Source organism: Lampetra fluviatilis, chromosome 1 (genome assembly GCF_964198595.1).
Source record: "Lampetra fluviatilis chromosome 1, kcLamFluv1.1, whole genome shotgun sequence".
Classification (NCBI taxonomy): Eukaryota; Metazoa; Chordata; class Hyperoartia; order Petromyzontiformes; family Petromyzontidae; genus Lampetra; species Lampetra fluviatilis.
Genome location: NC_136275.1, coordinates 32,893,424 through 32,964,761, shown reverse-complemented (window position 1 = coordinate 32,964,761; position 71,338 = coordinate 32,893,424). Strand labels below are relative to the sequence as shown.

General features: G+C 48.5%; 4 protein-coding genes across 5 annotated transcripts; 2 read left to right on the top strand and 2 right to left on the bottom strand.

The window, feature by feature from the left end:
* The first annotated feature begins 8,210 nt into the window (after window positions 1-8,210).
* Window positions 8,211-14,256, top strand: LOC144941167 (UDP-glucuronosyltransferase 2C1-like). Its single transcript, XM_078867767.1, has 3 exons — window positions 8,211-8,500; window positions 11,347-11,774; window positions 12,865-14,256. The coding sequence occupies exons 1-3, from the start codon at window positions 8,237-8,239 to the stop codon at window positions 13,811-13,813; spliced, it is 1,641 nt and encodes a 546-aa protein (XP_078723893.1). The 5' UTR covers window positions 8,211-8,236; the 3' UTR covers window positions 13,814-14,256.
* A 14,925-nt stretch (window positions 14,257-29,181) lies between these two features.
* Window positions 29,182-36,669, bottom strand: TMEM238 (transmembrane protein 238). The gene is made up of 2 exons (XM_078872724.1): window positions 36,549-36,669; window positions 29,182-29,817 (listed from the first exon to the last, which is right to left on the bottom strand). Exon 2 carries the CDS (start codon window positions 29,809-29,811, stop codon window positions 29,182-29,184), a length of 630 nt encoding a protein of 209 aa, XP_078728850.1. The 5' UTR covers window positions 29,812-29,817; window positions 36,549-36,669.
* A 1,921-nt stretch (window positions 36,670-38,590) lies between these two features.
* RSL1D1 (ribosomal L1 domain containing 1) lies at window positions 38,591-50,482 on the bottom strand. The gene is made up of 9 exons (XM_078860986.1): window positions 50,371-50,482; window positions 47,979-48,127; window positions 47,433-47,571; window positions 46,621-46,769; window positions 45,924-46,025; window positions 45,527-45,620; window positions 44,837-44,968; window positions 43,728-43,823; window positions 38,591-42,418 (listed from the first exon to the last, which is right to left on the bottom strand). The coding sequence occupies exons 1-9, from the start codon at window positions 50,422-50,424 to the stop codon at window positions 40,808-40,810; spliced, it is 2,526 nt and encodes an 841-aa protein (XP_078717112.1). The 5' UTR covers window positions 50,425-50,482; the 3' UTR covers window positions 38,591-40,807.
* Window positions 50,483-51,328: 846 nt separating this feature from the next.
* Window positions 51,329-64,877, top strand: ISOC2 (isochorismatase domain containing 2). 2 transcript variants are annotated; one of them, XM_078860963.1, is made up of 6 exons: window positions 51,329-51,353; window positions 53,915-54,087; window positions 54,590-54,802; window positions 55,706-55,776; window positions 58,782-58,899; window positions 63,690-64,877. In XM_078860963.1, exons 2-6 carry the CDS (start codon window positions 53,962-53,964, stop codon window positions 63,762-63,764), a joined length of 603 nt encoding a protein of 200 aa, XP_078717089.1. In that variant the 5' UTR covers window positions 51,329-51,353; window positions 53,915-53,961; the 3' UTR covers window positions 63,765-64,877. The 2 variants fall into 2 exon arrangements, with proteins under 2 accessions (XP_078717089.1, XP_078717097.1); XM_078860971.1 differs by lacking the exon at window positions 51,329-51,353 and adding an exon at window positions 51,509-51,556.
* The last annotated feature ends 6,461 nt before the right edge of the window (window positions 64,878-71,338 follow it).

The window sequence follows — 71,338 nt, the reverse complement described above, 5'->3', positions numbered from 1 at the left end:
TCACCGATCGATCGGTGCAGTTACATCCTTAGTACTGTGGGCGGAATGGTTTTGTGCTGGTAACGGCCGTGCCTCACAGCAAGATGCCCTGGGTTCGATTCCCAACTCGGGAGTATTTTCGTGTTAAGTTTGTATGTTCTCCCCCTGTTCTTGCAGAGGTTTCTTAGAGTTTCGCCGGTTTCCTCCATTAGAAGAAGGAAAAAACCCTAATACAATGTAAGGGGTCGTCCATAAATGACGTCACGCACCTAGGGGGAGGGGGGGGGGTCAGAGATTTGTGACGATGCGTGACAAGGGGGGGGGGGGGGTTGAGAAATGTGACGTCACATCAAAATGCGCAACTTTAAATCAATATAGACAACACGTTCTACTTAATGAATAGACTTTTTAATAAATGTTTTCTCCTACAACATCAGAGTGCAGCGCCACATTAAATACGCACTACAATGACAATAGTTTAAAGCGATTTGAAGCATGTTTTTTTTTTGGGGGGGGGGGAGCTTTGTGACGTCATATTTGAGGGGGGGTCTGACTTTTTGTGACGCCGTATGACGAGGGAGGGAGGGGGTCAAAAATCGTTCAAAATCGCGTGACGTCATTTATGGACGACCCCTAACTGGTATTGGCCAACTAATTAAACGATTAAAAAAGTTTTCTACAAATTACTCAATTTGTGCCACACATCGCAACATTGTCCCCGGGCCGTGAAAACTTGGCAGGACGCTCCTTAAAAATAATCGTGAGAATCCGCGAGGCTTTCCCGGGTAAAACGATGACTGAAACATCACGACCCCTGTCACGATTATTATTATTTGTTTCTTTCGGTTAAGTCACGTCTAAAGATAAAATAATAAATTAAATAATAGAATACGACGTTTCGATTGCAACACAAGCAATCATCATCAGGTATAATGAAATAGCGACATAAAATCTAACCAGAAAACTATAGACAGACATATTAGCAGACAGATATCACCAAGATACATAGAGAGAGCAACACAGGTAACAGAGAGAGGTGGTCGTCTCTGTGGGGTGGCCTTAAATAGACAGAGGAGGGCGGACGCAGAGAGAGGGAGGGGGGTTAGAGAAAAAATTAGCATATCAATGAGTGGACAACAAAACGTGGTGCTGCAAGTGCGATGACACGGCAAGCAAGCCTGAAAATCAGGAGAAGGACACACTAAAATTAAATAACCTAGTAAAATATCGAAATGTAATGTAATACAACACAGAGGGTCGGTCAACACACAATTAACGCATAGCCTGGTTGATTACGTATTTCATCGTGAAGTCGCACACGCCGTTAGGCAGCACTAAAGAAGAAGAAAGATTGCTAAGTTAGAATTTAAGTGTGAACATTCCAAAGAGAGGACACAGGCAGAGAGAGCACGTAGTCAGAGAGAGAAAAAAGAAGATAAGTTTAAAACTGCCCCGTAGAAGTGGTTCAATCTTAATTTTTAGAACTTTCGTGACTGCAGGAATTATTATTTGTTTCTTTCGGTTAAGTCACGTCTAAAGATAAAATAATAAATTAAATTAAATAATAGAATACGACGTTTCGATTGCAACACAAGCAATCATCATCAGGTATAATGAAATAGCGACATAAAATCTAACCAGAAAACTATAGACAGACATATTAGCAGACAGATATCACCAAGATACATAGAGAGAGCAACACAGGTAACAGAGAGAGGTGGTCGTCTCTGTGGGGTGGCTGTCTCGAGGTGCTGGAGCGCCATCTGGGGGTCATGTGTTGTACCGACACCGCTGGTTTGTAACCGACAGTTCTTTAACAATGTAACCCCCTCCCATACCGTCGTACAGCGCAATAGGTTTAGAATAATCGTGTTGTATTTTTCAAAAGTATAAGTTCTATACAGAGTAGGTAACATTGTTAAATTGAAAATCTTTCTAGAATAAGCACGTGCTTTTAAGTTTGTAAGGTTATAAACATTTTGGACCAATAGTAAAAGGGGTTTCCCCCTTTTTTTCTGGCAACAAAACTGAAACCTTTTTTACAAGGATTCATGTGTGCATTAACCACAATACTTGCAGCCAAAATGCAAACAAAAAACACACTCTGATAAAGTATGCATTGTCCTTGAAACTGATTGGTCAACACCAGGACCAATGTTTTCAAGCAACATTTGTTTTTTTAGAGGCAAAGTGGACCAGTTTTCATGCTTCTCTCCTTGTCTCATCCAATACAGAACCCTCATCTCATCGATACAGAACCATCACCCCCCATCTGATTTACAACCCTCGTCTCATCTGACACAGAACTCCTGATCCAGGCTGGCTCAAAAAGTGCTGGTATTTACAGTTTTGTTGTTGTGTTTTTTACAGTTTTGTTGTTGTGTTTTTTACTTTAAAAAGCTCATGAGAAAAACGGCTTTACCTAGTAAAACGAGGCAGCTTAAATCACTTCAATATGTATGCACCACTTGCCGTCTAATACTATTTCAGAGTGGTTGTCCGATAGAGACACTGACTTCTACCATAGGGATATGGAATTTCCACCAACGGAAATGTTTGCCACGCCATATTTTATTTGAGCAGGGAACCATGCTCACTTTTGAATGAAGGCCTCATCCCAGACCACGATAAATGCACAACAATCCATCATATCAAATATTGGTTAGCATTAATTTGGCTAATTTCAAGCTCTGAAAATTCAACAGATGACGATCTCAAAGCAGAGCACGTGGGAATGTGCGACCCTTACAGTGGACAGGACAAAACGGGCACTCGATTTCTCTTCTTTGACACAGGGTTTACAATGCTCTGCGAGATTACGATGCTGAAAACACAATGTAATACTCTTTGGTTCTTTCGGTAAAGTCACGTAGATGAAAAATGAAAATAATAATGAAAATAATAAAATTAAAATAACTAAATTAAATTACGACGTTTCGGAGGCAACACAAGCTTCCGTAATCTTAAACTATATAATCGCTTGTCACAAATAGCTCTCTCTATTCACGACAGTAATTTTGCTGTGACTGTTCCACCTGATGACGGAAGCTTGTGTTGCCTCCGAAACGTCGTGATTTAATTTAGTTAATTTCATTTTTATTATTTTTTATTATATTTTGTATTTTTCATCGACGTGACTTTACCGAAAGAACCAAAGAGTATGGATCCTTGCAGTCACGCAAACTTCAAATCCACAATGTAATACATCGGGGAAAAGGCCCCCAAGGAGTAAAAGACATTCATGACGCAGTGACGTGAACTATAACCTTGAGTGGTGTATGGAACGAGACTAAAAGTTATTCCAGGCGTTAATGAAACCCTTGGGACATCGACGATTATGACGACGGACAAACACACAGGTTCATGAAGGCCGTACATTTTATTTTTTTATACCAGGACACAGACTTCTCGTACAGCCTTTATTAAAACTCAACCGATCTCTGGCAAGACACGGCTGTGCCAGCGCGTCAGGGTGGTAATATGATAAGTGAATGAAAGATAAACAACCACATTAGTTGATGGACTGGTTTAGGTCTCCACCTCCACCCACATCTCACCTCACAGGCACACACCTGGCTCCACAAGCCCAATATGAGGAGGGGCAGTTCGGAAGCTGTGAGATATACGCCAACGGCAAGAACACGTAATACTTCCCGTCCTTAAAGCTCACCGTCAAGTTATGTAATTCTACAGTGCATTCGTAAACATAACAATAATTATTATTTTGACAACGCTATTTAAAAGTTCGGCATATGTTATATAAGCCACATTCTGCTGATGAGACTCAGATAGTCAAAATCGGTCCATAGTTTTGCCCGCTCAAACGAATGTTTCTGGAAAACAGGTCTGAAAGGCCAATGAACGTATCATCATCAGCAACAGTCGGTATATCCAATGCTTAATGAAGGAATCCCCATATGATCACAATCCCTTACGGTCCAGTGCTGCAAGCCATCCATCTCACTCCTGCACATTAACTGATCCCATAGCTCCATCTCTACTGCGACATACTATGTGACACGTTCTCTCCAATGGCTGCCATTCCATCAATCTGTCTTGGCCATCCTAACGAGGGGACACGTTGATTCAGTGGTGGGTGTTGTGATGCCAGACGGACAGCCAGGGCCGGATTAAAGTTTTTAGTGGCCTCGGAACGAAGGGTCTAAGCATGTTACTGTATTACATATTGCAAAAAATATATATCAAGTCATCAAATGTATGTATTTACCAATGAAAGATAAAAAAAAATTCCACTTAAGGTAAATTAATCAAACATACATTACTCACTACACTAATTTCTTCCAACATGTTTTTTTCTCCTAGCTTTAGCTGTGGCAAAGCCATGCACGATGTTGGTTCAATAAAAGTGTGTAGAAATACCGTCGCTCACTTGTAATTTCAACATAGAATGGAGGGCCTTGAGGAGGGCCTACAAAACTAGGCCCTATGGATGAATCCAGTGTTCTTCACTAATTTTCATAGGGGCGGACACTTTCGCCTATAATGCATCAGTGTGAGGGCCGCCACACATTTGAAACCATTGGGTTTGACAGCATGATGTAAGTTTGTGGTCTCCAATCCATGTGTTCCCCTGTTTCTGTGCAGGTTAATATACTTGTGCCAATAATATACAGCGCCTGTGTATATTTCCTTCACAATTTTCTTGCTCTAAACAGCACTTTGTTTTTTTGTTTACCCGAGATGGGCAGGCCCACTTGCAATTTGAGTCTTCAGTGCACTCTCCATTGTTTTCACTGTAACACAGGCGTTTACACATCTCCATCACCTGCTCCCCCCGTTGGCACTTTGATTCGTCCTGTTGAGTTAGAGTGGAGCGGTGCGTGTGGCGCAGGGGGGACACCAAACGAAGGTAACCGCATGGCATGGATTGTGAGTTTTAACAAAGGCAGATATTGTAGAGGGGTTGTTCTCGCACATACACACCACACATGTGAATGTGGATCTACGTGTCTATCTGTACATGTACTTGTGTGTATGTTAAATGCCACTGACGTCGACCGTGGCTGAAAATCGAACTCAGGTCGCCGTGTCCGATTCCCGGGCCAATACCAACATCAGTGGCAAATACCTGAACCGGTCCTGCGACTCCCCTGGATCAGTGCCGAGCCTTAAACGAGTAAGCTGCTGCTGCTGCTGCTGCAATGTGTGAACATCAGCACTGGGGAGACAAAGGTGGTTGTGCGTGGTGCTGACTACGCCACATCCTGATCTGTATAGGTAATCTCTAAAAGCACTTGTCCCAACAGCCGGTGTAGACGATACCGGTGGGGACCTTTTGTGGGATCTTTGTCTGTGTGTCCAAGTGTCAATCATTGATCTTAATGCAGGAACAGGTTAGATTCTAGATTTTAAGCTTTCGTGACTGCAAGGATTTATACTCTTAGGTTTTTTCGGTAAAGTCACGTAGGTAAAAAATAAAATTAATAAAAGTAAAATACAAAAAAATCAACAGGTTAGAGTGAACTCGAGCAACAGTAAGCCTCTTTCCAGGTCGGAATGACCTGTGCTTGTTTATTTGGCGAATGTGTAGTTGCAGCTACGTTCATACATTTCATGTACTGCGATGCAGTATGTATACGTGTGCCAGGCTAAGTCTATATGTGTGTCTATTGTACACATTGTGTGTAACAGGTGTGTATTGGGCGTTGTGTATATTTGTCAATGTGTGTAGCTCTGTGCACGAGTGTGTATGTTATGTACATGTGTGTACAGATGTCTTACGTGTATAAGACGATAATATGTCAATGTATACATACAAGTGAGTGGACAAATGTAGATGTTGAGCTTCTATTGCACCGTAGGGAGCCAATCGTGCTCATCGGAGGTGCGGGGGAAGGGCCACACTAAACCCACGCAAACAAAACATCTGCTAATCCAGCCGACTCTGTTTTGCAAGCCTGACTCTGCTGATGAGACCGAGAAAGGTCGAGACCGGTCCCGAGTATCAACAGTATTGGCAGGTGAAATGTTCGCAAAGAGCAAACTGTAGCTACGACAATTTTATTGCATCGCTGACACCAAGCCTGGATAGCGCTTGGTCGGGTGACCACCATTAAAAACGCATGTGTTTTCGGCATCTGCGCGGCTACATTGTGCGGATAAGTCAATTGTTGAAACTGTACTGTGCTCCAACATATATGGTCCTCGCCGTCACGAGCCTGCACTGACCGGTTCGATGAAGTGTGTGGGGCAGGAGGTTCAACAATCGTAGTGGTTGCTTCCTCTGTTGACCTGTGCGGTCATGCGCACGCGTGAATGCACTTTGACCGCGTAACTTAAATTACTTCCAGGGCCAAAGTATTTCAACGTGCACGCCAAAGTCGCCGCCGGCAGCGCTCCAAGTTCGGGCCCGCACGTAGGAACGGGCCCCTTTACCTTCCACTCCAGGTCAGTATTCAAGGGAGTCACGATCTTTTGAAAGAGAGCACTTTGGGACACTGTCGCAAAATGTGTAGATTTGTACAAGTGTTATATTATTACACAGGCCACCATACTTCAATAGGGATTACCGTTGGTACGGCTATTTTAATGCAATGGACAGGAAGGACAAGATCATAGGGCTCGCATAATACGCATGCATAATGCATCATGTACGTTGACATACAAATAGCCTTTGCTATTGATGCCCCCAGGGACTGGAATGCTATTGCCAATAAACTGCAACTTGAATCACTACCTATGAGATCTTCACTCAAAACTGCTCTAGAGGAGTTGTACACCCCTAGCTGCCACTGCAATTCAGTGGCCTAAAATACAATGTTTCGCTCCGGATGATCGCTGCAAAGTATGCAAAGTATGATCTGTTTTTTTATTTAGTGTGTTGATCTTAAAGGTGCATTGAAAGATGTTGATACTCCGACTGATGCTCCTACTGTTGTGGAGTGACTCATGCAGACAGCTATGGCTGCAGAGTTTGGTAGTACATGTTGTTTACGTCGTTTATTGTGAAAATCCGGTCACAGTTCCTATGACCTGCACTGTTTCATTGCTTTTATGGCTTTATTTTGGTGATTTTCGAAAAGTTTTTTGCTTTGGCCATGTTTGTTTGTTGTAGTACAGAGTTAGACTGATGGCCTTAATCTAAGTTGTCTTGTGGTTGTTGTTGTTTGACTTGCATCCCACTGGGATATTTGCACAGGGTTGGTGTAGGGTGATTTTTCTGCAATATTTTGCTGTCTTTTCTTGGATTTTCTGTTTGCATATAGTCACTTTAAGATGTTTTCTTGTTCATGTTTTTGTTTTTTGTTTGTTGCGGTTGCACCCGATTCAAGAGCCGAATGGCTCACAGGGCTATACCTAATAAATGAACTTTGAACAATCCCCCCTATTGCTCAAGAGCGCAGAAGCGTGGTCACCACATCTACGCCTCTATATGATGAACGAAACATTATTGGAACCTCATTTGGCAGTAAAAAATATGATAATTGGTTTTTTACCATTCTATCTGGCAACAAAACTGACACATTTATATATTTACGCGATCTCACCCAAAAAAACCTCTATTATAATATGATAATTGTTTTTTTTTCCCCAGGAAAGGCTCACTGAGTTGTACGACTCTCGATCGATTGATACGGATCAATTATTATTTAAGCGTAAAAGCGTTGAGCTTTAAGCCTTCATACACTTGCTGGATGAAGTCCTCCCCCACTCCTGTGATCACACATCGCCACGGCTGTTCATTACCGGGATGAAGAGAGTAAGCCCAGCATTGGCTCGCACGTTCAAGTGGCACTGCCCTCAGTCGCCACGGCACCTGACGTTGACCTCTGACGAGCGCCGTTTTCATCATTCGACTCGGCGTGCGCGATGCACCAGCGGCACTGAGTCGTACTGCCCTAACCCCCTGACGAATGTTGTTTCAACCGAGTTACCCCCTTGCCTGACTCAACATGGTCCGGAGAAATAAATGTCATGAATAATGAACCGCAAATATTTTAACCGATAGTACATTTGTTGAGGCATCCTAACGAGCTAGTAACTGCAAGTGAATAACAAAAAACGCAAAGGATGCTCTGCGTGCATAATGTGAATTGTTCGCGTGCGGTGCCGTTTAGTTTTATTTTATATCGGCAGATTCATGCACGATATTATTCACCGATGACTCTCGTGTATGAAATAATTCCACACATTTATAAATCAGCTCACGTATCCCCCCCCCCTCCGGGACATTGCCACGTGCCCACAGGGGTCCACGTACCCCCCCCCCCTCGGTTGAGAACCACCGCGCTACGAGATGCCGACGCTACGGGGCTACGCGTGGCAGCTGCCCACGCTGCTACTGCCGCTGCTGCTGCTGCCACCTTCGCCGTGGTCTCCCGCCGCTACCGCTGAGGCTGGGCGAATCCTCGCGGTGCCCGTGGACGGCAGCCACTGGATGGGCATGAAGACGCTGCTGCTGGAGCTGACGAGGCGTGGGCACACCATCACCGTCCTGCGCAGCAGCACCACCCTGTTCGTGGACGAGACGTCCGACGACTTCCACATCGAGAACGTGCAGGTGAGAGACGCTCGCCTGAGATTGTGGGTAGGGCGGCATCTCCTCGCCCTCACCCCCACCCGTTGAAACCTCGAAAATTGTTATTTTACAATGTATACCAGAGGGAATATGTTGAATGTTTGTATAAATGAAGGCCCTTGTTTATAAAGTTTGCATTTGTTTTATTGTTGAAATTTCGGGAGCGTCCCCCACCCCGCACCTCCGATTAGCGCGGTTTGCTACGTACGGTGTGAAATAAGTTATTTGGGAGGTTTCTAGATCCGCCTCTGGTGGAAGGGCTTAAAGCTACCCAACTTCTGGGAGGCTCAACCAGGGCACATGGGTGGGTTGAGCCGGCAGTCCATCCCACTTTTCAATAGCCCCGCTAACACCGCCCATTTTCGATAACCACGTCCACTCTACCTATAGCCCCGCCTACAAGGTGGGCGGTTTCGTCCTCTGATGTTGGCCATGCCCACTTCTCGGATAGCCCCACCCCCACATCAACTCGCCCCACCCATTTAACCCCACATCGTGAGTCGTCAGGCAGAACATTCCGAAAAGGAAAGTCGGGGGAAAAAATTTAATTTTCTCACAAATGCTTTGAGACACTGGGACAGCTTTTCTGAAACCGGGGACTGTTTTACTTTCGGGTGGAAGAGTGTGGGGTAGCGTGGGTGAGTGGGGGGCGTGGGTGAGTGGGGAGCGTGGGTGAGTGGGGAGTGTGGGTGAGTGGGGAGCGTGGGTGAGTGGGGGGCGTGGGTGAGTGGGGAGTGTGGGTGAGTGGGGAGCGTGGGTGAGAGGGGAGTGTGGGTGAGTGGGGAGCGTGGATGAGTGGGGAGTGTGGGTGAGTGGGGAGTGTGGGTGAGTGGGGAGCGTGGGTGAGAGGGGAGTGTGGGTGAGTGGGGAGCGTGGATGAGTGGGGAGTGTGGGTGAGTGGGGAGTGTGGGTGAGTGGGGAGCGTGGGTGAGAGGAGAGTGTGGGTGAGTGGGGAGCGTGGATGAGTGGGGGGCGTGGGTGAGTGGGGAGCGTGGGTGAGAGGGGAGCGTGGGTGAGTGGGGAGAGTGGGTGAGTGGGGAGAGTGGGTGAGTGGGGAGTGTGGGTGAGTGGGCAGCGTGGGTGAGAGGGGAGCGTGGGTGAGTGGGGAGAGTGGGTGAGTGGGGAGTGTGGGTGAGTGGGGAGCGTGGGTGAGAGGGGAGAGTGGGTGAGTGGGGAGAGTGGGTGAGTGGGGTGAGTGGGGAGCGTGGGTGAGTGGGGAGAGTGGGTGAGTGGGGAGAGTGGGTGAGTGGGGTGAGTGGGGTGAGTGGGGTGAGTGGGTGAGTGGGGAGCGTGGGTGAGTGGGGAGAGTGGGTGAGTGGGGTGAGTGGGTGAGTGGGGAGAGTGGGGAGAGTGGGTTAGTGGGTAGCGTGGGTGAGTGGGGAGCGTGGGAGAGTGGGTGAGTGGGGAGAGTGGGGAGAGTGGGGAGAGTGGGTGAGTGGGGAGAGTGGGTGAGTGGGGTGAGTGGGTGAGTGGGGAGAGTGGGTGAGTGGGGAGAGTGGGTGAGTGGGGAGAGTGGGTGAGTGGGGTGAGTGGGTGAGTGGGTGAGTGGGGAGAGTGGGTGAGTGGGGAGAGTGGGTGAGTGGGGAGAGTGGGTGAGTGGGGTGAGTGGGTGAGTGGTGTTAGGAGAGTGGGTGAGTGGTGTTAGGAGAGTGGGTGAGTGGTGTTAGGAGAGTGGGTGAGTGGGGTGAGTGAGTGAGTGGTGTTAGGAGAGTGAGTGAGTGAGTGGTGTTAGGAGAGTGTTGATTGCAGAATGAATTCTGCAGCTGTGGCGACACTTCCTGATGCACCTCTTTCCACAAATAAACATGACCAGTTGGATTAACTTTACGTGAATATAGAATCACAACAGAACCCACGGACAATGAGTTGAGGCCACGGTTAATATTAGTCACGGGTAATAAAAGCGTGTATTAGAGGAGTTCCACTTGAAAGCATTAATTCATTTAGAATAATGATCATTATTTTGAATCATCTTAGTTGGCAGTCCCGACCCCGTGGTATTCGCCTTAACAAGGGTGTGGTAATGGAACTCGTGGTGCAGGGTGGCGCTGCGGTTAGAGCTACGAGTTGAAATACCGGTTAGAGGTCTACTCCGCCTATCGCTATCATCGTCAGCACCTCTCCACAGGGTCGATAACATCACCCACTCCCGCATTTAGGGCACCGTGTCCATCCCATTGAAATGCTGGTGCCCAGAGATGGAATGTGGGATTTCCGCTTTTGGCTCACGCGATCATCGCTCGTTTGAGCCTTATTGACTGTTGAGATGCTATCAGAAAGTACCGATGATATGGCTGGTGTGGCACACTAGAAAGTCCTGTGGTCAGGACCAACGCTAATGTTTATACACTGCACTGGGCACTCATTTAGGCAGCATAGGAGAGGCCCAGGCTCGGTTTAGATACAATGTGCCACTGATGTTATGGGTTCATAGTGCAGTGCATGGTCCATTGCACCACACCCCTCCCCACTACACCGCAATAGATGTACTTTGTAACTGTGCCAGTGGTACAGCATAAACTATAATACAGGATAACTCCTCTTATCAGTGACCCTATCACCGGCCACTCTACTATCTGCGGGAATCATCGAGCCCGCAAAAGCTCCTATTATGAGCGGCCCAATTCTTCCAATGATCTGCAATAATCCGCGACCTTTCCCACAATGACTTTTCCCATAGTTCATTGAGGAATGGCTTCCAAGCAGAGTGGTGCAGGAAATTCATCCACGTGGGTCATCTACGATTTTTTTTTTTACCCCACCGATAAGTGAAGTAAAATCACGCGTAACCCCGTGGGCCAACAGCATCCGCCATTTCGTTCCGCCAGATTCCGGCCAAGACGGTGATCACTCGCGAGGAGGGCTTGGCGATGGCCGAGCGCTGGATCCTGGACGTCGCCTTCGCTCCGCCGAGCACGTTTTTCAGCACCATCTCCTCCACGCTGGCGATGGCGAGGGCGATGGCCGGCATGGCGTCCGACATGGCGGTGGCCATCGAGAAGACGCTGGGCGACGGCGCGCTCATGTCGCGGCTGCGGGACGCGCGCTTCGACGCCGTTCTCGCCGACACGTTCTACCCCGGCGGGCCCATGGTGGCACGCGCACTCGGCCTCCCCGTCGCGCTGCTGGGCCGCTGGGAGGTGGGCGGCGACGTGCACCTGCAGCTGGCGCCTGCGCCGCTCTCCTACGTGCCGGCGCTCGACTCGCGCTACAGCGACCACATGGGATTCGCGCAGCGCCTCGACAACTTCATCAGGTTCGGCGGCGGGCGACCCGACGCTTCCGCGGGGCGCGGTGAAAAGTGCGGAACGAAAACAAAGTTACGATGCTGCCCAGTGCCAACCTCAGGCCAGGTGGCAAACTAATAATGGGTTTGTGCGATTTGATTTGAGGCCACGGATGATTTGTTGCAGACAACAGGAGTGTGGATTAGTGGAGTTTCACTTGAAAGTGTGTTATTATTGTTTAAAACAATCTTGACGATCATCTTAGTTGGCAGCCGTGAGCCAACAGTGTTGGACTGAATAGACAGTTTGGATGGAACTCATGGGGCAGCGTGCTGCTGTGGTTTGTGCGATTGACTCGCGATCGGTAGGCTGCAAGTTCAGTGGTGGTTGGATTTCTACCACTGGCCCAATGTCGTTTTGTGCATTGGTTCTGTCCATCTGAAATGGGAAGGCACAACAACTCCACTAAAGATGTTTCAATATCAACAAAACTTGCACACAAACTTGTGTTGCTCTTATTGACTTGCCCTGTTGAACACTGGCCACATTGGTAGCAGTGTTGTTCAAAACCTGGAGCCACAAACAGGAGCAAAAAGGACCACTTTTAAATATGCAAAGTATTTTCGCCCTGACAACTCCGGTCAGCTGTTATACCACAAATCCAATATTTCCGAAGATAAGCACACGTTGGAATGCGTTATAATCTGCATGCACATCTATTGATTTTTCCATCTATTTTCTTCTGTCAGTCGTCACATGGCGGCTGACATTGAGGCTGGACGAACCTCTTAACTTCCTTCCACTCTCCAGTCATGGCGATCGCTTCCTCTAGGCCTACGCTTTTCTCCTTTATATCCTTCTTTGCACCTGACCCTGTTAGATCTCCAAAGCTAAGCAGGTCTGATCCTGGATAATGCATAACAGCGCGCGTTATAGACCACCTCGTGGCTAAATTGTGACCAGTGTAAAATCTACCCTCCCCACCTTCACCAACCTGCACTTATCAGCACGGTGAAATGTGGTAAAATAATAACCCCCGCGATCTGAACGGCATGGGGTAGTTCTCATCCAGCGGCGGGCTGACGAGGTCTGCACTTGTCCGCGCACGGCTGCGCGCAGGTACTGGAGCGCGTACGCGCTCAACCGCGCGCTCGTCTTCCCCACGTTCGACCGCCTGTGCGAGCGCTACCTGGGTGCCGACGTCTCCTACGAGCAGCTGTACCAGCGCGCCGACGTCGTGCTGCTCAAGATCGACTTCGTGCTCGAGTACCCGCGCCCCACCATGCCCAACTTCGTCTACGTGGGCGGCCTCCAGTGCCGGGAGGCGCGGCCACTCGCCGGCGAGCTGGCGGCGCTGTACGCCGGCGCGGGGCCGCACGGCGTCATCGTGGCGTCGTTCGGCTCGCTCGTCTCCTCGCTGCCCCCGCGCGTCGCCGAGGAGGTGGCGCGAGCGTTCGCCCGCCTGCCGCAGAAGGTGGTGTGGCGCCACGCGGGGCCGCGCCCGCCGGGGCTCGGCGACAACACGCTGCTGCTGCCGTGGCTGCCCCAGAACGACCTGCTGGCGCACGGCGCCACGCGCGCCTTCGTGTCGCACGGCGGCGAGGGCGGTGTCTACGAGGCCATCCGCCACGGCGTCCCGCTGCTCGGCCTGCCCATGTACGGCGACCAGCACGACAACGTGGCGCGGCTGGTGGAGCGCGGCGCGGCGCTGTCGCTCAGCGGGCGCCTGCACGCGCTGACGAGCGACGAGTTCCTGGCGCCGCTGCGGCGGCTGCTGGACGAGCCGCGGTTCAGCGAGGCGATGCGCCGGCTGTCCCTCATGCACCGCGACACGCCGGTGCCGCCGCTGGACCTCGCCGCGTTCTGGGTGGAGTTCCTGGCGAGGAACGGCGGGGCGGCGCACCTGCGCGTCGCCGGCCTCGAGATGCCCGCGTACCGCAGGTGCTCGCTGGATGTGCTGCTGGCGCTGCTGCTGGCGCTCGTGGCGGCGGCTGCGGTTGGCGCCTTGATGTTGGTGCGGGTCAAGAGGTGGCTTTGTCAGTCGGATGAGAGGCCGAAGAGGGAGTAAGTGGTCGAGGTGGTTGTGATGTATGTCCAACATCTGTCTACGTAGTAAACCGTGATAATCGGTGCAGGGAAGGACAACAAACTAAACATGTCTCAATGAATGTTTTCAATCTAGAGATTACGATGGTATTGGTGTTGATTATGATTGTGATGATACTGACTGATTTTTTTGTAATTGAGTTCTTCACTGAAACTAACGCCTCTCTGTCCTGATCCCTCAACAGCGGCTCACACCGTGGCAGACAACACGAGACGTGTGCGAAGCATCTTTATAATGAACTCTTTAAAAAAGTGTTTTAAAAAACAACGGTTTTATTAACAACTTCGTTTAACTCACGGTCGAGAAGTACGTTAATAGCGCCTGAGACACGCGGCGCCTGCGTTTTGTGCGAGCCGATTCCACCTACACAAAAATATATAATTAATATGCTGTCTATGAAATAATTGTAATTGCTTGAAAGGAGGCAATTAATTGATGAATTGGTGCCGAATTTCATACAGGCATGCATTGTCACCGGATCTGAGTACGTGTGCAAAATTTTGAATTGATTGGGCAACAGGAAGTAGACTAACTTTTGATTACAAGATTTCACCACGACACATGAGTCAAGCTCTCTGGCCTCGCAAGAATTGAGACGAGGCTCAAAAGAAAGCCGTCTCTGGAGTGGACCAATCAGTTTCAAGGACAATGCATATATTATCACTGTGTTTTTGTTTGCATTTTGACCACAAGTATTGTGGTTAATGCACACATGATTCCTTGTAAAAAGGTTTCAGTTTTGTTGCCAGAAAGAAGGGGAAAATCCCTATTATTATATTTTGATACTGGCAAAGGAGGTCTAATGATGATTAAGTAGAACCGTTGAAAAAACCAACAACACGTGTACGTACATGGGCGGCCAATATCCATTCCGGCTCAAAAGGTGGCTGGCGGGGCTCTGGAATCGAGAACCTTGCATCCACGATCATCCGTGCGTATAACTGGGCTCTGATGCAGACCTGCGCAGATATTCAACTAAATGTGGTGCGGCCCATTTGGAGCCCCTTCACTTATAAAGTGCAACGGGGGTTATTAATAGTCGAGTGCTGATGAACCGAGGTGCAGTAGCATCAGCAGCGACAAATTGGCAGCAATTGCAACAAATTCAGCGGTGTTTGCGGTGGAGTTCGACTGCAGCGGCATTTTCAGGTTGGGCCGCTGGTGCCTCCATTTGCCCTGCTTCGGATTGTGGAGAAATGAAAACACTTTTGCCCAAAGATTTTTTTTTTAAGTCCGGCATGTGTCTGTAATCAACGTAGATAAATAGACCGGTACACTGTACTTCGTATCATGCATTGCATCATTACTACTATAATGAGCCAAGAATGTTTGTGTGTAACGCGCGTGACGTCACTCCACATGCCGCACCCCCTGTCATTAATATTCATGAGTGGGTGGATTTTGACACTCGCACAGGTCGAGCGGAAATAAATTTTGTTTCGCAAATTCGCTTGAAGTTTGACTTTTTTTTATTGAAAGTGAATCTGATAAATAATGATATGCAGCAACAAAGTGGATTTGGTGTCTTTATTTCTTCAGCACTTGAGACAAAAGGTAAGTCTAATTGATGCTTCTACATTCTGGTAAAATAGACATTTCTCGGTGATTTTCCAGATATTGTATCGAATTCAAATTTATTTCAACCCCAGCGACCGAAAGCAGAAGAGAATAAAGTATCAGAGCAGTGAATTTGAACAAATTGAAGGTCAGTTATATACAGTGCTACAGTGACATGAAGTGAAGTGTTCGATGACATACTTTTGTGCAAGATTCACTGCCATTACATTTACACAAGACACAATTATACTCTGCTCAATTTTTTCATAAATATTACAGCTTCCGTCCTAGGACAGGCAAACAAGCTAGTTGATAATTAAGCTTTATTAGGAGCATCGCTTTGTGTCTCATTTACACATCGAGTTCCCATTCTGTTTGGACACGTTTTGTGTCACGCTTTTATTTAACTCACTCTGTTGTTGTCGTTGTATCCTCAAATATTGTAAATCAATTTTAACCCACTTCCAATGTGGTATCGACTGCAAACTTGGTATACTTATGTCATACTGAGGACAATACTATATTCTATCATTAAAAATAAAAAATATATTTTGTAACCATCTTTATTATATGTTATGTTTCCGCTTTGCCTCTAATTGTCCACGGTAAACTGACGTTGGCTGTAATCGACCACAGTCCATGACGTTATGGCAAGCTTCGGGGCCACTTCCTGGAGTGGTGGAGTTCTTCCATTACTAGCACGGTACGTGTCATTAAAGCGTGTTTAAAAAAAAAAAGTTTTTTTATATTATTTTTAGACTCCCGTCACAAAGCGTCAGAGGACTTGGAAAATCACGAGTTGGGGTGACACACACCCACGCAAGAATCTCGCCTAGGGGCAACGTGAGGCTACTTGGGACAAGATCTGTTCGGGAGCGCCTATTTTAGGCCAGTACGATTGGCCCCCTCGTTGCTGTTGTCCTGGCAATGTGCAGGTTTCCCCGGGACGTTACACGTTCTCCTTGCTGATATTCTCCATCCCACGTGTCCCAGTTTTTTTTGTGTACCTCAAGAACGGTAACCCCAAGCATTGCTGAGGCCTGTGTGTGTGCGTGTAGATTATATTCTAGGTTTTTTCGGTAAAGTCACGTAGGTAAAAAATTTAAATTAATAAAAGTAAAATAAAAATAAAAAATAAAAATCACGACGTTTCGGAGGCAACACACGCTTCCGTCTTCAGGTGGGGCTGTCACAGCACGATAGCTGTGATTTTTATTTTTTATTTTATTTTTATTTTACTTTTATTAATTTTAATTTTTTACCTACGTGACTTTACCGAAAAAACCTAAGAATAAGAATCCTTGCAGTCACGAACGCTTCAAATCTACGTGTAGAGATTAACAACACCAAGCCCGGATACAGCGATTAGATTAGATTCCTAACAAGGAACAACATCGCTAGCACGTAGCAATCTGAACCTGTCGCGGGCCTCCCCAAGGTTCGCCGAGCCATAAATGAAGTGGCTGGTGTGGCGGGCGTGGGTGAGCATCACCACCGGGAAGGCAAAGGTGGCCGGGCGTATTGCTATTCACACTATTCCCTCATTTCGTGCCACACCGTTGAGGTTTTGTTGTTGTGAATTGCGCTTGTTACATCACGGCAGCAGCATCATCATCATCAAATAATTTGTTCCGACTTGAATAGGCACTTGCTGAGGTTAACCAGGGGTGGGGAACCTGTTTTCTGCCAAGGGCCGTTTGGATATTTATAACATCATTCGTGGGCCATACAAAATTATCAACTTAAAAATTAGCCCCTTTTTATATTTGGTCAAACATTTAATTAACCCTAATGTGATGGCTGGAACTGCTTCTCGTTGGTGAGGCGTGTGATGTTAGCTGGTATTGATGATATTGCTACTCGCAACTGCTTTTCATGGATTGCTCCTAGATTTATTGAATTTCGAGTCCCGCCTGCGGTTGCCTTGGCAGGGCCACTCCAAATGATTTCGCGGGCCCATACGGCCCGCGGGCCGGACGTTCCCCACCCCTGGGCTCAACTGTGGATATTTGGTGCGTGCGTTAAACTGCCAATGGGCAATTTGCCAATACAAAAAAACACATTGATGTCATGCCCCGAGGCTCGCCTGTTGTTGTGATGTTGTTCACGGGCGCGAGTCTCCTCCTCAATGCGGCTTCACCTTCCCAGCTGAGCCGGCTCTGACCACGGGCGATCCACAGTTCTGCAATGACCTCTGACCCAGCAGGCCGTTTGAGAGTACAAATGAATGAACTTCATGGCGGTACCCCGGGGTTCCATAGTACTCCTGCTCTCGTATAATGTCCGTGATGCAGTCATTTTTAGTCTGTTGATGGTCGGCGATGCGGCAATCGACTCATCTCGACGAGCTCGACACCATGCACGTTTCAAAGTGTTTTTCGATAAGGCAATTTTAATGCTAATGTTTAGCGTTTCGACATCGCGGAGTGGCACTGTTGTCGGATTGATTGGTACCCCAGTCGCGGAGTTAAGTACACCCCTGGGAAAAATAGTGTCCCAGAAATAAAATATTTAATTGCCTCGGCCATTTTGTATTATTTGGTACCCCGGGGTACCGCCATAAGGATCAAACAACGAATACAATCCCCTGCCCCTCAACACATTCATTCCCAACCCCGTGGCCTTCAAAGGTAACGTATACATATATATTTATAGCATAGGCGATGTTTCAGGCAACGGCCCTTCATCGTGCACAGATGAACGTTTTACAAGTACAGTATTTACCGTGCAATGGCTTGCAATGTTATGACGCTATAAAATTCGCGTTATTTTTAAAGCGATTCAGCTGCAACAGTTGCGCAAGTGATGGCGCCCAGGGACCCAGCTTCAAACGGAACGTGCGGGTGGCGTTTGCGCCTAAAACACTTTGCGACCTTGGCACGAGTGGCCACGTACGGTGCGAAAAAAGTTCAATAAACAGACGACCCGAGATCGATTTGTGGCCACGGCTAAGATCAGTTGGCGAGTGACGTGAACCGGTACTTAGCCACGTGCTTTCAAACAACCCGACTGACTGACAAAGCATCCCAGCAGTGGCTTTGCCGATGGATGTAATTATTTACGATTGTGCATGCATTTGAATGGCACTCACGGATTAAAAGCAAATTAAATGGCCGCATTAGGGCGTACGTGTGTGTGTGTGTTTAAGTGCGATCATTTAGGAATGATTGCGTTCTGACATCACAGTCAACCTCCCGATGCAGGATGTGAACTTGTAATCTGTGCGAGTTGACGTGGCGTAGCGTGGCTGGCCTGATCCGCGGTACAGGGAATGGAAATAGGCTCCCCTCCCCGATCCGTGTTGCTGTTCGTAGCCCAGGGTCAAGGTCCCTCTGGCTCGTGAGCCTCGGGGCAGCTGCACCGCCTGCACACTCGATAGCTTCGCCACTGGTGAGTTGAAGTGGTGGGGGGGGGAAATTACAACCCAGTCGGGACAAGTGTAACAATGTATCTGTGACTAATGCGCATACCGTCATGTGGACATACACAGAACATCATCATCCATGCGTCATCACCACCATAATCACCCAGGGATGTCTGCCATTAACGTTCGTGACGTCACTCCACATCGAACAGCCCCCCCCCCTCATTAATATTCATGAGCAGGTGACGTCCTCCAAATGGATATCCCCACCCCTCCTCATTAATAATCATGCGCAAGTGACGCCACTCCACATCGAACAGCCCCCCTCATGAATAATCATGAGCAGGTTACGTCCTCCACATGGACACCCCACCCCCCCTCATGAATAATCATGAGCAGGTTACGTCCTCCACATGGACACCCCACCCCCCCTCATTAATAATCATGAGCAGGTGACGTCACTCCACATGGGGGGCGAGGCGCCTCCTCCCCCCTCCTCGGCGTCAACTCACAACCCTCACTACAAAGGCAGAACCCTCACGTCACGCGATCTCCGTAACGCTGTTGAGACATTAAAGTAAAAAGGACGTCATGATGAACAAGGGATTATAACCTTAAAAGGAATAGGTCTGTGTCACCGCGCCCTTACAAATTGCACACGCATTGATGCAATGAATATCACGTCGCGGTCTGCTTTTCGCTTGCAAGTTTCAGATTTACTGCAAAACACCCGTCCTTGGACGGGCAAAAGGCTCGTTATTAATATTCCTCATCATCATCAATGCAAAACATCATGCATGCTTCATTATCACGATGATCGTCATGAATTCACAAGTCATTATCCAGGCATCAAGTCCAGTGCGTTAATAATCGCATGCATCATTACTGCATAATATTAATCACCCATGCACAATCATCGTTATGCAAAGGTTACTCATGCAAAAACGAGAGCTAATGAGCCTCGGTGGATTTTCACCCAATTAAATAAGGTATTTGCAGTGGTGTTAAGGTGAATGACCTTTAGTATAAAAAAATCCAAAGGTCAGACGTTACCATTTCACAGATCACATTAGCTGGGGCCAGAGTATGATCCCTCTTATAAAATCGCAACTTAATAAAAAATTAAATATTGGAGGAAAATCGTGAAGCCCAAGTTGCTTTTACAATACAAAAGGCATCGGGTTCCACAATGCCCCATGGTATTCTAAAGCCATATTGTCAGCAATCAGCCTTGCATGGCACAAATATAATATACAGCTGTGATAAAGGAAACAGGTAGAGAGATTTCGATTTAAAGCTTTCGTGACTGCAGGGATTCATCTTCTTGGTTCTTTCGGTAAAGTCACGTAGAAGGGAAATAATAAAATAAAAATAATAAAACATAATAGAATACAATTCTCACGACGCTGTCTTTCCGACAGACCTGTTCTTCACCTGCGGACGGCTGCTTGCGTTGTGGCCGAAACGTCGTGAGAATTGTATTTTATTGTTTTATTTTTATTATTTTATTATTTCCCTTCTACGTGACTTTACCGAAAGAACCAAGAAGAGGTAGAAAGATGTGCAGTACTTGCTCATGCCACTTATGGCAGACGGGCCTCCACTCGAGTGAGCTCTAGAGAGCTGCTTCAGAGAGCATATAACCATGGCAGAACATCTTGGAATAAGTGGACGTACCTACACTTTACCCCACCACGCAACACCTGCTGATTGACTGTGGTGTATCCCGACCACGAAGGTGGCCAGGAAGTAAACAAACTCGCTGATGATTTTAAGCGGCGCGCCGGGAGGTAGACTCGAACCGGTGGCATCTGGGTTGCAAGTCCGGTGTGTGAACCATTTCACGACGGCAGTGTCGGATGACGAAGGAGCTATATTTGTGAATTGTTGGCGCCCTACAATTTTCTTTGTGGGCCTTGCGGCTTTTGTGTCGGGTGTTAGGTTGAGTCATACAAAGCTTGTTCGGCATTCATGAATACATTAATGCCTCCACCCACCTAAACACAAAGCCGAGAGACAGACTCTGCTCTTATGTACACACATATCTCACTTGATTTTTTTTGCGCAATAAAAACCATGCAGACGCCGATTAAGAAAAAGTTATTTTGTTTCGACAGATGCAGAGCATATCAATGCATTAATTTAAACTAACAAAAAATCGTTAACTTTTCTGTACACATATCAAATGAGATAAAAACGCATCAACCTTGCAATTACAGCAAACGTGACTTTTTTTTATCGACGGACCAAAGTAAAAAAAGAAAGCTCAGCTGTTCACGTGGTCGTGTGGGGTGGTGCTCATCTCTTGGCAGGCCCAAGCGAGTGTTGGAAATTCCACATTCACATGTCGTGGCTCAACGAAAGCAATACACACAGCCTCCACGGCCCAACTCACCCTGAATGTGGGCAACATCGTCAGATCTTGGATTTCAGAAGCTAATCAGGGTTAACCCTTATTCTTTGGGTCTTTCGGTAAAGTCACGTAGATGATTAAAAGAAAATAACAAAAAACTATGTTTCGATCACAACACAAGTGATCGTCATCTGGACGATGGCTTGTGTTATGAGCGAAACGTCGTAGTTTTTTGTTCTTTTATTTGAACCATCTACGTGACTTTATCAAAGGACCCAAAGAATATGAATTCCTGCAGTCACGAAAGCTTTAAGTCAAGGATTAGCCCTTGTTAGTACTTCGAAGGGAGACTCGGGGAATACCAGGTGTTGTAGGCTTGAGCGAGGAAGTCGCCATCAGATGGTAGTACAACAATGGTTTCTTGAACCTGGCGGAGTTTTGAGTGTTATCCCCTCATACGTTTGGATTTGTTCCAGTTACTCCAGTTTCTTCCCACAAGGCAAATATTCATGTTGTAACACGCACAGCTTGTATTCGTAGTATATGTTGAACTTCTTTCGCACCATACGTAGCCAACCGTGCTGATCGGAGGTACAGAGAGAGGCCAACATTCACTCAAAGAGATAGATAATTATTAAGAGAAGGCAGCATGAACCAGAGGAGCTAACAATTGCCCAAGCTCTGCAATACTATACTGGGATATTGGGCCTACTCCATGATTAGTGTTTTATACATTTGAGAGGATACAGGAGTATGAAAATGGGGGGAGGGGTAACACTCAATTCCCATACTGATGGAATACAGATGGAAGTTAATCCGCTTTCTGTGCTGCCACATCCTGGCGAGTCAGTATACTGTGTGACCTTGAGACTCATTCACCAACCCTCATCGCCACAGGGCTGGATTGCAGGCGTGCATAGCCACCAACGCCAAGCATACATCAAACACTGAATAATGGCAACATTCCAATGCATGACTCTTCTGAAAAAAAGAAGTATTGATGTTCAATGATGGGTTACACCAATTAAATACATTTTGTCCACTGCCCCATCTCACCAGTTGGTAGACTTTTTCACATCATCTAAGCACCCCTTTTGCTTTATAATCCCATACAGAACCTCTATTACCCAACACACCACACTTGCCCTTTGACACAGAGTCATGGGGGTCATTCGAAGCAGAATTATTGCCATCCCATACAGAACCCTTATACTAATTTGATATAAAACCCTGAATGTGCCCAAATAAAGATCACTTAAATGAATTCATACAAAATCCACATCTCGTGTGATACAAAACCATTGCTACATTCGGTACACACCTGAACATATCAACTGTATAACCATTATCTCATTCAATATAGAACTCGCATGAATTAGAACCCTTGATGCAACGATGACAGTACCTGATAAATCCAAAATATAACCTTATTCTTATCCGATACAGACACCCTGACACACTCAATATAAAATCCTTGTCCCATTACGGCAATTCAAGTTTGACCGTTCAGTTTTTGGATCATCCCACTCGGACAGAGCCCTCCTTTGATACCTCAACAATTCAGTTCCCGAAGCAGATCGCAGGAATTGAATTGCGGCGAAATTTCAGACAGCGCTGAACAATACCCCGGTACAACAAGAACACACATCGGAGAATCTCAACACATTTTTTCAAAAACTCATTTTGTGATAATTACCTTTAAAAAAAATGTACACGCCACCAATTGTCATGAATTAATCATTCGCAATGGGCTGGGGGTAAACGCTTAACAAATTCACAATTAGTTGTAACCTATATTACCGTAGCTCAAACGCACGGGGCATTGCCGACAGAGTTACTATCCAAAGGTAATTGTGGCAGATCACGGATTTCAACAGAAGTATAGCTTTTGGTAAGCCGAAGAACACCAGACTATACAAAAATAAATCGTCTGTTTGAACATTTTGGAGATAAAGCACCAACTGGCTGAAGAAATGATTACACGTTAAACAAACTGCCAAGGACAGCACCATGTGCAGGGCGTGCGGTGTGTTTGCATGTTAAACAAGACTTTTGGCCCTGCCAGTTCTGCATTTGTTTCATGCGGGAAGGCGCCACGGTTTTGTTGAAATGGATGCCCGCTGTTATGCGACAGCTGCATTCGCATTCCTCGGTTTATGGGAGAACTCTATAAATGTGTGTGAAATGCAGCAGTTTGTAAAACGCAGTGTGCGCAGCTTCAAGGCTTCTCAATTCGACGAGTCTCCCAGCTGCAATGAGTGTGGGGTGGCACTTGTATTTTGTTAACGGCCCCGATGGCAATGTTATCTTTCTCTCGCCAGATATGCACGAGGTCGTGGGTTCGATTCGGACCCCGACGCCTGTATATTTAGAGTTTGAATGTATTTCTCCTGGTCCTCCGGTTTTTCCTTCCACATTTAGAAACATGAGTTTAGAACGAACGTTCAGAGTATTTTGGCTGCTATAAATTTCCACGTGATAAGCCACTTCGCTGAGATATCATTTGTGGCCAGGTCGCTTCTGAAAAAGAGCGATATACCTGTGGGCCTTACCTGGTAAAATAAATAATAAAAAATTGCCAAAAAAACACAAACAACTTCAATATTCCTATGGCCAATGCCAGAACGTCTATAGGACAACTACAGTCTGCTTCCCACAAAGTGGAACACATTAATTTTATCAAATTATGGGCGGAGCTGACCGTGACCTTGCTTTTAACGTGCACATTTCTAAATGCTGGTCGAAAACTCTGACCTCAGCGCAACACAGATGGCTTCAACAGTCATGTATTCGGACAGAAACAAGCTATTATTGACAAACCTATGATCTCAAAATATCCAGACCGACCATTCCAAGGTTATAGGATGATACAGTTTTAGCTGCTCACAGCCGCCAATCACAAAGGGAATGCTTTAAAAATGTTCGTGCAAAAACGGATGGCCTTTGCTAACGTCAAAGATTAAAACGCAGAACTTTGCTCCCGATAGTATCACAAATGTAGTTGCATTGTTTTTCAGTGAAATAAATGGCCGTTAAAATTTCATCATCGTCATATTAAAACATAAACAGTTGTCTCCGCATGTTTAGTGGGATTAAACAATTGTCTGCATGCACAGAATGATTAATTTCCCCCCAAGTTAGACATTTGTCTCTGGTACAGTCATTGGTGCAGTTCACCACAGTGTGGATCGGCTGTCATTCACACGTTAGGGGCACACTGAGATTCAGAGCTTCGGAGAGATGGGAACTTGGCAGTCCTTGCAAATCCAGGCTTCACACAGCAATCCCAAAAACTTTAGACCACCCCGCCCCCCCCCAGTGTCTATGAAGCAAAGTCATCACCATCAGCTTCGTTACCACCACCACCGTCACCATCTTCCATCACCTCCACGGAACATTGGATTCAACCACACCCTGCATCAAAACACAGCAAAGACAAGAAACACAATTAAGAGTGCTGTAGCATCGGTTGCTGTGGTGTATAGGTGAGCATGCTGGACTCGTAATCCAGAGGTCCCGGCAGGACAGCTGACACATTGGTGCATGATTCTTAAATCTCCGTGGCTCTATCCGCCCAGCAGCGTAAATAGTTAGTTTACGGGCAGGTCCGTGTGTGGTGGGGTGGATGAGAAGGCCACAACACCTTCTGGTGCTTTCCACCAGCAGTAGTGTGAACGAGAACTTGCAGGGCTGCACCACGTTTAGTCTTTGTTGAGTTGGCTATATTCGCCTGTTATGGTCAGCATCATGCAGTCACACTTTTTATGATTTTGAGCAGAGTAATTTATTACTGTGCCATGGATTGGCGGCGCAGTGATTATAACGCACTGCACGATCAACGTTGTTGTGGACATCATAAATAACAAAAAGATAAGTAGCAATATGTGTATCCTATATATACTTTTGTCCAGATAAAAGATAAAAAAGTATTTTTTTCACAAATAGTAGTCCCACGGTTCTTTGGGAGTGCATCATTTCAGCAGAATGTATTAAAAACAATCAAACTGGCCCAGTGTCTCATCAGCAGTCACGCTTTGCTTTAATACATTCTGCTGAGATGCCAGATGTTATAGACAATGTCACTCTCTTCAAGACATGGGTCTAATTTGATGTAAAATTATGTTACACCAAATGTATGATTTTTAGTATATTGTGCTATGTTATGTAATTTTGTGTCAAACTGGGACCCATATATTAAAGAGTGACTATGCCTCTAACGACAACATCTGGTATTTCATCACCATTGATTCAAGCGAGCCCAACGCTGCTGCTGAGGACACAGTATGTCGTGACCGGTCCAGAGTTTGCAAGGTTTGAATGCGGCCGAAATTCACATGAATGTAGACAGACCATATAAAGTAGACGTTTTGTCTGCTTATCCGTTGTATAAAGTGTGAGTTACAATTGCTGGCCACCGCTAACATCGGTGAACAATGACTTAACCCGTTGCAACCTCCACTTCCCCACCACCCCCACATACCCAACACTTTCACCAACCAAAATGACAGCACGGTGAAGTATGGCCACACAACTCCCATGCCTGGCAAAGTCTTGAATCAGCGGCGAATTGATGAAGGGCTCTGAAATATTATCTCCATTCTTGTACTATTGTCGATATTGCATTTTCTAAAAGAATGTTCATGTAAGCTTTAGCATAATTTGCTGTTGGGATTAGTGATCTTTACAAGTTAATGTATGGCAGGTATGGCACACGAGGGGGTGGTGTAGGCAGTGAGATGCAGACCAGGCCACCTTCATCTCCCCATTTCCAACGTGAAACATCTGGCACCAGGTGCTCATTTTAGTTTGAGTCACACTAATGGAGGCTCAGACCAAGTACAGGGGGGGGAGGGGAACAACCTCACTGGTTTTGCAATAGATTGTGGCCAGGAAATGAACCCACTTCCTGGAGATTGTGGGTTACTGTCCTGATGCATGCGAATCTTTAACATGTACAAACCCATAAAATCATTCATATTTACAAACACATGGAAAACCAAACATACATATAAACCTATGCACAAATACCAACAAAAACAAAGATCCCCCCAGAAAACTTTTAACAGCCGATTGGGGTAAGTGATGTTCAAGAACACCGACTATAAGGTCAGCACAGTATATGAGGGGGTGGATAGCCAGCACTACGCCGAGCCGCCTTTGTCTCCCTCGTGGCAATGTTTACACATCACACAGGGCATCTTTTGAGGCTCAAGGCCCAGTTCAGATAATCGTCACCGATTTTGTCTGAGAGCAAAAACTGAACTCGGGTTGCCAGGTTCATCGCACAGAGCGTGCTGACCACCGAGTCATCGCTCCCCCCACGTAAGAAGAACCCCCACATCTCACACACACAACCCACACAACCCACACGCATACGTAAAAAAAAACCACAAACACGTATGCTGATAAGAACACAACTGCAGTACAGTAGAATGGAAACAATAAAAATAATAAAATAAAACATAATAAAATAATTCTCACGACGTTTCGGCCACAACGCAAGCAGCCGTCATCAGGTGAAGACCAGGTCTGTCGGGGAGACATTCAGACGCTGTCTCCCCGACAGACCTGGTCTTCACCTGAGGACGGCTGCTTGCGTTGTGGCCGAAACGTCGTGAGAATTATTATATTATGTTTTATTTTATTATTTTTATTGTTTCCATTCTATGTGACTTTACCGAAAGAACCAAGAAGATGAATCCCTGCAGTCACGAAAGCTTTAAATCGAAATGCAGTACAGTAATTCACAAAAACAGGATACTTTTTTTTATCCTGTGTGGTTAGGCGCTTTTGTGCCAATTCACTTTCCCCGGCATTTGTATGGGCCGTCACATTTCTGCGCAGCGATTCCACTCATTAAAATTTGATTCTTTACCGTCTCATTTTTTTGCCATCTCATTTGTATTGCTTCTCAACTTCCTCTTTCTCTGTTCATTCCATTAGCCCTGAACGCAAGCTTCGAGTGTAATTCCCACGTAATAATAATTCTAACTATGCATGATTCTCTGCATGAAACATAAGCATCCGTTTTAACAATTGAATCGATGCATCATCGCACGCCTACTGTGTAGGAACCATGTAGACTGCTCTACTGCACACACTACAGATGTGTTTCCAATCTTTGGATTCATCTGAAATATCCAAAAATCGGGCATTAGATCAAATACATTCAAATGATCGGGAAACATTTTGGTTTCGGATGGATCTGAAAATGTCACAGAAAGTGCCGTTTTTTCAGTGGCATCACGCCAACACTTTTCACGTCAAAATTGCCATCAGTGTTGCTTAAACTGTTTAAATTTTAAAAATCCAGTATACACAATTATTGTTTCACTGATGTAATTGTAAGCATAATAAGTTGTCAATACTTAATACTCTATTCAACACTAAAGTCCGAAATTTTGCCTAAACATAAAATATATAAAATAAAATATTTGATCCTAAGCTCATCTCTAGCACGTACAGAGTTGGCTTAACATCTGTATGCGGAGGCGGTTTGCTTTACAACAGCACTGTCGCAGCCCTGCAGGTACCATCCTGAGATGTAGCCAAATGTGGACCTTAAACTGGTGTAAAGTCTACTCCCCTCTGGCTATTTCCAACAACGCGATAAGATAGCAGTGTCTCATTTAGAAGCCGAACTCATTCAATGGGATATTTCACTCCACCAACTTACTTCCCACATGGCAATAATGTTTTAGTTATAGCGCCATAAGTTTATAAATATCACGGTCGAATGCAGTAAAGCAAGCCAGCTGATGATTTGACTACACATACATTTTCATTTTATTTATTTGTGTGTTTGTTCTCAGGGAAACTGTAATCTCACACGGAAAAAATTGTAAGAGAATTGCCAAAACATGGCAATTCAGACCCTCTTGCAAAAAACCCATGAGATTTGGGCAATGGCAGAGCCAGGATTTTTAGGTAGGGGGGGCAACCCCTCCAGCAATGAAAATAGATAGGAGTTGTTAGTAAGTAAGGACTTGTCCCTTGCTTTTTATTCGATGCGTGTGCGGCATCGCGCTCGCTGAAGGTGAATGTCTTTAGGGAAGTCGTGTACTGTATACGCAACTGCGCACAATTCTGAGTCAGTTATAACTGCTTTGCCGTTACTTATTGCCAATTATGGACTCAGACTATTGTCCTATCATCTCAGAGTCCCTGGCACGTAATAATATGCTACACAGTGGCAGTGGGAGTCGCAAAATGCCGATGTATTACTAATAAACCCCAATGATCCGATCGAAATTAGGGATTTTGATCGGATCATTGGGGGGGGGGGGCACGTGCCACCCCACCCCTTCCACGGGCCCCGCCAGTGGATTTGGGAAAGACTTTTCTGGATGAATAAAGGGACGTTTCATTTTTAATACCCGTGGGTCACATGACACTTGGCAGGACATTCACTTGACCCTCATCCAAAATCCACCACGCCCCTGATGCTCACCATTCACAAATCATTAACTCACTTGACCCTCACCACTCACCAGTATAAAACGGTGGGGAGCCTTTTGAGATTCAATGATTCCGACTGCATAAACCCCCATCCCCCAACCACGCAGGATTTTGAAGACGCATACTGGGCCTAATAAGCAGCACCTGGGACAATACGCCCAATTATCACGGCAAATGTTAATTTAGTGGTCGTTCGCATTAATTACGTATCATACTCTCTCAGATGACACCTGATTAAGTGAACGTGCTGAAGCCCGATGACAGTGATGAGGTATGTAGATCTTGAATGACCTTTAACCCACATAAAACCAATTGTAGCAGAATTGGTTCACAACGGCAGTATTGTTGAGTTTTTAGAAAGTCTGTAACACTATTACCATTATTCCATTTTGTTTTACGTTACAGTTGGGATTAGTTGTAAAAGGACGGAAAAGAAATCCAATAAAATCATGAGCCACCTCATTCCGCCAATATCTTTCCCTCCTCGTAATAAGAATGGAACTATATGACCATATGTCTCTATCGAGCCGATAGGGTGACATGTGCAATTTCACAGGCGTTTTGCTAGTCATGTAATGACTGTGCAGCACTCACTCATCACAACGTAGATATGTCCACAAAGGTGCTCGGTGCTCCAGAGCCCCTGGGAGTGATGGGGCGAATTTGAAAACTGACTCCTCTCTTCTTGGAGCTTGGCGCGATCATGGGCTTCATCTCCATGGACGAGGCTGCTCCAGCAGGTGATGCTGCAGCTGCTGATGACGACGACGACACTGCCGATGCTGCCCCCGGTACTGCAGAGTATTTTAACAATCGGGCACTCTGAGTGCCGCGAGTGCCACGAGTGCGAGCCTGCGGAGGATTTTGCCGGCCGGCCATCGACGACGGCAACGTCGAGGCCCCGTGAGCCCTTTCCGCCGCTCCCCTCTGGCTGCCGAATCGGTTCGACAGCCGCCGCGACACGGTTCGCGCGAGCCGCTCAAAGCCGCCAGGCTTTCGATCGTCATCGAACTCCGAGAGGGGCACCTCGATGTTGCCCGTGTACCAGAAGATCCACCACACGAGGCTCAGGAAGACCAGGATGGCGCCGCAGTAGATGAGCAGGTCGAAGTAGATCACATCGCCGAAGAGGCCCCACGTGAGCAGCGCCACGCCGGCCACGTCGAAGCTGATGGCGAGCACGAAGGCGTAAGCACAGCGGCCGATGCCTCGCTTGGGCACCGCCATGCCAGGCTGTGGGCACAACGAGACACGCAACTCGGTCAGGGAGCGAGTGGGAATGGGTAGGTGTGCGGGTGAGAGGGTGAAGTGGGTTTGGGCGAGTTGGTGCGTGTGGATGGGTGGGAAGTGGTCGTAAACGGTCAGTGCACTGCACTACGAAACCGGCGACCCGGGTTCAATTCCCGCGCAAGGCCAATAATTACGACAAATATCTGAACCAATTGTGGCCATCCCTTAGCTCAGGGGCGGGGAACCTTTTTTTCTGCCAAGGGCCATTTGGATATGTATAACATCATTCGCGGGCCATACAAAATTATCAACTTAAAAGTTAGCCCGTTATATTTGGTCAAACATTTAATTAACTCGCCCCTAATGTGATGGCTGGAATTGCTTCTCTTTGGTGAGGCGTGTGATGTTATCTGGTATTGATGATGTTGCTACTCGCAACTGCTTTTCCAGGTTTGCTCCGAGATTTATTGAATTTCGAGTCCCGCCTGCGGTTGCCTTGGCAGGGCCACACCAAATTTTTTCGCGGGGCTCATACGGCCCGCGGGCCGGACGTTTCCCACCCCTGCCTTAGCTCGACTGTATGGTGTGTAAGCATCAGCACTGGGGAGACAAAGGTGGCCAGGCGTGTTGTTGGACTTCCATCCCTTTGTGTGCTGTGCAGCACCTTAATAGGTGCTCGCTAACGGCCCTTGACCCCAACAGTCTGTTAAAGCCTATCTCGGAGATCATTTTCTTTGTGTCTGAGAGTTGGAAGATAGTTGCGTGGGGTATGCAGGTGTATGTGCAGGTGGTTGGGTATGTGCGTTGGCAGGTGTGTTGGTTAGCACGGAGGCGTTTTTAGTGATGAGAGTTGGCAGTACTGTGTGCATCCATTGTGCACACCACACCATTCTGTTTCGCCGTTTTGGTCTTAAAATAGGGGCTCGCTAACAGTAATTTTCCCAGCAGACTAAAAAGCTAAACGGAGTGACCTTTGTGATCAGTCTGTGTGCGCCGTGTATTGTCATCGTCAGCTATGATCCATCTACTGCTGGATGAGAGGTCATTCCCAAGTCGTCGTCGGTGTCTGTCACCCTCCAGCCAGTGACACGTCTCACCCAAGCCCCCTTTGTTTCCCTCGACAGTCAACATACTCCCTTTAACCCACCACTCACCCACCAATTACCAACCACACTGCAGGGCACCTCACTTCTCTCTCTGCTTCTTCTCTGGCACGGTTCCACTGTTTGAATTCCCTCCTCCTCCATCATCATCTCTTTCTCCCAAAGCCCTTACTACAACAACCTCGCTCAAATCAAGAAACGTGGTACACTCCTATCTCTTACAGCGTTGTTGACTGTGCTAGTTGTTTGTTGCTGACCACTTAAACTCCTTGGGTCTTGGGGCCTGTACTCAGCTGCTATGTAAAAAAAGCATAATAACTCTAATTTTATTCAACATACTCCCTTTAAGCTGTCCATGTTTCATCATCAACGCGTCCCTCGTTCTGACTCTCAGTGTCATCCCCCCACCGTGCTTGCTTGCACACTTTCAAGACTTTGCACCATTATTCTACATCATTGTACTCCAAGCTTCTGTCATCTGTGCCATGGCAGGTAATACCGTACGCGTTTATAAACACGCTCTCACAAACCGAGGCGGAAATATAGAATTTAAAAACACCATTGTCTACATAGTTATAAACAAGAACTTGTTTTTCATAAAAATGGAAGTTATATAAATAAACGTAATCATATGACAAGGGGTCAGACAAGGCGACTCTTTCGATAAAGTTATTCAAAGCGAGAATTATAAGATGTTTAAAAAAAACATAATTATAATTGGAGAAATACTTATTAACCACTTCAGATTTTCCGACAACAATGTTATTATGAAGTCCAACGGGGAATAAACCGCAGGAAATGCTTGAAGTTGATAAGAGAAAGCTGAAAAAGCTGGACTCAAGGGGTAGATGTCAGAAAACTAAAATTGCGTTCGACCAGCTGAGCTAAACAATGATCTGATGGAGGGATACAACAGCTAACAACAGATAAACCTATCACATGGTATAAGCATTTCACAGACTATGTTTACCTGGCGTAGTTATTAGCGTCAAACCAACACCAAAAATCTGAACTTGATAATAGTAAACAACATTAAATCTTTGATCTTGATTTGAAGCTTTCGTCACTGCAGGAATCCATACTCTGGTTATTTCGGTAAAGTCACGTAGTCAGGCGAGACTGCTGAAGCAGCAGTTGAGTAGTTTTCTTGCTGTAGTTTGTCTCACCTGATGACGATTGCTTGTGTTGCGATCGAAACGTCGTGATCTATTTATTTTTCTACCTACGTGACTTTACCGAAAGAACCAAAGAGTATTAATTATTTGGTATAGTCAAGTACAGATTTTTTTAACGCTTCTTGTTTTTCCAACAACCGCATTTAACGACGACACAGTAATGCTGTGCGTACACGTGTTTAAATAGGTGCAGCGTATGTGTGAAAGGGGTACGTGTCTTACACATGTAGTACATTTATGGGAAAGTGCGTCTTGTTGGTATATTTGTATACAAAGGTGTCTCCATGCATGAAGAAGGTACGTGTGAAAGTTCCGATGGCGATAAATACTATAAACCTTTAAATGCACGTTGGCGTGGAGTGTGCACATGCATTTGAATATATATTTTTAAATCCAGTTAAGTTTACTTTAGTTCATTCCGTTTAGCCAGGTTAAGAAACTCAAGAGCACGTTCAACAGGTAATAGTGCACGTGTAGAGGCAAGAATTTGCATGTGGGTACATATCAATCTATGTATTATGCAAGTAAGTATGTCCAAGTAGGTTAGTGACTGTATGCATATATGTGGCTTTGTTCTGAAACACATTAAAACATGTGTGATTACACTACGTGTATAATTCACCATCACTGTCATCAATGAGTACTGCATCAGCATACATGCTTGCGTGCATCTACATAGGCGTGTATATGCATGTGTGTGCACACACCTGCCCAAGTACAGACCACGAGGCCCAGTTGAAACGGTGGCAGGAAACAGTCGACAATCAATCCCCCAAACTCGAAAACCACACGTGGCACTCACTCACGAACTCACCTACCCACTGCAAGTAACGCAACACAAGTTAAACTATCCAACCACTCCTCTGTATGGATAACATTCCATAAACTTGTTCTAGGGCAGCGTAGACGTTATCTATGTAGCATGAGCCACACCGATCGGGGTGAGCTATCGGACGGGAGTTGACGATTGTGTAACTTCGAGGGGGCTGAGAAGCAAACAAGGCGTGGTGCTGACACCTGGGCTGCTTGTCTGAACCCGCACAGGTAAGAGGAGGGGGCGTGGTCAGAGCGACGAAACCACGCCCTGCTAATTAGCATTAGCCAATGGAGTAGGGGGAGTATCACCCCTCCCTCAACACTCTACCTGTACCCACCCACTTATCTGGGCGAGTCCAAGTTGATTGGCGGTTGGGGGGGGTGTGGACTGGCCCAAGTTTCAAATATTCGTGCCTCTCCGGTAACGGAAAATGTCCGGCTTTCCTCAAATAATTAAACAATACTCGATAAAGTTACATTAGGTTTAACATTACAGTATACAATTGTTGACAATAAACAATGTTGTATTGCACTTTAATAACTGAAACCATATACTGTAAGGGGCCGTCCATAAATGACGTCACGCGATTTTGGACGATTTTTGACCCCCCCCCTCGTCACACGGCGTCACAAAAAGTCAGACCCCCCCCCCCCTAAAATATGACGTCACAAAGCTCTGTTCCCCCCCCCAAACCACATTTCCATTTTGAAAATAAAACATGCTCCAAATCGCTTTAAACTATTGTCATTGAAGTGCGTATTTAATGTGGTGCTGTACTCTGATGTTGTAGGAGTGTTATTATAACAATTAGTGTTGTTATAACAATTATAGATTTATTTAAAATTGCGCATTTTGATGTCATATCACATTTCTCAACCCCCCCCCTCGTCACACATCATCACAAATGTCTGACCCCCCCCCCCCTTAGGTGTGTGACGTCATTTATGGACGGCCCCTAGGTTGCACTCACCACTGTTATTATACTTTATAGAAGACACTCACCGTTCACATAAATCCTCACCTAAAACTCACGGCGGTAAGTCCTCTATTAACGTTGGGGATGCGTTCCTGGAAAACACGACGGTGAGGCGAAAACAACGTAACTGGAATGTACAGACGCCTGTAATTCGCGAATACCACGCACCACACACAGCGGCTGACACTCAACTCTCCAGACACCCCACATTATCCATAATATAGTTATTTTGTTGGGTTATGTCGCGTAAATATATCAATGTGTCGTTAAACCCTCCACCACCCGACACAGCCAACTAGTAAGGGTTGTCACGTAAACAGAACGTGCCAATTCGTCACTAGTACAGCACTAGCCGGTGTGTTGGAGAGCAAATTGACAACATTTACAATCTGAGTACGACGTTTTGCCAATAATTACAACTAGCTTCATCAGGCGACAGCCAGATTTGGGGAGAAATGTTCCTTTTTCGTTCCTTAGAGGGATAGATGTGATGACATCACTTGTGAGCCCTTCACATGCGAATTGGGGGGTGATTAATTAATGCAGAAACATTTTAATGGCTTTCCATTACCGGTTGGGTTATTCATATGGTAACACTATGCAACACGATTTTTGTTCCTGGGTAGTAAGTGTTATTTTCTAATTGCTTATGCCTCAAAGGTATAGAAAATGGCTATTATTCCCGACAAACTTTGCTTTTGTGACCAGGACTTTACGTGAGGGAATGACACAAATGCAAACCGCGTTTTCTCATTGAAAATAGGTACATTTCAAAATATCACTGTCCTGGTCACAAAAGCAAAGTTTGTGGGGAATAATAGCCATTTCGTGAACTTTTGAGGCATAAGCAATTTGAAAGTAACACTTACTACCCAGGAACAAAAATTGTTTTTTTTTAAATCCTTTATATTAAGTTCGCTTGCTTGCTTACGACCGTGCAAATCTTTCGGTCGTTTTTTAACCCACTTCCCGTGATCCAATCGAGCTGACATTTTCCACACAGACTCGTTGTGCGTGACAATTAATATTCGTGAAAAAATTTTTCCTACATTTTACACTTTTTAGGACAAAAATATTATATTTAATTACCAATTGCTTAATGGTGCAATGCAATCATCTGACCCATAGGTGGCAGCCATCTCAAGCCAGAGGACGAGAGGACTCTAGCCGCCACGCATATAAAGGATTTATAGTGAAAAACTTTGTTTTTACGGGTTATACTTGTTACACAGTAATTATAAAATCAACGTACATTACGCATGCACTACGTGTTAAACCTCACGAAATACCAAACACGATACATTCAGCTCATACACACTCACACTCAACACACACTGTATACACACTCACCACAGACTCACCATTCATTACACCCATCACGATACACTTCAAAACTCACACTATCCACCACTCGCCACCATCAGCTATGCCTACTTAAGACCGAGGCGTGTTCCTTCGTGATTCGAGCAAAGCTAGGCATGTTTCCCGAAGACAAGTATCTATGGTATTGTAGGTTTGATGTATTTATGGCCACCGCACACAACACCAGTAGTCAATGCATGCCAGCGACATTACTGGGCCTGGGCCACACCGACTGCGTTCACTCGGCATTTAACACATTCCTGCGGAGGGAGCTGGTAGGAACGTTGGGCTGCTCGGTCAATGGCCAGGGTCAACGGCGGCGTGGTGTATTCCGCAAATATGCCCGACTGTGAGGGCGGGCACAAGTCGGCGTGAGTAGGTTAAACGTTGAGTTTCATAAGGGCACCACGGGGTGACCAGCCCCTCCCCACCCAGCCCCATCCCTCCCAGCCCCTCCCCACCCTCCCCTCCCCTCCCCACCCAGCCTCATCCTCCCCACCCAGCCCCTCCCCACCCTCCCATCCCCACCCAGCCCTTCCCTGCACGACGGACAGACACAATAATCCCCTGTGGGCTGGTGTAACCAGGAGGTTCCTACCAGTAACAAAACATAAAAGTTCCTGACCAATTTAACAATGCTGCCGCTCATTTGAACACCACCTCCTGGCCGTATCACGCACGGCCTACTTCTCCCTAATAGCTGCTCGCTGACACCAGCACATCACTCGGAACGTGAAACGGATCGCAGTCACCCGTGACCTCCCATTCCCACAACTTGTTTCACCCATAGTTCACAACAACGCGGGAAGGCAACCGTGCAATTCCTCGCTCGTGCCACTGCTGACGGAAGGGGGCCCTCTCCACTTGAGCAATCTCTACAGGGGCCACGTGCAGCATCGGGTATTGGAGCCTACTGCTGGCTCTCGAAGTCCCGATCGATCGTGGTTGAAGCCATGTATACTGCTGCACGGGCAGAGATGATGGCGGGATTTGAGAAACTTAGCCAAGACTGTATTTATATATGAAACATTTCAAGCGCCACGCAGGGAAAATCGTAATGGCAACTGCGGGATCAATTCAAGTCCAGTGTGAGCCAACCATGAGCACGTTGTCATGAAAATAATATACCGTATTAATCTGTCCACCACAGAGACCCTGCTCAAATTACAACACGAAGACACAGTATGCCCAGATGTTACAAACTTGACATTCTACGACAAGAAAACTAACCGATTTCTCAATCTTTAAAGCAACTGGCGGCGTGAGAAATGCGCGCAGTGAATTAAAACGCTGCACGCTACCTTCACATGTCCTCGTCCAGTGTTCGTCGGCGGTTCTTATCGACGCCTCCTCTTTCGCCAAGACGTCTCGGGTTTGCGGTCATGTTCACGTTGCTTGTGTTCGCTCGCCGCTTTCTTTCACCCTCTCCGCCCCGTGGTAAACTCCCCAAGCCCGGCATGCCCCCCCCCACCCGCTCCTTATCGGAGAGTTGCGCATTTCCCACCGTTTCGCAAGAAAACGCAAGTTCCGTTCTCCTTTTTTGGTTGTGAACATCACGCGGAGTGGTGACTGAACAAAACTGAAAAAAATTAAAAACCGGGAACAGCTGAATCGGTGGTGAAGCGCCGCACGTGCAGCAGAGGTTGCAACCGGGTACCCGATACCCGTACCCTACCCGATACCCGTACCCTACCCGATACCCGGCCAGGTACGGGTACGGGTAGCCGTTTGCGACCCTGATGCGGCCGGGTACGGGTACGGAATCAAAACCCGTTTGCGACCTCTGACGTGCAGATCCACGGCTCGGGGTCAACGTGGCAGGGGGGTGAGGGGCATCACGACACAAGTGGCCGGTCGACATGTCGGGTCGGTTCACCGACGAAGGCTGTGGAATCAGATGTTGGTTGGCGCGTCGAGTCGTGTATTTGTTCGGGAGACTACTTGTAGGTTGGATCGTTTAGGGCTAGGGACAAGTTTTATGGGGTAGGGAAAGCTTTTTGTCGGGTAGTTAGTTATACTGGTAGGAACCGCTTGGTTACACCAGCCCACAGGGGATTATTGTGTCCCTCCGTCGTGCAGGGAGGGGAGGTTGGGGAGGGTGGGGCTGGGTGGGGAGGGTGGGCTGGGTGGGGAGAGGCTGGTCACCCCGTGGTGTCCTTATAAAACTCAACGTTTAACCTACTCACGCCGGCTTGTGCCCGCCCTCACAGTCGGGCATATTTGCGGAATACACCACGCCGCCGTTGACCCTGGCCATTGACCACGCAACCCAACGTTCCTACCAGCTCCCTCCGCAGGAATGTGTTTGTTAAGGTCAGTGGGAGGGCTAATACAGGACTAGTTGAGTAGCAGCTCCGATGAGCACGGTTGGCAACGTGAAGTGTGGACGAAGTTCCAGTTCTATACACATGTAGAGGAGTAGAGGAGAGTGGTGGCGTCATGTGCGCTGTCCGGTGCGATGACGTCACGGGACGTGGGGTCACGCGCGCTGGACAGTGCACATGACGACACAGCTCCTCGAGGGTAAAGGGGGGACCCCGTGACGTAAGCGGGCTCGTAGCTGGAGTCAAGGGTCGAGAGAGGGTGGAACGGGGAGCCAGGGGCAAGAGGGTAGGGACAGGGGAGATAGCACAGCGCCAGGGATGAACGTGTCTGTGCTCCTCAGTCAGCCGTGTTGGATGATCCCACGACCGGCGCAGAGGAGACGGCACGGGGCAGCCAGCTGTGATCGGGACACAGTGGGACCCCTAACCCCTGGGAAGCGGTTCACCCCCCCCCCCCCCCCCGTGTGTTGTGTAGCCCTTAATACACGGCGAAAGTCCTTAACCTCACCTCCGTCTCTGAATGAGTCGTCGCCAACTTTTCTATAGATACATTAGGAATGGGGGGGGGGTAGCGTTTGGCTGGCAGGATGTGCTGTGGCCAAACTGCGTTCATGGGAAAGTCTGACCAATTCCTTTTTAAGGGCAAGTTTGTGCGTGGGAGAAAACCATTTCGTGAGATCATCACATTTCAAGGACTGTAGAGAGATGGGTGCAACGAACTCTCTTTACTGCCACTTTATAACCCAGTGGGTTTGGAAGTTCTTCAAATCTTCGTCTGAGTCACCAACCATTTGCTTCCCAAAAAGTGCTCGGTCACAGGTGTGCACCACAATTGGAAATGTGAAGGTTCAAATCCCAGAGAGGGGTTGACAATCCACCACCGCTTGGTACTTGTCGCTTTGTGAAACAAAGTCAACAAAACATGTCCGGAGCATCAACTTCGCCCTGGCAAAGGAATGTAGAATGTCCACCATTTCAAACGAGGCAGGTTCACAAATGTAATACCAATGTGAGTTTTATTAGTTCTTGTTCGTAATGATTTACAAAACAAAAGTTTACATAAGCAATACAAAACTATGATCTTTTTCTGCAAACAGTACTATCCTCAAGGACACCTTAATGGAGTCTCAAGACTTTCAGGAGTGTCCTGTTCGGCTAATGTTTTCCTTACAAGGTATCGATGCATATGCAGTGGGCGGAAATCAGAACGCCCGGAAATAAACGCACGCACTCAAGAACATAACGCTGAATAAAATGTACAGGTTAGTAGGCCTGTTGCCTACTTGCTGTACCGCTTGATGGAAACTCGTAGTCCAGCCAGCCAGGGGGATTTCTCTGCGTGCTACACAAACCTCATCACTTCTACAGCGTTAGATAGTAGGCATGCAACTAATACTCCAGGCAAGCGACAAACGTACGGGGCATTTTACACTTAAAAAAATACTAATTACGTTGCATTTGAATTGAATGAATGCGAATATGCAGATATTTTACTGCACAGCTTGAGTTTCGCGTGACTGAAAAACAAGATGCATGCTGGATGGTTAAGGGCAGGTCAACGTAATCCTCGGGGCTCTGAAGGGCTGTTCAGTTGTGCACCGCTCAACTCGTGGCATCGGCAAACAGCAATGACTCCTGAGGAGTCCCGAGGATGAAACTCGTCGAGTTGCCAGTTTCACTGCTGCTTGTAGGGATGGCCACATTTTCTCTTCTCCTTGAGTTGGTCGTATGAACAAAATGGCAACACATTCAGTTCCTTGAGCTCGTGGTCTGGATAAGGCCGAGGTACATGCACAACTGCACACTTGCTTGTCAAATCTGTTTCCTGTCAGAAATCATTGTACCTTTATTTTTTCTCATAATTTACAGATCTGAATTAAACTACACTATCGCGTTGAATTTTACCTTCACCGATAATTGCAGGGTTTTTTCCCTTGTTTTTATATCGTAAGACCACCATACATTAACATTAAAGACTGGACCATAATCTATTGATGTTCCTCGTGATTGCAAAGTGAAATAGCATTTTCACCCCTTTAAAATACATTTGACTAACAAGGTGTCCAATTTTCAGAGTAACATTACTCAGATCCAAAACCTTAACGTCAACGCTTGGCATCTGCAAATATTAAGATGGTATATTAAAACACTTGCGGCCACCACAGCAGGGATTATACATTTTGCTCTGCCCATGTAAACACGGCATTTCCACAAACAGCTCAAGGCCCTAAGGGCAATGCGCAATATCCAAATGTTGATTTGAGCAGACGCTACATCTTAACTTGAAGATGAACTACATTTATGCGGCAGATACAATTACAAAGATGTGGTCAGATGGCTCAGGGGTTCAAGCAATGGGCTGCCAGAGCCAAATTCGAACCCAGGGTTCAGCAGGCTTGGGATTAAAGTAGGTGATGAAGTTAAGAGGGTTTATGGTTCGATTCTGGTCGGCAATGACTGCATGGAAATTTTTTTATATTCGGGTGTTTTTTTTATTTGGTTAAATATGCAGTGCCCCCTAGCGTGTGGAGGAAATGTGTCACTTCCGAAGGGCATTCTGACACGGGGTAATGCACACCCGTGAGAGTTCCAAATGGATTCCATGTGTATAATGCACATGGAGCAACAAGATTCAACAAGGTAACCATTTTAGAACGGTTTAAGGCCACAACCTTGGTGGTCTAACCCATTAGACACAGGGTATGGTGATGAAACATAGCATAAAAGACATGATGGGAGGACCAATTCGATGAAACTATGGTCCCGATTGTGGATTTTGCAGTATAGCAATCACTTTTCTGTCTGACGAGTTTCTCATCATTTACAGCCAAGTGCGAGAATTGGTTTAGGGAGACACCCAATACCAACAACTTTGCACTGGCAGATCAGAGCCAGTCCAGCGCGGGGGGCCCTTACTGCACGGGTAGTTTTCCACAGCCACAACCAAACCAGGCTATGTTGGCCTCACATGTGCATCTGGCTTAGGGCCAAGCAGGGCCAGGGGGTACGGTTAATGACACTTTTTACTACATCAGTCAATACAACTCAAACACAGCCGTCATCATCTACACGAGTCTTGGTACACTTATATTATGCATATAACGTCAGCGGCACAGTTCAGTTTTCAAAGTGAAAATAAAACAACCTGGTGCCTCCCGAACCGCGGCGGGCTGACTCGGCACGACCCGGGCGCGGCAAGGATCTACACCCCTAACTCCAGAGCTGTGCTCTCGGCACTATCGCCTACGCCGCCCTCCCTCCCCGCGCCGAGCCGCCCACTCCCCCACGGCCACGCCATCCTCCAGGCCCGAGCCCACGTCGCTGCCGCACTCGCTCCCCGTCTCGGATGCCGACGCGTCGCTGGCCCTCGACCTCCTCCCTCCGCCTCGTTTCTTCTCGTTCAGGACGATGATGGCCTCGTTAGCGGCGAGAGCCGCCTTGCGGCGCGGCGTGCGAGCCGGGAGTTCCATCACGACATCGTCCTCCTCCTGTGCAGGGCCACTACTCGCAGCATTCCCGGACTCCACTGCCTGCCCCGTGCGGGGCGCCGTGCTCACGCTCCCCTCTCCGACCGTTATTACCGTCGACGAGGAAAGAGCAGGGCGTAGTGCGGCAACGGATCGCTTTGCGGGAGTCTTGGCACGGGTGACTTTTGCCGTTTTAGCCGGTGTCTTCGATGTCGTTTCTTCAGAATCAGACAACTCGATTACAACTCGAGCTTTACAAATGTCCACATCAACTGCAGAAACTCCCTCCATGTCGTTACCTCTCGCAGCCTCCGGCTTGGAAGGTGTCTTTGTTTTCTTTTGTTTCGGTGTTTTATTCGGTGTCTTTGTGGACGTAATTTCTTCAGTATCGGTCAACTCGATGACTTGTGGAACCTCACCGTGGTCGGCACCAGCCGCAGAAACCCCCTCTTCGAACCCATTGCTCCCTTTGGCAACAGTGGGCATTGAAGGGGTCTTCGGTTGTTTTTGTTTGGGCGTTTTAGCTGGAGTCTTCACAGACTTCGTCGCCGGCGTTTCAGACAAGGGGGCCATGACGGGAATTGCATCGACGCCCATCGATTCTGGAATGTTCTCTTCCTCTTGAACGTCATCAGATGCCGGCTTTGAAGGGGTCTTCGCTCTCTTCTGTGTTGGCGTCTTAGCCGGCGTCTTCACGGTGGACTTCCCAGGGGTTGCAGATAAGACATTAATCACAGGAGATGCAGGGACATTGCTCGCTGTCACAATGTCCTCTTTCTCTGCCTCCTGCTTCGTGTCAGCAGTTGGCTTTTGGGGAGTCTTGACGCCTTTTCGTTTCGGTGTCTTCACCAAAACCTTCTCAGCAAGGCCACAGAGTGGTTGGGCAGGAGACGCGCATCCTTCCACCACGATGGCAGAGACTTTCTTTTTCTCCCTCTTCGCAGCGCTGTCACACTGCGCGGAAGATGGGGTCTGCTCTTCCTTCTGTGTCTTTTTCTTGGTGGGGGTCTTCAGCGGAGTGTTCTTCCGAATCTCTGACAAGAAGCTGACAACGGCCGCTTCTTCTTCCATGTCCGCCGTCACCTCTGCGTCATCTTCTGTCACCTGAGCAGCTGGCGCCTCCGTAGTCGGAGTAGAATTTTTCTTTTTCCTGCGGTTGCGTTTCGCCTTCTTAGACGGAGTCTCCTCGGGGGTCTTTGCCAGGGTCCCGATTAAAGTTTCAACGGCCGCCGCCACCACCGCCACCTCATCTTCCTCCACAGCTTTAACTTCCTTCTCTACGCAAACGTTAGACTCCTTGGCCTCAGCTCGTTTCTTCTTCTTGGCCGACGACTTTGTCGAAGCCTCCGTCATGGGGAACTCTCCCAGCTCCTCCTCGGCCTGCAGCACAAACACGAGAGAGAGATCTGGGTCAATTCTCTGCTAAAAGTCTCCCCCCCCCCACCACCCATGCCTGTGTGGGGCATGCAGGTTATTTGATGATATGTCACTGCAAGTGATCAGGCTGGTGGAAGCAGGGAGCAAGGAAAGTTATCACCAAGTACAAAAACATGTACAGTAAAACCTTCGATTGCGAGTAACTTGGTCTGCGAGTGTTTTGCAAGAAGAGCAAATTTTTTAAATAAATATTAATTTGATAAACGAGCGCGGTCTTGCAATACGAGTAGTACGTGTATACGCTTCGTCTGCCGAGCGTCACATGATCACAACTGCGAGTGCTTTGGATTACAAACACGTTTTCGGAGCGAATTATGCTCGCAATCCAAGGTTTTCCTGTATTTTACTGCACTGCCCCCTGCTGACCATGTCGAGGCCTGCAAACCCTGCAATGGCCAAGCGGTGGCCAATTCGCCGCGTATTGGTTCAAGGTTTGAATTCCAGCTGCCGACCTGGTTATTTTACTGCAGGTGTTTAAACCGCAACAAAACAGTACGGCGCCATCGGCTTCATTCATATTACGTCATTTGTTAAAGTAGGCCATTGCGTGCTGGAGTCATGGTCAAAATTTGGCAGTAAAAAAACAATGAACGACAAATTCTGAAATTGGGATTATACACAGCAATCATCGCCACCTACTGCAAACATAACTTGGAAGGATCCTCCTCAAAAAGTCTTGGGACTTAAGCGTTTGCTTTCCTCGATAAATATTATTTAATGATGCGATATAAAAACAGCATTATTACTCTTGTGATTGCGATCTTACGAGATGCTCAATAAGAGCGACGGTCGACACATCTGAACAGGGGAACGTTTGTGGCCGGATAAATTTCCACCACTTTCTTAAGACTACCTACCAATGGAAGTGAGCACTGCCCCAATCCCCATTTGAACATTAACTCATTTGACTCGACAACAATTCCATGTTTCAAAGGGCCCTTTTAGAGAGCAGAGGGTTACATGCACAAATGTAGTGTGCGAGCACGTACATCCCTTGCTCACGCCCACTGCTATAGGAGTGCCTCCCACAGCCGCTTCGTTCGTGGGGGATGAATGACCATACTTTGGCAGGAATGCTAGTCGAGTTAAAAGGAGGGCACAGGACCGATTCAGTTATCTAATCGCCACCCGTGTTAGCCGTGGCCGGGAATCAAACTCGGGTATATACGGGTGTAGAGAGTAGCACGCCAGCCACAACGCCACCACCGCAGTTCCAAACCAGAGAGGAAGCCACAGCAAAATTACCACGCACCTGCAGCTTGGCCTTCTTGGCCGGTGAGACTTCGCCGGGAGACGTCAGCTTCTTGCGCTTTTTCTTTTTCTTCTTCTCCTCCCCGTTTGTCTTCTCCTGCAATCGAAGCCGGGGGGGGGGGGGGGTCTGTTAACGCGGCGTTCACGTTGGCGGTTCGCATCGACTCGCTGCAGTGCCGACAAGCGTAGGACTTTCACCCCGGCACCGCACCAGTTAAACACATTTTTTTAGGCTTTGTGTCAAATCAAGTCGGTTTTGTTAAACCAGGTGGTGGTGATAACTCACATGACGAGGATAGTCTCATTCATCACCAAACTGATGGAAGCTAAAATTAAGTTCAGCAATGAAATGTTCATGAAAACAAAAAAAGACGATAGCAGAACGAATTTTAATTGTTGCACAAACACATCTGAATATTAAATTCCCTGCAGCGCTATTCAGCTCGGGCAGATTACCTCCTGATTGATCGCGGAACGAATTCTAAAACTAAGCTACAGAGACATGAAACAGATATAGCTCGACTATAATGCTCATGTCAAATTGCAATCGTAAGTGATGTTATCATAGTAGCATCAAATTGTGAAATATCGTCAAAATATACACATCATGGCTACTAACTAGGGGGTACAATAAACTCTCAAACCACAGGTCTTTTAACTCTTTTTCAACTTCAAACAAGTGTGGGGTGGTGCTCACATCTGAGCCAGCAGTGGCAATTCCTCATTATCAAGGAAGGAGCCAGTCCCCCTCCCCCCCCAACCATAATATTCTGCTAGAATTGCATCATCCGTCGACTGGGACGCAAACTAGCAAGTCGAGGACCCTAGCTCCTGCAAACTACGTCGGAATCAGAACTCCTACTGGAGGGATCTGATGAGCTATGAAGCTCTTTTCACAGATTTCCAGTACGGGCCACGGGGTCAGAATGTGACAACAACAACAACATAAAAACACGATAGGAGTGCAAAGCCTAGGAAAGGTAAACAAATCAAAGAAAGTCCATTGACCAATTCACTTATTTGTCAGAAGAGACCCAACCACAAATGACAGCTCAACAAAGTGGCTAATCGTGTTGAAATGTCGAGCAGCAAAACACTCCAAGCAATTGCCTCGTCAGCGGTAGACTTGAAGAGGTCCTTGCGGTTGAGCACGGTGGCAATGGCGTCGAGGCTCGATGTGTACACCGGGAGGGCCACGGACACTTGCGTCTTCACGTGCAGAACCTTCACGTTGCCCCATCCCTGGAGGGTGTCGCATGCGCGCACACACACAGACAAAAGATCACCCATATAGCCTAAACAGACTGTTGGGGCAAGTGCTATTAACGAGTACCTATGAAGGCCGGGAACGCCTTTGTCTTCCCAGTGATGATGTTTACACACCGCACCAGGTACTCATTTGAGGCCGAGTCGACCTATGGGAGCCTCAGGAACGGTTCAAATAAATGTCACCGTTGTCGGCCGTGAACGGGAATCGAACTCAAGGGAGTATGCCAAGGGAGTGGTAACGTATTTATCCCTATAATGTGTGTGGTCATATGAAAGAGGGACCTCAGCGGTCTCTGTGATATCCGCTTCTGTTGGTCGTTCTCTACCACCAAGGGCTGCAGCGCCCTATGAGATTCCCTAACGGATCCTTTGATTCTCATGGAACGACGGTCGTTTGATCAGGTTACAATTGGGAAAGAAATTACTGAGAAACAATATAAAACCGGCACGGACACTATTGCTGTTGATGGCTGCCCCTCCCCCCCTCTCTTGCCCGGGTGCATCATGGTCTGTGGGAACAAAAGGACTCACCCCTGGACACTTTTTGGCCATCGTGGAGGCAACAGTCATGATGTTTTCCACGATACCGTTCAACTCCATGTTCGTGTTGCCCACCAACACCGTACTGAGAGACAAACATCACCAACAATATGCATCAACATCCGCAATCAACAACGTCGTCATCGTGAATCAAAATCACCATCACAATTATCGTCGTCCATCGCGGTTATAAACATCGTCGTCCATCTTGTCGCGCCTCCGATTAGCACGGTTGGCCAAGCACAGTGCAAAAAAAGTTCAAAATACATAAACATACAATCTTCACAATTACGTTCATCACCAATCATCATCGCAGTGTGCAAACTACTGCACCACCGGTGCCATCGCACACGCCGAAGCACACGGAGACAAACGCACGAACACGTACTTGCAGTTCCCCTTGCTGGAGACATGCAGGGCTGTCCCCGAGATGAACCTGCCCAACTCTCGGTCTAGATGCTTGTGCAGCAAATTCACCGAAAGGGGGGCCCTTGATACGGACACGGACAAGGCACACGCACACACAACAACCCCGATTAGCGAGCCGAGCGCAGGGACAGACGCCCGTAATGGATCGTTACGAGATCAAAATGTATTTCACGATTCCACCTCTCCTCCCCCCCCCCCCCCCCAAAGCCATAACAGACTGTTGGGGCAAGTGCTGTTAGCGAGCACCTATGAAGACCGGCATGACACACGAGGGGGGTGAGTCGCCAACACCACCCTCGACTGCCTTCGTCTCCCCAGTGGCAATGTTTACACAGCACCACACCAGGTACTCATTTGAAGCCGAGTCGACCACCTAGGCGAGGCCCAGGACAAGTTCAGATAATCGTCATTGGTGTTGGCCGTGAGCGGAAATCGAACTTGGGTTGCCAGGTTCGTAGCGCAGCGCGCCAACCATTTCACCACGATTGTAATCCAGCACTATGGAGGCGAGGGTTGGTGGATCATCAATTCTCGCACGCAAACACCAAAATGCACGAATCGCCCGCAAAGCAACAGATTAGGATTAATCGGTGAGAATACGCCAAGCACCGACGCACGACGGCGCTAGTGCCGCCGCACCGCAGTCGAGCGCTCACTTCTTGGCCGCGTAGAAGTGTCGGCCCAGGTGCGAGGGCAGCAGGCGGCGGATGCGGGAGTCTGCGAGGAAGATGTCGTAGCTGCGCAGGAGCTTCAGCTTCGCCTCGTACGGCTTGTACTCCTTCTTGAGCGTCTGGTAGGGGATCACCTGCGCATGACGAGTGGGGTGCCAGAGACAATCATCACAGTTAAGGTCACGAGGTGTCAGTGGCCACTCGTTATGGTTGTTTGTCATTATCTCCGTCGTATTACGATTGTTTACCAATTTCCTCATCATACTTCTGTTGATGCCATATATTGTACAGGTGGTCCTCGGACCTACATGAGGTGATGTTCCGAGAAATGGCAAAGCAAGTCGAAACCACGCAAGTCGAGACCGATTTTCCAAGAGAAACAATGACATAATAGGGGGTTATGTTCCTGACCAAGGGTCCGAAATGCAGCTTTTTAGAGGTAAGAATACAAATATTATATTTAATCAACTGTCAATCATATATCAAGCAGACAATAATGGTGTTTTGAAAGATTGTCGAAAGTCAGACTTAATTCGAGGACCGCGTGTATAATGTACATCCCCCCTTTATCCATCTACTGCTGAAGGTCTCATCATGTGGTGTCAAGCACAGGGGTAGTTTGACCATGCTTCACCATGCCGGTCAGTGCGGGTTAACATAGTTGGTGGCGGGGGCAGGACCGGTTCAGATATCACTCGCCACGGATGTTAGCCGTGGTGGGGAATCCAAATCAAGTCACCGGGCTCACAGTGCGCATCAGCTGCAGATGTCGCCGGGAGAATGAGAGCAGTACACACCCGAGTGATGGATTTGATGTTGCTCTTCTGCAGCAGCTTGTTGTAGAAGCTGCACGTCTGCTCGGGGCTCATCTTCGGCTCGTCCTTGGTGAACAGACACACTTCCGCATCGTCGGAGCACACCGAGTGCGGCAGCCCTCTACGGGAGAGAGAGAGAGACGCGATCGTGCAAATCACATTCAGGTCACAGTGGGAACTGCCGAGGTGGGTGTGGTGGTGGCGCACGTCTGTGATCCCAGCACTCCGGAGAGTTGTTGAGGGATGGTGTTCATCTTTATTGGGATAATTCACCTTCGAGTTATCACATAGACGTGTCTATTTTCACAGCCGGGTGGGGGGCACTTTGGTGAGGGCACTACACTCACAACAGTCCACGAGTCAGATATTTCTACTTTTATAATCATGTCAAGACAACTATGGAAAGGAGCATATTGTCTGTAACCGTTTTTGTAATTTGTTTTTATTGAATGTGGTGTGCCAGATGCCTGGTGACAGACAGGGCCTGTGCTTTGTGTTTAAGAGGGTGGAGGTGGAGGCATCACGTACATCTTGATGACACAGTCTTCGGGTGGGATGCGCCACACCGTCACCATCAGCTGGATTCTGCTGGCCACGTCGAAGAGCGGCTGTTTCTTCTCCGCTTTCACCGGCCTCTTGTTGTGATGCTCGATCAGAGCCTTGATGGCCAAGCTCACCTGCAGCCAGGGGACACGAGGCAACCGGCGTCAGCACCACCACCACCACCACTACAGTGCTACCATCCACGCAGCAGCGCCTTTTGGCTGGCCATCGAACAAAGATGGTCACCGCATTGGATGCGCTTCTGCGGCCGTCTGGAACGCTCTTCCCATATTAGGAAGCCACTGGAGCTATGCAATTCTAAATATAGATTGAAAACTCATTTCTTTAGAAATGTTTTTGTTTAGTTTGTTGTCCTCACCCGACACCTCCGATTCGCGCGGTTGGCTATGTACGGTGCGAAAGAAGTTCAACGTACATACATAACCATCATCATAGGCTGCGTTCTATCCCCAGCTGAATGAAGGGCAACCCCTCGACCTCCACGTCGTCATTATCCATTTCAGTCACGCGATGCCTTAAACTAACTCAACTCCTGTGCATGATCATTCATTGTATATGCACATCCCTTCGTGTCAATCCACTGCTAGATCAGGGCTTCCCACATGCAGTGCGGGGCATGGGGATTATTAGGACACTTTACTTTCATAGCACTGCTTAGTGTGGGTTGAAGGTTGGGTGTGCAGGTGAACTGTGAAAATGGATTTTGCTACACTACTCCCTGCTGGCCACAATGTAGCACCACATCTGTAACACCTGTTGCACAAGGTAGTTACCCAGCCAACCACTCTCCAGGCTAAAACAAATTTACTTTTCGAAATCGTGCTCATGCAAGGGTGAAAGTCACAGATTAAGTTATTGTAAAAGATTTACACAAATTATATTTTATATAATTTTCCCAAGAATCCCTAATTTTGTTTTTACACAAGTTGGCTTCGTGCAACCGATTTGGCTTCATTCAATAATGTAGCACTGAGTTTAACACGGAGGCTTTATGAATTTAACACTGAGTTTAACACGTAGGCTTTATGAATGCAACATACGAGTTTAACACGTAGGCTTTATGAATTTAACACTGAGTTTAACACGTAGGCTTTATGAATGTAACACTGGGTAATATTTTTTCAAAACATTTCTAAATATAATCAACTTCGGTGAGGTGGTAAATTTGATTAAAAAAAACTGTTAGCCAAACGGTTGCTGCAAGCCAGTTTATATTATTTAATGCAACACGTTACCAAGACTCAAGAAGAAGAAAATGTTATACTGTATGTCGAAAATAAAACCGGTGGCTACCACTAAAATAATTCTAAAATCACAGAACGGTATTTAATAGTGAAATTTTAATCATCCATTTGAGACCATGATACGTTAGTGTTAAAGTAATGGTGAACGAGCCACTTTAGACGCAACTAAATTATAAGTGCAGCAAGAGAACTATTAAATAAATAAACAGCTACGTTGAACGCTGCCCACGTGTTCAATGGCTATGCTCGGTTTGCTGCACGGATTACGCGTTACACGTCTTTGTACTCCGGGCCTCCTTTGGGAATGAAAACCAATGGTTTGTAAATATCTCAAATACAGTATCGTACGCATGCATACAGTCCTTAATTCTAGATTTGAAGCTTTCGTGACTGCAAGGATACTCTTAGATCTTTCGGTAAAGTCACGTAGGTAAAAAATGAAACACTGCTGGTTATTTCACGAGATCGATGCCCTCCCCTCATCCAGCAGTGGATTAACGAAAAAAGGGCCGTACATCCGATAGTCGTAGAATGGATAACGCCAGAACACGACCGTCAAACATACATTTTAAACGCATTAAGCCGCGAGTTAATGGCTATGTTGAACTCAGAAGCGTGGGCTTTGTTTAATGTACCCAGCCTGCGTGCATTATATTCCGTACAGTACACGTGTTTGTGCTGTTAAGACAAAATATATTCTGGCTTTTCTCGCCACATGCAGCTCACGTCTGGCTCTCGCCGTGCAGGTCGCGCCGCAAGCGGCCACGATAATAGGCGCTGGGATTAGTAGGCCACGAAGTCGCATCGCAACACCGTTAGGGATGGCGAGCGCTTGTGCAGGCCTTCATCCAGCAGCGGATTGATCACGGCCGCCAATTGATTGTGAACGGCGATGGTTACCGAAGAAGCGCGTTAAAGACGACGCGGTTCATGGGACTCACACGAGGGCCCAGCCAACAACCATCGCAGGGCCTAAACCCAGCGCGGCCACCACGTGCCGCCATTCGCATACGGACCCACCCACGCACCCCGCTCGTCCCGCATCAGCTCTCAGCTGCGAGCGAGGAGGCATCTCGTCCTCCATCACCACCACCATCATCATCATCACAAACCTGAGACTTGTTCAGCCCCGGGGTCCGGCACACGTGCTCCTCCACAGTCGCCATCTCTGCTCGCTGCTGCTGCTGCTCCTCCTCCTCCACGTGGTTGATAGCCCTCGTCACGCTTTACGGCGAGAGAACTTTTACGACGCCGACGTAAAAGGGGGGTTTAGTTGGTTTACGGCAGTGACGTCACGTTCGGTTTTGCGAGAGTGACGTCACTTCCGTGCACCGCCGCGCGCGCAGGCGCCCGTTACGCTTTACGGTAAAGGGGCGTGTGCTGTTTTTACGACACGCGCAGTGTAAATTTAAACGACGGTGACGTCATTGCCCAATGTTTGGGGTTGGTCCGGTAACGATTCAGAGTTCAGAAACTCGAGATTCGATTTTAGATAAAAAAAATATTCGATTTGAGATAGAATCATTGCATTTTTTAAAATTAATCACAAAACAGTTCGTCAGTTACACTTTTTTAATACACTGTGATCTATTGTATAACGCCTCCACTAACTAATTACAACTAATAACAAACGTTCGTTTCTCTAACACGCGATTGCTTGCGTGCATTGTGAGCAATCGAATTGCTTTAATCGATTAGTCCTTTCGATGTTTTACGGCAGATCGTTTTACGATGATCGCGCCATGGGTTTTACGATAGTGACGTCACCGGCTCGCGGACCAATGGGGAGAGAGGATTCTGGTTCATTGAACCCAATGCAGGAATCGTTGACGCAGTTCGATGATGTCGATTAATTCCAGCTCCGTCGATTCCAATCATCACGCCGCGCAAAAACACAAAAAAACCCCGTGTTTAAATAATCGATTATTTGCGAAACACGTGAGCGTTGGACGCTATTTGGCGCGCGGGTCATTTTGCATACTCCACGGGCCGCGAGGGTTAAATTAAACACAAACGATTCACGAATTGATATAATCGAGAGTTGGAATCGTTTGTCGATTTGGTGTAATCGATCCAAGCTGCACGGTGGTCGTGGGTGAGTTGCAAGCGGCTCGCGGTCCACCCCACAGACTCGTAACAACAACAACTACAACTATTTATTTATAACAACAACAACTACAACTATTTATTTATAACAACAACAATACTAATTCATAACGTGCCATACGATCTACCCGTATTCTTGTACAGGGACGTTGAGTTCTCAGGTCCATACGGCGTACAGCCCTTTCAATCCGGGTAAAAAATTAAACTTTTCTCGATGTAAAATTTCGATTTAAAGCTTTCGTGACTGCAGGGATTAATTTTCTTGCTTCTTTCGGTAAAGTCACGTAGAAGGGAAGTAATAAAATAATAAAGAAATTGTTTGATATTGTTATTATTTTATTATTTCCCTTCTACGTGACTTTACCGAAAGAACCAAGAATATTTTCTCGATGCGTTTGTGTTTCTCCGCTTGCGATGGGACTTTGTGGGATGAACTTTGAGATGTATAAGAGTTACACGGGGTGACCAAAGAGGTCTGAATCGATCCCTAATAAGCTCGGGCACTGATAGCAGTGGCAATCATTTGCAATCGTTGGAATTGCTGCTCGCGTTTCCAGAGGCAACCTGTTCGATTTCTTTAAATTCGTAAAATTATCTTTGCTATTTAACGCTTCTGAGTTTAATTCGGGCCCTCTTCTCGGCAGCGTGGTTAGACCACGGGGATGTGTTACTCCACGGGCCCTCCTTTGACCTCCGAATGTCCCTCAGTGTGCGCAGAACGGCACGCAGTTGCATCAGTAAGTGGCAGCATACCGCGTCAAACATAACGCAGGCTGGCTTGGTTCGTGCGCAGTACAAAGGTCCCCCCACCCCCCCACCCCTCAAATAACCTCCGATTGGCTCGGTAGGCTACGTACGGTGCGAAAGAAGTTCAATGTACCGTACAGTTCAGCTTATATTGGTAGGAACCTCCTGGTTACACCAGCCCACAGGGGATTAGTGTGTCCGTCCGTCCGTCGTACAGGGAGGGGCTGCTGGGTGGGGAGGGGCTGGGTGGGGAGGGTGGGGCTGGGTGAGGGGTGGGGCTGGGTGGGGAGGGGCTGGTCACCCCGTGGTGCCCTTATAAAACTCAACGTTTAACCTACTCACGCCGGCTTGTGCCCGCCCTCACAGTCGGGCATATTTGCGGAATACACCACGCCGCCGTTGACCCTGGCCATTGACCGAGCAACCCGACGTTCCTACCAGCTCCCTCTGCAGGAATATGTTAAAGTTGAGGCAAGTGCTGTTAGCGAGTATGAAGGCCAGCAACGGCACACGAGGGGTGGGGGGCCAACACCACGCCCGGCCGCCTTTGCCGTCCCAGTGGCGATGCTTACACACCGCACTAGGGAAGTCATTTGAGGCTGAGTTGACCTAGGGGAGGCCCAGGACCGGTTCAGATAATTGTCACTGGTGCTGGCCATGAGCAGTAATTGATCTCGGGTCTCCGCGACACCACCGCTCTCCATTAGTACGGTATTCATACACATACGCACAGGTGTACATGTGGATTTCATGAAAGAGAAATTAAAAGCCATGCGTCTAGTTGAAAACAACCCTTATAACTTTCACATGTGTAATTCTGTATGTGGGTGGATGTTGCTGTGAGTTGGATTGCATCTGTGGTCATGTATGTGTAGTGACGCACTCCGACACTAGGAGTAGGAGGCACTACGTATGTATGTAGATGGATTGGTGTGTGTATCTGCGTGCTGCTATGTGAGTGTTCAGTATATGAACTTTGTTTAGGCATTCCCTAGATGGACTTAGCCTTAAATTAGGAGCTGGTGCCGTGTGTAAACATCAGCACTCGGGAGACAAGGTCAACCAATCGTGGTACTGGCCCTACCGCCCCCTCATGCTCCGTGCTGATCTTCATAGGTGCTCACTATTATCACTTGCCCCAACAGTCTGAAGGCTATACCGGGTGGTCTTTGCCTTTGTACGTGTAGTTGGCCATACATCAAAGTGTAATAAAGGTCGTGGAAGCGACTTCTGAAATCCGGTCTTTATTTGTCTTTCTTTTACAATACTCCTTCACGCTGCAGACAGACAGTGTGAGAGGGATAGAGAGAGACACGCGCGGCCACGTGGCAGCCTGGACCCCGCTCCCGCGTGGCCTCACCCTCCGTTCGTGCCAGATCTGACCACCTGTTGTTCGTCTCCACCCCTATTTAATGCTCGGGTCACGTGGTACCTTTCCACCAATCCTGGTTAACCTCTATGGAATCTTCTAGACTCCATCGTACGCTCCCGGGACCACGCCCCTGACTCGTCCCCCCATTGGCTGTGGCTAAAGCCAGCAGAACCAATCCTCTACTTACAGATGTCACCTTCCCATTACGTCAGGGCCACGCCCCTAGACTTCCCCCCATTGGCTATGGGCCAGGACCGGTAGAGCCAATCATCGTAACGAGTTGTGATCCATCAGCAACCCGGGTATATCCTCACATTACACAAGTAATGGATCACAGCGCTTGAGAATTTTTGGCGCCAGCTCTGGCCGCCTTCCCGCATGTCTGTGGTTGCCTGTGCCTCTGTGCCAAAATTGCTCGTGTTTTTCTGAAGGCTACACGGTGACATCCCGTGTGCGTGTCGGCGTGCGATCGGACACGATGCTGCGTCTGGGGAAGCTGGTGCCGGCGCGCACCATGCTGCTGCTGTGCGACATGCAGGAGAGGTTCCGCAATAGGGTCATCTATTTCCCCGAGATCGTGCAAACGTCCGCGCGACTATTGCAAGTGAACGTCGCCAAAGCACTGCTCATTACGCACGCACAACACCCGAACGCACAACACACGCACAACACACGCACGCACAACACACGCACAACACACGCACCACACATGCACAACACATGCACGCACAATACACGCACGCACAATACACGCACAACACACGCACAACACACGCACAACACACGCACGCACAACACGCACAACACACGCACAACACACGCACGCACAACACGCACAACACACGCATGCACAACACACGCACGCACAACACACGCACAACACACGCACGCACGCACAACACACGCACAACACACGCACGCACAACACACGCACAACACACGCACGCACAACACACGCACGCACAAAATTCACACGCAGACGAAGGTCTCGATAGTGCAATACGTCGATAGCGCAATCGGTGATAAAAAAAAAACTACGACGAATCAAATTGTAAAGGAAAAAAAGACCACGACAATAAACACAATCACCGAACGGCCCGTTGCAGGCATCGCGGCTGCTGGGGGTGGGTGCCGTCGTAACGGAGCAGTACCCGGATGGCCTGGGCCCCACGGTGTCCGAGCTGGGAGCGTCGGACCTGCCCACCTTCCCCAAGACGTCGCTCAGCATGGTCATGCCGGAGGTCCTGGCGCTGCTGGAGACGTTGCCGGCGCCGCGCTCCGTGGTGCTGTGCGGAATCGAGGCGCAGGCGTGCGTCATGGTGAGGGGGCAGCCGATGTAGATGCAGGGCATCGACTACAATTTCAAGTGCAGGTGGTCAAGCCAGACAATCGCGTCAGGAGCGGCGGAGTGTATCGCTGCGATGTCTCCTTCCTATTTGCGAATCGGGCATTGCGTCGTTATGCGTTGTACGGTCTGTGCTAGATGACCACAGTCGCATACTATTGGAGAGTTTTTTTACGTTTCATTTGTGCATCAGGTATCCGCATCTGCTGCCACGGTTTCTGCGGATATGGTTTAGGGTGGACCGTGAGCTTCATGGAAGATTAAACCCAGCGATCTTCTGTGTTAGGTCTTTCATAAACTCGGTCGTCGTGGGTAGCGAGCGCGACGACGATTGGTGTCAACTCTTAAGCCCCGGGGTTCTCTCGTAGAGTTGCGTGCGTGAGGTTCGACATGTTTCCACTTGTGGATGCTGAAATTGGAATTCATTGCCCACGAGTGAATCACCTGGAATGCGCGTGATATCGTTAGACCACATCGTGGGGGCATAGTGTGGTTGAGCCTGAATAAGGTCTTGGATGGGCAATTGTTGGTGCCGGTTCACTGCCTGGCTGCCTTCCTGCTCGACTGCTGCCTCCGTGATTGTGAGATAAAATTTACATGAATGATGCTCCATGTACAACTTAAACAACACATCATTACTATCGTGGGTGCTAATTTCAACAGTAGCACAACCGCTGATGGCTTTTTACAAATTGATACATATTGTACGTGGTAACAACATGACCTGCGTAGTATTGAATGGCTTGCGCGTGCCAATGTTACGTCGTGTTAAGTTATTTGCGTGTGTTCCTGTATCGACCCTATTTCCCGCACACCCTCTCACTTTATGGTGATCACGGGTTGCCGTGGCGATGGTTGCCCTGGTGATGGCTGCCAGGCGACTGCGCTGGACCTGCTGGAGCGAGGCGTGGATGTACACCTGATCGCCGACGCCTGTTCCGCTCGCAGGTTGATTACCTTCAGCATAATATGCTCATTCATCAAGAGTCCAATACGGTGGTTGTGTAACTTAGATAGAATTCTCAAATGTCATGCACACTACCCCTTTATGATAATTATAACTTTGTTGATCCACCGCTGGATGACGGCCTCTCCAGGTCTTATTGGTTCTGGGGCTTGTTTGACCATACCTCAGGCTGGTCAGGGCATGTTGGTGAAGGGTAGGGTGCACAGTACAGGTGTATGTGGGTTTCATGAACAGCAAAAATTACGTTCGAGTGTGCCGAGGATTTCAGAACAACGGAGATGTGACGGATTTGTCAGATGCAGATGAATAACAAAAGTGGCTTTTTTGCGCATACGATGAGAGCCTTTGTTTCTAGAGTGGAGAGTGAGTGACGTTAGCAGAGAGGTGAGATTCAGGAGATTGTGTGGAGAAAAGTAGAATTGAATGACGGGGAAGGTATGAGAGTGCTTGCAGAGGAGTGGAGAGAGATGAGAAGGAAGATGTAGGAGAGTGTGTGGAGGGGAGTAGAGTGAGATGAGAGGGGAGAGGCAGGAGAGTGCGTGGAGGGGAGTGGAGTGAGATGAGAGGGGAGAGGCAGGAGAGTGCGTGGAGGGGAGTAGAGTGAGATGAGAGGGGAGAGGCAGGAGAGTGCGTGGAGGGGAGTAGAGTGAGATGAGAGGGGAGAGGCAGGAGAGTGCGTGGAGGGGAGTAGAGTGAGATGAGAGGGGAGAGGCAGGAGAGTGCGTGGAGGGGATTGGAGTGAGATGAGAGGGGAGAGGCAGGAGAGTGTGGGGATGGGAGTAGAGTGAGATGAGAGGGGAGAGACAGAGTGTGTGGAGGGGAGTGGAGTGAGATGAGAGGGGAGAGGCAGGAGAGTGCGTGGAGGGGAGTGGAGTGAGATGAGAGGGGAGAGGCAGGAGAGTGCGTGGAGGGGAGTAGAGTGAGATGAGAGGGGAGAGGCAGGAGAGTGCGTGGAGGGGAGTAGAGTGAGATGAGAGGGGAGAGGCAGGAGAGTGCGTGGAGGGGAGTAGAGTGAGATGAGAGGGGAGAGGCAGGAGAGTGCGTGGAGGGGATTGGAGTGAGATGAGAGGGGAGAGGCAGGAGAGTGTGGGGATGGGAGTAGAGTGAGATGAGAGGGGAGAGACAGGAGAGTGCGTGGAGGGGAGTGGAGTGAGATGAGAGGGGAGAGGCAGGAGAGTGCGTGGAGGGGAGTAGAGTGAGATGAGAGGGGAGAGGCAGGAGAGTGTGGGGATGGGAGTAGAGTGAGATGAGAGGGGAGAGACAGGAGAGTGCGTGGAGGGGAGTGGAGTGAGATGAGAGGGGAGAGGCAGGAGAGTGCGTGGAGGGGAGTAGAGTGAGATGAGAGGGGAGAGGCAGGAGAGTGCGTGGAGGGGAGTAGAGTGAGATGAGAGGGGAGAGGCAGGAGAGTGCGTGGAGGGGATTGGAGTGAGATGAGAGGGGAGAGGCAGGAGAGTGCGTGGAGGGGATTGGAGTGAGATGAGAGGGGAGAGGCAGGAGAGTGCGTGGAGGGGAGTGGAGTGAGATGAGAGGGGAGAGGCAGGAGAGTGCGTGGAGGGGAGTAGAGTGAGATGAGAGGGGAGAGGCAGGAGAGTGCGTGGAGGGGAGTAGAGTGAGATGAGAGGGGAGAGGCAGGAGAGTGCGTGGAGGGGATTGGAGTGAGATGAGAGGGGAGAGGCAGGAGAGTGCGTGGAGGGGATTGGAGTGAGATGAGAGGGGAGAGGCAGGAGAGTGCGTGGAGGGGAGTAGAGTGAGATGAGAGGGGAGAGGCAGGAGAGTGCGTGGAGGGGATTGGAGTGAGATGAGAGGGGAGAGGCAGGAGAGTGCGTGGAGGGGATTGGAGTGAGATGAGAGGGGAGAGGCAGGAGAGTGTGAGGATGGGAGTAGAGTGAGATGAGAGGGGAGAGGCAGGAGAGTGCGTGGAGGGGAATAGAGTGAGATGAGAGGGGAGAGGCAGGAGAGTGCGTGGAGGGGAGTAGAGTGAGATGAGAGGGGAGAGGCAGGAGAGTGCGTGGAGGGGATTGGAGTGAGATGAGAGGGGAGAGGCAGGAGAGTGGGGATGGGAGTAGAGTGAGATGAGAGGGGAGAGACAGGAGAGTGCGTGGAGGGGATTGGAGTGAGATGAGAGGGGAGAGGCAGGAGAGTGCGTGGAGGGGATTGGAGTGAGATGAGAGGGGAGAGGCAGGAGAGTGCGTGGAGGGGAGTAGAGTGAGATGAGAGGGGAGAGGCAGGAGAGTGCGTGGAGGGGAGTAGAGTGAGATGAGAGAAGTAGACAGGATTCATAGAGGATCGATCTTGCCATTGAATCATAATCTGAATTTGTAGTTATTCTGGAGGAATCCTATGAGCTATGAAGCTCTTTTTCACAGATGTCCTGTAGATCCAGGATTGATCCAGGATTGGATCGGGAAGTAGTGAAGGGATCGGAGTATTGGGGTAACGTGGTCTTGTTTACGGGTGAGGAGTCTTGGAGTGGTATTTTGGATCATCTGAAGTTGGGGGATGAGGGATATGGGGAGGCTGTTTAACTAGCTCTGTATTACAAAAACATCTACAATACATCACAATCCAAGATAATACATTGAGCAAAATATATATTTTATTGTGCCTTGGGATATCAAGGGTGACTTACTAATTTTATATTTACAGGAATTACAGATATCAGAACTATTTCTGAGATGCCTTCAGGCTAACTTTTTCATTCACACTCGAGGATAAACGTCTCACATACCCTGCTGCAGATCATTTGTCACTGTATGGCATTCAAACTGATACTTTAATTTGGCCATATTAACTCAAAATCCCAGTTTCACATGATGTTTTGTGTGCAGTCGTTGGTGACCACACTGAAAAAATGAATTCTCCACATTTGAGAATCGTCTTGACCTCTTGACCATTGCTGAATGAATTGGAGTATCCACTCATTCGGCGGCATTTGTGAAAACATCACACCTCGGTATAAGTGGTGGTGCGTGCGATGCCTTCACAGCCAGGTGGACCGGCTGATGGCGTTTGAGCGTATGAAGCAGAGTGGCGTCTTCATCACGACCAGCGAGTGCATCATCCTGCAGCTCATGTGCGATGCCAAGCACCCCAAGTTCCGGGAGGCACGTCACACGCAGACCCACGTAGTCATGCACAGACACACACAGTCATGCACAGACACACAGTCATGCACAGACACACACATTCATGCACAGACACACACAGTCATGCACAGACACACAGTCATGCACAGACACACAGTCATGCACAGACACAACAACAACAACAACAACCGCCATTCGCCACTAAGTGGCGGTGACGTCACCACGACGCTTGTGCCAGGCCATGTGCACCCTGAGGCCACGTGAAGTGTCGAACGCCCGCTGGCAGGAGGTCACGGGGCAGACCCAGGTGCCACGGGTCGACTGACCGAGATGACCGAGATGACTGGCTGATCCACCACCTGTGCCCCCTACTGTGCCAACTTGCTGTGCTTTAGCCACCCGGCGCTCCGCTCGTTGTTGTGAGCGTCGCTCCTCCGCCCTCCGTTGTTGTTGGAGGGCGACTGCCTCCAACTGCCCAGTAGCGTCCTTCACGAGCCTCCTCCACTGAGGCCGTTCTTGACACCGCTGGTACCAGTCATCGGCAAGTCCACTCAGCTCCACGTCCTCCTGTACCACATCACTCCATCTCTTCTCTAGCCCGTGCCGCGCCCGTTTAGCCCCCTCGATCCGGCCGAACAAAAGCTGTTTAGGCATGCGGTGGCTGGGCATGCGGGCTACATGACCCAGCCAACGCAGCCTTGCCTGCCGGAGGAGCTCACTGATGGGACTTTGCCCAGATCTTTCAAGGACTTGTGAGCTCCTCACACAATCCAGCCTGGTTAAACCCAGGATGGATCGTAGGCAGGCCAGCCTAAATGTTTCCAACCGGCGAAGATGCTCCACTAGGGGGGTCCACGTTTCGCAAGCGTAGAGAAGGGAGGGAATGACCGTGGCCGAGAAGACCTGAAGCTTCGTGCGGAGCGACAGACCAGGTAGCTTCCACACAGCGTTACGCAACCGATGAAAAGATATTGCCGCTCGACTGATTCGGAGTGAGACCTCTGCTGATAAACTGGAGCCGGTCATAAGCACACTGCCCAGGTATGGGAAACTCTCCACTCTCTCCACAACTGCCCCATCACCGATTGGGAGTTGTGGGGGTGGAGTGCCCGATGGTACAAAATACCCAGGCAGGTGCTTAGTTTTGGTGGGGCTGATGGTAAGGCCCCACCTCTTGGTGGCACACTCCAGTCTCAGCAGCAGCGTCTCCAACTCCTCTTCTGAATGAGCAGCTATTACCAAATCATCGGCAACGTGGTTGACCAATAGGGAGCCATCCCTTGATCGCACCCGGGCGTCGATCAGCCTCCCATTATATCTGTACCAAATGGTAATTCCCCCGGTACAGCTTTTGAAGGCTTCACGAACTACGCAGTCGAAATAGATGTTAAATAATGTGGGAGCCAGAGGACATCCCTGTCGCACCCCAAGGTGTACAGGGAAAGGCTCTGACTCCCGGCCACGTAGTTTTACCCGGGCCCGCTCACCATCATGAAGGTCCTTAATGATCGTGAGCAGAGGGTCAGGGACTCCGAAAGCACGAAGAACAACCCAGAGCCCAGTCCTACTGATGGTATCATAGGCCTTGACCAGGTCAATAAAGCAGAGATGTAGGTCTTTTTGAAATTCCCTACACCTCTGCTGGAGCAGACGGACAGAAAATATGGCATCTGTGCAGGACCGCCCTTTCCTGAAACCGCATTGGGGCTCCGCAAGCCTCTCCTCAGCGTGCCTAGCAAGGCGATGTTGAATAATCCTTGCCAGGATCTTACCCGGCACACTGAGGAGTGAGATGCCCCTGTAGTTGTTACAGTCGGTACGGTCCCCCTTCTTAAAGAGGGGGACCACCAGGGCATCCTTCCAGTCCTGCGGAACCCGTCCAGTGGTCCAGACTGTTGTTATGATGTCATATAGGGCAGTCTGTGCACAAACGCCACCCTCCCTCAGCATTTCGCTTGGGAGATCATCTCTGCCCGGTGCCTTCCCTGGTCTCAGACTCCGGATCGCCCTCAGTACTTCCTCAACAGCTGGCACCTCAGCCAGCCACTCACAGGGGGTGACCTCTTCCAATATTTGAGGCACCGCAGCCTCAGCAGGGTTATCCCCACTTTGTGCCATGATGTTTTCCTGGCTGAGAGATTTTCCCTCCCCCAGGACCTCGCAGAAATGCTCAGCAAATCTGCAAACCTGTTCCTGGGGGTCGGAGATTGGATCACCGTTTTTTCCTCTAATGATGGTAATAGGTGTGGCGCTGCAGGTTACTTTTTTGATGGAATTAAATAGTGATTTGTGATCGCGGGCCACTGAGGCAGACTCCATCTCCTCAGCAACCCGCGACCACCACCCATCCTTACAGCGCCTTACGGCTCTCCGAACCTCCGAGTGAAGGCTGCGGTAAACCTCCTCATTCTCCGACGTGGGATGCTGTAGGCGATGAGAGTGGGCCTGTCGCTTTTTCTCAATTAACCTGAACACCTCCTCTGTCAGCCAGGGTTTCTGGGGAGGTCTGGACCGCGTACCCAAAGCAGCCATTGCAGCTGCATGAGTCACAGTCTTAAACCTCGCCCATTTACCCTCGACATCAGGTGGAGTGGGGGACGATGCCAACCCCAGCTGCAAGCAATGATGAAATTCTCGCTTGCAACTTTCATCAGCTAGCTGAGACCAGGCCACTTTTGGTTGGAATGGGGTCCTGGGTGTACACCCACCACCGGAGTGGAAGAATGGCAGGCGCATCTTACAGATGACTAGTCGATGGTCAGAGGTCAGATCAGCTCCACGGTAGGTCCTGGTGTCAAGGACATGGGCTCGCATCCGCTGGTCCGTCACTATGTAGTCCAGCAGATGTTCTTGCTTGGACCCGGCATGTATCCATGATGTTGTGTGGATGCGCCGATGCCGGAAGAGCGTGTTGGTAATTACAAGCCCATGGGCTGCACAAAAATCTAGCAGCCTTCTACCGTTATTATTGAGCTGATCTGGCCCATGCCTTCCAATCACTCCAGACCAGGTGCCAGCATCATGACCAACTCGGGCATTGAAGTCACCCAACAAGATGACTCTGTCCCGAGTGGCCACTTTAGCCAGCACCTGTGACAGGAGGTCATAGAAAGCGTCTGACTCATCGGCTTTGCCTGCATCCCTCCACGGATGTTCGTCTTCGGTGGGGGCATAAGTAACCACGACCACCACTCCACGCCTCTGGTTGATGGGAAGGCGAGCCCAAAGTATCCTGGGGCTTACAGCTTCCCACACCTCACCGCCACGCTCCCACGCCCCCTTCATTCTTTTGTTCAGAAGAAGAGCCACACCCTGTTGTTTGGCAGTCTCCTGCCCCGAGTAGAGGACTGTCCACCCCTCATGGTGGCAGGAGCCAGAACCGGTCCACCGGACCTCCTGAATGCCACAGAGATCCAGGCGGTACCGGTCCAGCTCCCGACAGAGGAGTGGCAGCCTCTCCTCCGCAGTGAGCGTTCGAACATTCCACGTGGCCATCCGCAATGGTTTTTCGTTGTTTCTGGAGGAGCCCCGAGGGTGAAAATTCAATCTCCTGGCTCCGCCAAATGGGGTTTGGCCAGGAGACGTCATAAAAGCCTGACCCCCCGGGGCCTCCGGCACAAGCTTATTAATTACAGGTTTATGTTTAATTCGTAGTTTAGTGGTGGTTAATTGAAGGTGGAGGGGTTACCAGCCCCTCGCACCCGTCCAGAGCCCCCGTTTAGCCACTGTGGTGGTCACAGACGCCATGAGGGGAGAGGCCAATGGGCATTGGCCCTCCCCCCACAGCACTGCCCACGACAGTGTTGCCCGTCCGGCACCGCGAGGAGGTAGGAGGTTGTTTTGCCGGACTATGCACAGACACACACAGTCATGCACAGACACACACAGTCATGCACAGACACACACAGTCATGCACAGACACACGTAGTCATGCACAGACACACACAGTCATGCATAGACACACACACATGTACGAAGACAAAGATCCTCCGTATAGCCTGAACAGACTGTTGGGGCAAGTGCTGATGCGGCACACGAGGTTTGTGGGTGGCCAGCGCTGTTCCCGGCTACCTTTGTCTCCCCAGTGCTGATGTTTACACACTTCACAATTCAAGGCTGAGTCGACCTAGGAGAGGCCCAGGACCAGTTCAGATATTCGTCACCGATGTTAGCGATGATCGGAAATCAAACTCGGGTCGCCAGGTTCTTAGCGCAGTGTGCCACCACCCCCCACCAGACAGACACGTCCAGTCGTTTGGTATTCACGAGTAGTGACTGACTCGGAGACACGAAGAGTTGGAGGCACTCTGTTTATTAACACGGCCTTACGAGTTAACACTTCCAATAATCCGTCTATAGCCGACTACGGTTCCCTGTCAGGACAGCTGGTAGACTGTCCGACTGGCGACGCTGAGATGGTGAAGACGAAGACGACGAGAGAAGAACGGCGAAGACTCCAGCAGCACGACGGGGATCCCACTCCACACGACAGCCCCGAGCTCCCCTCCCGGGGCCCCTCTTTTACTGTCAGCGTGGCCTGGCTCCGCCCCCGGCCACGCCCCCTTTCTAGAACCTACCCGTGGGTTCTTTGTGTGCCCCTTCCGTGACCTTTCCCCTAGATCCCTCTCTGGTCTATCACGTGGCCTGCTGCTGTCGTGAGGGCTGCTGTAAGCTGCAGATCCCCTTCCCCGCCAGCAGCCAGCACTATCCTGCTACATGACCAATTCTATGTCACTACACACACACATACACACATGCAGTCGTATGCCCTGACTCAATTCAACACTATTCTTCCATTTCTGTTACAGGTACAGAAGATATTAGCCCTACCAGTTCCAGACACGGGGCTTCTGGGAATGTTTGGAGGAGCTCCCATTCCTTAAAAACGTTAAACTAAAGCGGCAGAACGACTCGCAACACGAGCAGCGGTCGACTGGGATGTCAGAAAAAAAAGAGCTGTCATCTAAATTAGCGATGCTCACATGCACACGTTATTAACTGTTTCCTAATGCAGAAATACAATCTGCAATGTACATGCATGTATGATTGCATGTATAATTCCATGTATGTATGCATATATACGTTTCAAATAGAGGGCTGATTCTGTGGCTAGAGAGCTCCATTCACACTCCTATCCGAGAGATGGAATCTCATTTGAAGGTCAAATCAACACGCTATCGTTTTAGTGGGCTTATGTATATGAGTAACATTTTTTGGAAAGCCAGCAGCGGATCTACTTTCCAGGGACTGGTACCAGCATATTGGGATGTGTAATTTCTTCCGCTGGCATGCCGTGGCATTCTAATGTTTTCTTATTTCTTTTGGTTTATTAAAGCCCTAAACATTAACATTTTCACATATTAACACTGTAGCAACTATTCGGACCAAACCAATCAGACGTTTGTTAACTCGCAATGCCACACAGATCTTTTGAAAAATACTTGTTGACTTTGCCAGGCTCTCTCCTTTACATGGGTTAACACCAGCCATCTGTAATTACATTGTAAGTTGATTATTTCTGCCTGGCCATCAATGGCCACGCCAATAACTCGTCACTTAAAAGGGACAGTACATAAAGTAAATTGTTGGAGCATTTTGTCCTTGTGTGTGTGTGGATTTTCTCCGAGCAAAATAATAGCTAACAAATTGGCCAATCAATCTAACATGGACTGTCGTGAAAATTATGGTCTTACTTGAGAATCGGTGAAGCATTCATGACTAAATGGCAATTAGTGTTAACAGTATTTTTGGCGTCCCCTATCATGAACCCCCACATGTTGAATAGTTGCTGCGGTCAATATAAAGGGTGTTCATTGTTTCGGCCAGCATTACCGTGGTAAACGAAGCAATAAAATAAAATATATTTTAGATTTAAATTCACGTCACTGGTTGTCTGTCTTTCGATCCCTCGTGAAAAGCGCGTGTTGTTGTGTAAATGTGCTTGCACCAGGCAATATTGGCAGAGCGCCCACCAGCATTCATAAGGTACACATACGAATACAGTAAATACCAGGGATACCGTGTGTATTTCCTTCTAGATTTGAAGCGTTCATGACTGCAATAATTCATACTCTTTGTTCTTTCGGTAAAGTCACGTAGGTAAAAAATGAAATTAATAAAAATAAAAATCACGACGTTTCGGAGGCAACACAAGTCTCCGTCATCAGGTGGGACCGTCACAGCCAGATTTGCTGCATCACTTGATATCAAGTGATGTTGCCCCCGAAACGTGATTTTATTTTTATTAATTTTAATTTAATTTTTTACCTACGTGACTTTACCGAAAGAACTAAGAGTATATACAATGTGTAGGTTGTTGCGATTTGTGCTGTATACCTCCGTGATGTGTTTTCGGGTTGTACCGTGCGTTCGTCATGGTGTCCGACGTTTTGCTCCACACGCTTTGATCTTCCTGAGGCCTCCACTCGAGCGAACTCTAAAGACCATTTGGTCTTCTCTTCCACATTGGCCGGATGCGTTGTGAGAGATGCGCGTGCCCGCACTTTACCCCACCACACGCCATCCGCCGATCGACTAGACCAGGGGTCGGCAACCAAAACAACAAGAAGAGCCATTTCTTTCCAATTCGGTACAAAATTCAGTATTTCAAGAGCCGCAATGCATCTATGTACATACGTACATATCGTCAAGAAGCAGCCCGTAAAGAGCCGCATGCGGCTCCGGAGCCGTAGGTTGCCGACCCCTGGACTAGACTGTAGCATTCCCATTAATACTGCTGGCTGGACAGAGGTGGGGACAGAGGTGGGGTCAGAGGACGGGGGAGGGGGGCGGCACTTGAAAACCAGCACGGTTTCAATGGCCACGTTGGGTTATAGAATCGAGCGAGTGACCTCTCGAGATCGATTCCCAGCTAACGTTAGTGGCGAGTGACGTAAACACCGGTCCTGGGACTCCCATAGGTCAGCTTAACCTGAAATGAGTACCCGTTGTCAGTGTAAAACATCAGAACCGGGGAGACAAAGGTGGCTGGGCACGGTACTGGCCACACCGCAGCCTCATGGACAATCCTGCCCTCATGTGGTGCCAGTTAACAATCCTTGCTCCAACAATCTGTGAAGGCTGCACGGAGCGGGGTCGTTGTGTGTGTATGTGGGTGGATGCGCAGGTGGTTAGCGCACTGCGCTACGAACCCGGCGACCCGAGTTCGATTCCCGCTCACGACCAACCCCGGTGACGATTATCTGAACCGGTCCTAGGCCTCCCCTAGGTCGACTCAGCCTCAACTGAGTTCCTGGTGCAACGTGTAAAACATCACGAGGGAGACAAAACCGGCTGGGCGTGGTCCACTTGCAGCACTTGCCTCTACAGTCTGTTAACAGCTATACGGGGGATCTTTATCTTTTTATGCGCATGTTGCCCATTTCCATTCCCCAGGCAGCTAGGTTCGATCCGTGGGTGCGGCACGCACGCCCAATGCATCAGCCCGAGGTCCATGTCCTACGTAAGTGGGTGTGCACGTGGGTGCTAATGTATACACATGTGTGTAGTGACATCGCGGGATGTCACTGTGCAGTGCCGGCCTTAGAGGGCCCGGTGAGCACTGGTTGACAGCGCTGGATGGCATCACGCTTGGCGTGCAGTGCCAGCCCCGACAGGACAGGGTGTGTGTGAGTGCCGGCCGAAGGATGAGGTTACTCGAGGCCATGGCTAGGGGTGGTAGCGTGACTGGGACCGAGATCTTTCCCGAGGATTCTAGAAGGTGGACGTGGTCAAGGTCGGAGCCGGCCACGCCGCAGAGAATCTAAGCCGGGTCCCCAGAGGCACCGGCATTGTTGTTGTTCATCCTGAAGAAACCAACGTTCTACGTTCAACGAGTCTCCAACACGTGGACCCGGACCCAAGCTGTTGGTCCCGGTCCGCTACACCAGTCACGTGGTAACTAGTGTAGTTAACCTGGTGGTCACCACCAGGCTAACTACACCAGTCACGTGGTAACTAGTGTAGTTAGCCTGGTGGTCACCACCAGGTTAACTACACCAGTCACGTGGTAACTAGTGTAGTTAGCCTGGTGGTCACCACCCGGCTAACTACACCAGTCACGTGGTAACTAGTGTAGTTAGCCTGGTGGTCACCACCAGGTTAACTACACCAGTCACGTGGTAACTAGTGTAGTTAACCTGGTGGTCACCACCAGGTTAACTACACCAGTCACGTGGTAACTAGTGTAGTTAGCCTGGTGGTCACCACCAGGTTAACTACACCAGTCACGTGGTAACTAGTGTAGTTAACCTGGTGGTCACCACCAGGCTAACTACACCAGTCACGTGGTAACTAGTGTAGTTAACCTGGTGGTCACCACCAGGTTAACTACACCAGTCACGTGGTAACTAGTGTAGTTAGCCTGGTGGTCACCACCCGGCTAACTACACCAGTCACGTGGTAACTAGTGTAGTTAGCCTGGTGGTCACCACCAGGTTAACTACACCAGTCACGTGGTAACTAGTGTAGTTAACCTGGTGGTCACCACCAGGCTAACTACACCAGTCACGTGGTAACTAGTGTAGTTAACCTGGTGGTCACCACCAGGTTAACTACACCAGTCACGTGGTAACTAGTGTAGTTAACCTGGTGGTCACCACCAGGTTAACTGCACCAGTCACGTGGTAACTAGTGTAGCTAGCCTGGTGGTCACCACCAGGCTAACTACACCAGTCACGTGGTAACTAGTGTAGTTAACCTGGTGGTCACCACCAGGTTAACTACACCAGTCACGTGGTAACTAGTGTAGCTAGCCTGGTGGTCACCACCAGGTTAACTACACCAGTCACGTGGTAACTAGTGTAGTTAGCCTGGTGGTCACCACCAGGTTAACTACACCAGTCACGTGGTAACTAGTGTAGCTAGCCTGGTGGTCACCACCAGGTTAACTACACCAGTCACGTGGTAACTAGTGTAGTTAGCCTGGTGGTCACCACCAGGTTAACTACACCAGTCACGTGGTAACTAGTGTAGTTAGCCTGGTGGTCACCACCAGGTTAACTACACCAGTCACGTGGTAACTAGTGTAGCTAGCCTGGTGGTCACCACAGGTTAACTACACCAGTCACGTGGTAACTAGTGTAGCTAGCCTGGTGGTCACCACCAGGCTAACTACACCAGTCACGTGGTAACTAGTGTAGTTAGCCTGGTGGTCACCACCAGGTTAACTACACCAGTCACGTGGTAACTAGTGTAGCTAGCCTGGTGGTCACCACAGGTTAACTACACCAGTCACGTGGTAACTAGTGTAGCTAGCCTGGTGGTCACCACCAGGCTAACTACACCAGTCACGTGGTAACTAGTGTAGCTAGCCTGGTGGTCACCACCAGGTTAACTACACCAGTCACGTGGTAACTAGTGTAGTTAGCCTGGTGGTCACCACCGTAGGTTGTTATTCTGTTTAGGGGAAGTTACCCTGTGTGTTGGAGTTGAATAAATGTGTTGTCTCCAAGTCTACGTCTGCGACTCGGTTGAACTCATTACACATGTACACATAGTGAGCCGTGGTGCAGTGGCGAGTGCACTGCATCGACGAAACGTCCGGACAAAAAACTGAGTTTGATTTCTGACCACGGCGAACATGAGTGACGATCCTGAGCCTCCCCTAGGTAAACTCAGCCTTAAACGAGTACCTTGGTACGGCGTAGACATCACCCGCTGGGGGGAGGAACTGAGGCCGGGTGCTTTGCTGCGATATTTCTTCACGCGGCCCGATTGAAGGCGACGCCTGCTGATGCGCCTCCATGAGGTCGAATTCAGGACCAAGGTTGCGATATTGAAACAAATAACTCGAGGGGCAAACATCGATCTGGACGCCACAAGTAGGCCAATGGATTTGTTTTCTCATTCACTATTCACACACACACACATCCCGCTTTGTTCCATTATCTGCACACACATACACAAAGATCCCCCGTATAGCCTTAACAGACTGTTTGCGGCAAGTGCCATGACGTTCTGCAACCCGCTGTTTACCTGCGACTTTAATTGATCATTTTGATCTCGGTCCGACTTTAACAACTATATACTGTGCGAACTCCCTCGTGTTTTCCAGTTGTCCCTCCATTTGTGTCTCTTTGCCCTGTGAACTTCATTTCGTCACGGAGCATGAACCATCACACGAAGCTCCGGTCATCGTCGAAACGCCTTTTGGCTGGCCATCGAACAAAGACGGTCACTCCATCGCGCACTTTCTTCCAGATGCGCTTCTGCGGCCGTATGGAACGCAGTTCCTTCCGATATTAGGAAGCCACTGGAGCTAAGCGCTTTTAAATCTAGGTTGAAAACTCACTTCTTTAGAACTGCTTTTTGCGTTTAGCGCGGTTGGCTACATACGGTGCGAAAGAAGTGCAATATACGCATTGCCTATATACTGTGGTTTATTCAGAGTTTTTTTTACTGGTAGGAACGAAGTGGACCAGACCACCAATAGATTATATCGTCCGTCCGTCCGTCCGTGTATCAACATCGACCCCTACTGCAAACACTTGGCAGGACCCTACAAAAACCTTTTGACTCAGTGGGGCTTTCCTGGCTAAACAAGTGTAATAATACATTATGTTTATATTCTTTGGTTATTCGTTCCTACCAGCCCACCCCGCAGGGTCCTGTTATTAAGTCGTTATGTATAACGTCCTGTGGTACATTTCCATTGGTGATCGTATTGTACATAGGTCTGAGATTGTTTCGTACCCTCTCCGTTTATCTGTGGGCAATTATTTTCTGCAATCCAATTTTGGATTGTAAATGTTTGCACACTATTGCTGTGAATAGCCTCGATTTTAGCATATTTATTCTACCCTCTATTCACCCGTCTCTTCTTTTGATCTGTGTGTTCGTTACTTTCTGCAAGCTCTCTCGGTGAAGCTATACTATCTAAATGCTGTATATTGTTTTAACCATTTGTTTTCATGTACAGCGTTCCCTCGCTTCACGCGGTTTCAGTTAGTGCGATTTTCACGTATTTGCGGCTAACCTCATTCTATTCGTTAGTCGTTATATACTATGCGGGTTGAATTCGCTCACATGCGGCTATGTGGTCGGACATTGTGTGTGTACTGTGTGCTGTGTTGTGTGTACTGTGTGTGTACTGTGGTGTGTGTGTGTACTGTGTGTACTGTGTGTGTGTACAGTGATGTGTGTACCGTGTGTACTGTGGTGTGTGTGTGTACTGTGTGTGATGTGTGTGTACTGTGTGTGCTGTGTGTGTACTGTGATGTGTGTGTACTGTGTGTGTACTGTGTGTGTGCTGTGGTGTGTGTACTGTGTGTGTGCTGTGGTGTGTGTACTGTGTGTGTGCTGTGGTGTGTGTGTACTACTAGCGGGGAGCGGTAGTGAAGTGGTTAGCGCGCTGTACTACAAACCTGGCGTCCTGGGTTCGATTCCCTGCTCACGGCCAACACCAGTGACGATGATTTGAACCGGTCTTGGGTCTCCCCTAGGTTGACTCAGCTTCAAATGAGTACCTGTGTAAACTTCGCCACTAGGGAGACAAAGGCGGCCGGGCGTGGTGTTGGCCACTCACCTCATGTGCCGTGCCGGCCTTGATAGATGCTCGCTAACAGCACTTGCCCCTACAGTCTGTTGAGGCTACACGGGGGATCTTTTTGTGTACTACTAATCAGGCAGCTGTCTCCTCGTGCGGTTTCGCTTTGTGCGCCCTTTTTGGAACGCATCTACTACCGCACAGAGTGATGGCAACCTCTTCCAGTACCTTCCCCCCTTTCAGTGCACGTGAATTCGTGCAAACTGAAGCCATCCGCGTCGTGCATGAACACAGGACAAGATGCCTCACTCGTCAGTACCACCCGGTGTGGCAGACGTTCAGCGGAGTTAATGTCTCCATGTGGCCAATAACAGTGAATTACGTGATCACCATGCGACTTTAGTGGGGTCATAAAGTAATTTTTACTAGACATTTTTTATATTTTACCAAGTAAGACCCACTAAGCTATATCGCTCATTTTCAAAAGCGATGTGACCACACATGACAGCTCAACGAAGTGGCGGCTTATCGTGTTAAAATGCATAGCGGCCAAATACTCTAAACTCACGTTTCTAAATGTGGAGGGCAAAACCGGAGGACCCAGAGAAAAATTCACGCGAGCACGGAGAGAGAAAACATGCAAACTACAAATATACAGCAGCAGGCATCAGGGTTGGGATCGAACCCACGACCTCCTGTATACCAGGCGAGGTAGTTAACATCTCGCCACCGTGGCGCTCCTTGCATTAGCCGTATGTGTGTTCGTGCTGTTGTTCATGGATTAAAGCTCTCACGAGCCAAACCCTTCAGGCTACCCATGTAACTGTGTTCAGTGTCGCATCGATCGAGCGTGTAGGCAGTGAAGCTGCACCATGACCCATGCCAACCACGCTATACGGCACCGACTGCGTGAATGAGAGTGGTACACGTGTTAGAAGTGCGTTGCGCGACTGTCTGACCTTTAGATTGGGG

Bases quoted from the DNA above. Each gene is read 5' to 3' on its own strand.
- ISOC2 (XM_078860963.1), top strand. From the start codon at position 53,962: ATGCTGCGTCTGGGGAAGCTGGTGCCGGCGCGCACCATGCTGCTGCTG. The intron at 54,803-55,705 runs GTGAGGGGGCAG...GATGGCTGCCAG, and splicing joins AGGCGCAGGCGTGCGTCATG to GCGACTGCGCTGGACCTGCT. The intron at 58,900-63,689 runs GCACGTCACACG...TTTCTGTTACAG, and splicing joins AGCACCCCAAGTTCCGGGAG to GTACAGAAGATATTAGCCCT.
- LOC144941167 (XM_078867767.1), top strand. From the start codon at position 8,237: ATGCCGACGCTACGGGGCTACGCGTGGCAGCTGCCCACGCTGCTACTG. The intron at 8,501-11,346 runs GTGAGAGACGCT...TCGTTCCGCCAG, and splicing joins TCCACATCGAGAACGTGCAG to ATTCCGGCCAAGACGGTGAT. The intron at 11,775-12,864 runs GTTCGGCGGCGG...GGCTGCGCGCAG, and splicing joins CGCCTCGACAACTTCATCAG to GTACTGGAGCGCGTACGCGC.
- RSL1D1 (XM_078860986.1), bottom strand. From the start codon at position 50,424: ATGGCGACTGTGGAGGAGCACGTGTGCCGGACCCCGGGGCTGAACAAG. The intron at 46,770-47,432 runs GTGTGTACTGCT...CGTCATGCGCAG, and splicing joins ACATCAAATCCATCACTCGG to GTGATCCCCTACCAGACGCT. The intron at 44,969-45,526 runs GTGAGTCCTTTT...GACACCCTCCAG, and splicing joins TGGCCAAAAAGTGTCCAGGG to GGATGGGGCAACGTGAAGGT.
- TMEM238 (XM_078872724.1), bottom strand. From the start codon at position 29,811: ATGGCGGTGCCCAAGCGAGGCATCGGCCGCTGTGCTTACGCCTTCGTG.